This window comes from Pyrus communis, chromosome 1, assembly GCF_963583255.1.
Source record: "Pyrus communis chromosome 1, drPyrComm1.1, whole genome shotgun sequence".
Taxonomy (NCBI): Eukaryota; Viridiplantae; Streptophyta; class Magnoliopsida; order Rosales; family Rosaceae; genus Pyrus; species Pyrus communis.
The window spans coordinates 30,747,930-30,820,018 of NC_084803.1; the positions used below are offsets into that span (position 1 = coordinate 30,747,930).

The following is a 72,089-nucleotide window of genomic DNA, read 5'->3' on the forward strand; positions in this document are numbered from 1 at the left end:
GAGGCGGCTTACCTGTGTGCTCCAAAATGAACTCCAGAATAAACACCCCTTCGAAAGTTATGACTTGTCCCGTGTCATAAAATCCAACTTCCTTGGGAATTGTGGTTTCAAATATGTCCTCTTTGATGCCTTCTACATCTTCTCCAGCCACTACCTTCTCTTGAATCATTCTTCTTGGTGTACAAAGTCCTTTGAAGAATTCAACACCATCTAAAACTTGCTGTGTTGCACCAAGAATTTGAATAGCATTTTGCACCTTTGGGAAGGCTTCCACGATGTCCTTTTTACTCTCTTCTTGGTTGGGAATCAAAAACCTGCTAGGAAAAGGGACATTGGGTGGAATAACATCAGAATAACATGGAATTGGGACGTCCTTACTGGTGGTGGGTGGTTTAGAGGGCTTAGGGGGCTGCGGCAAGGGTTGTTCTACCCTTGCCGTGTGCATGTCTTCTTCCTCCTCCTCAATTAGCAGCTCTTCATCCACTTCTAGGCTATGTTTGGACATTTTTAGGTCAGCTCCAACCTCCATAGCACTTCCCAAAGTGATAGCATTATGGATTTCAAAATCTTCCTTCGAGTTTTCAATAGTTGAGTTGGAGAGTTCACTTTGCTCTTGAATTTGTTTCATGAACTCCATAATCTGCCCAAATTGCTCGTCCAATTTACCCAACTTCTTGTCTTGATTTTGTTCGTCCTGCGTCAAAGAGGTTAGTAATTGAAAATTTTTATCATTATCCATGGACATACTTGAACTTGATTGGAATTGTTGTGGGGGAGGTTGTGGTGGCTGCATAGGTGTTGTATTGAACTCCTCATATGGTTGCCAATATGCTTCTTGTTGAGCCTCCTTGGCTTGATTTTGTGACCCCTGCGCCAAAGAATTTATTTCATTAAGAATTTGATTATAATCTATTGGCGAACTTGAATTTAATTGAGCATATTGCATATGAAGTTGTGGTGGCTGCATAGGTCTTGAATAGAACTCCTCATATGGTTGCCAATATGCTTCACGTTGAACTTGTTGATCTTCCCACCATATAGAGTTTGAATGATCCCTCCAATCTCTTTGTGGACATTGATTGGCTTGAAATCCTTGCCTATATGAAGCACCAAATGTAGGGACACTCTGCATTGTGGTCCTTTCGGCATACGGCGACAATTTAGAAGTAAGATTTGCCAATTGAGCTTGAATGCTAGCAAAATCCATATCTTACTTCTCTAGTACCTACAATCAAAGAAAGAGAACTAAATCAAATATCAAAAGTAACAACAAACAAAGAAAACAACACTAAGTTAGAAACTAAAACGAAAACAACTAAACCAAAAAAAAGAAAAGAACCAAGGGATTAGCAAAGTTGCTAATCCCCGGCAACGGCGCCAAAATTTGATGCGAGTTTTATACGCGCACAAATTAAACCCTCTTTTTGTCATATTGTAGTATAGGTGCAAGTAGGGATCGTTCTGGACCGGGGATTAGGAGGGATTGTTAATCTCTTGGAAACTGACTTAAAAACGTAAAAGCAATATAAAACACTAAACTAGACTCAAAGAATTCAAAAATACTTTAAAACATAAACTAAACAGATTCTAACAAGTTCAAAAGACTCAAAACTCTTAAAAACACAAACTAAATTGATTTCTAACTAATTTGACATTAAAGTAAAGGGGGATTTAGGTTTTGACAAAATTAAACTAAATGAACAAATTGCAATTAAAATAGAATGTAAATATGAATGTGAATAAAATATGGATGATGGAATAGCCAAGGGGTTCTTCTCCACACATGTTACACTTGCATACAAGATTGATTCTCAGTTGGTCTTTCGATAAATTATGAAACTCAACGCCCCGGGTTAATTAGGTCCGCTTAAATTAACCGTCAAGTTTTCCTTAAGTTAATGAATTGGATGGGTTAGCGCAACGCAATTCACCACATTCTCCAAAAGTCCTTTACGTGAACAGCACAATAAAGATACAATCAAAGATCATTAAGCATTATGAAAACTATAAGTGTTGACGAGGCATTCGTTACTATGATGAGCATGAAACTCGTGCCAAGAATTCATTTAACGCGATTGTTTATAAGCAACCTCCACTACTTGTGAATATAAGTTCATAACGATTAGGTGAAATTCACTTATATTCTAGCGTCATATTTATGAATGAAAATTAAGCGCGCATTCTTAATAAACATTCATAAATAAGTTATCAATCAAACGGTTAAACAAATTGAATCCACAACTTATGAAATTCCAACAAAAGTTAATCAATTCATATTGCAAATATAAACATAGTTTCGAATCACCCCCTAGCTAAAGGGGGTTTAGTTCCTCATAACTTTGAAAATAAAACAAATACGAATGATTAAGACTCAACGAAATATGGGGGAAATGTGTTTGGACGATATTAAATTAAAAAGACAGAATATAATTAAAGGCAAAAGGTAAATATGAATGTGATGAAAATATGGATGATGGAATAGCCAAGGGGTTCTTCTCCACACATGTTACACTTGCATACAATATTGATTCTCAGTTGGTCTTTCGATAAGTTGTGAAACTCAATGCTCCAAGTTAATTAGGTCCGCTTAGATTAGCTTTCAGATTTCCCTAAATTCGTTGGATTGAATGGAATACGCATTACAACCAAATTATTCTTAATCAAAGTCCCTAACTATGGAATACGCATGATAGAGACATTCAACAAAGATCATTAAGTTCAATGAAAATTATGAGTGTTGACGAGGCATTCGTTACTATGGAATACGCATGAAACTTATGCCAAGAATTCGTTAAACGCGATTGTTTATAAGCAACCTCCACTACTTGTGAATATAAGTTCATAACGATTAGGTGAAACTCACTTATATTCTAGCGTCATATTCATGCATGAAAATTAAGCTTGCAATCTCAATGAACATACATAAATAAGTTATCAATCAAACAGTTTAAACGAATTGAATCCACAACTTATGAAATTCCAACGAAAGTTAATCAATTCATATTGCAAATATAAACATAGTTTCGAATCACCCCCTAGCTAAAGGGGGTTTAGTTCCTCATAACCTTGAAATCAAAGAAACAACTAAACATTCCAACAACTCAAACTTGAATTGTATGAACGTTTAGGCACTCTTCTCTTCCATTACAAAACAAAGAAAATTGAATTCATACATTGAAATCAAAGAAACACCTAAACATTCCAACAACTCAAACTTGAATTGTATGAACGTTTAGGCACTCTTCTCTTCCTCGTTGTTGTGGCACAAGGTCTAAGGTGAGCTTTGGGGATTATGTGAAGTGTTTTGGAGGGATGGGAAGTGGTTGGATAGTGGCTGCAATGGAGGAGAAAAACTGCACAGAAATGGAAATGATTTGCGGCACAAGGGGTTTGTGTTGTGTGAAGTGTTGTGAATGGAAATATGAGATGTTCTTGAATGAATGAATGCAAGGGTATTTATAGGAGTAGTGGAAGGAACATATGGCTGTTTGTTTAAGATACAAGTGGCTAATTAATGATGGAAAATCAGTTAGAAAAACATGTGAAAGCTGGAATTGCATGTGAAGGTGTTGGAATGTGCTGAAATGGTGTGTGAAGGCACGGCATTGAGTGTTTTCTTGCTTATTTTCTGGCTATATGATGAAAGGTTAATGAATAATGCATGTAGGTGGCTGCAATGATGAAGAATGAGTGGTGGAAATGAAAGGGAAAGCTAGAAAGACATGTGAAGATGCTGGAATTGTGAGTAGGCCACGGCATGGATGTGTTTTGGGGGTGTGTGTGTGAATGTGTGGCTTAATGATTAAGTGAATGAATATGTGGCTGCATGTGGATTAAAGGGGTGTGAATGGTGGTGTAATGATGAAATGAAATGGCTAGAAAGGGTATGAAATGCACGGCAAGAATTTCAGGATGCATGTGTGTGTGAATGGTGGTGAAAATGCATGTGAGTGCATGTTTTGGTGCTGGAATTAGGGGGAATGCACGGGTTAGGCTTGGTTGAATGATGATGATGCATGTGATTGGTGGGAACAAAGGGGGAAACAAGGCACAAGGGTGCTTGAGTGAATGATTAAATTTGCATGTGGGTGAAAGTGAAGGGAATGCATGTGTTTGATGAAATTGCATTTGGAAAGGTTGGAAAGTGGAAGGGAAAGGCACGGCTTTGGGGAAAGAATGAGTGGATGTGCAAATGTGTTTTAATTAATGAAAGTGTTTGGAGAATGAATGCAATGATGAAGAGTGAATAAAGAATGCATGTAGGGTTAGCTAGGTTGGCTTTGTTTGGGTGCATGTGTGTTAATGGTGGTTTTGCATGTGAATTGATGGATTGTTTTTGATGGAATGGATGGTTCTTTGCATGGCTATAAGGGAGAGAATAAGAGAGAATGGGCTAGGCCCTTTGTTTTATGTCCAAAGTGAATACAAGGCCTTCAAATTCGTCCATCCTCTTGGCTCCATGGATAAGCTATCCAATCCATGCCCAAAAATGCTCCAAATGGCCTCAAAATGCACTTTCTTGCTCCCTAGGCCCTTAGAACTTGAAAACACACAAAAGAAGCATAAAGGACTAAAATAACGAGAGAAACATAACGTAAATGCACGAGAACAAGCCATTTAAGTCACATGAATATGCTCCTATCATCTTCTGAAAAGCCAAGAAAGCGTCGCCAAAATTACGCCGGAAATTCTGGCTTTTTGAATCGGTGGACGCGTCGCCTTGGCTTTTTATAGAGGTATCGATCACCGCCAACAAACACACTCTGAAGATTTCCCATTCTTGAAAATCGACTCCGGCCCTTTGAAATTTAACTTCATCCCTTCTCTTTGAACACTTTTGAAAAATGGCAAACTCATCGAACCTTAGCTTAGAATTGAGTCTCAGCAGTGATACGGGCGCGCCGCGTCAAGGTAATGTATGGCGCCCTTCTTTCTTATCTTCTAACGGTCCTCTCACAGGTGAAGACTCCGTGATGCAGGAGGCCACAACAACTACAATAGTAGCTAGGAACCTCCTCACTCCAAAAGATAGTAGACTACTGTCAGGACGGTCCGATGAGTTGGCCGTTCAAGAGTCCCTCGCACTTAGTGTTCAGTGTGCGAGTTCTGTGTCCAACATGGGCCAACGCCTGCTTGCCCGCTCCCGTCAGGTGGAATCATTGATGGCAGAGGTGGAAAGTCTTAAGCAGGAGATCAAACTGCTTAAGCATGAGAATAGAAGTTTGCACGTGCTTGCCAACAACTATTCGACGGGCATGAAGAGGAAGCTTGATGAACTGCAAGAGTCTGAAGGTCGGATTCAAAGTGACCGTCAAAGGTTTTCGTCTTCCCTCCAGAGGCACCTTTTTCCTGGATCATCCAGCGTTTGGCCAAGTATTGAGGCCTCGAATGCTCTATCTTCGATGCCTCCAGCTCCGATGCCTTCCGCTCCTATATCTTCTGCACCGATGCCTTCCGTCCCGATGCCTTCCGCTTCAAGAGTTTTGCCACGTAGTGGGTCTCTAAGTAAACAACCTTTGTGAAGCCTCCATCGTTCTGCCATGTTTTTTTTTTTTTTTTTTTTGAACATGCTTTGTTTTATTCGGTGCATTGGGTTGCCTCCCAAGTAGTGCTTTCTTTTACGTCTTGCAGCCGGACGAAGAACCCAATCACTCCAGGATATGTTCACGAATCGGATGAGAACTCCGAGTCATAAACTAGTACCTAGAACAAGAAACAAAACAAGATTAAGAAACTGGAATAAAATAAAAACAAACGAAAAATAAAACAATCCAAGGGATTAGCAAATTTTCTAATCCCCGGCAACGGCGCCAAAATTTGATGCGTGAATTATACGCACACAAATTAAACCCTCTTTTCGTCAAATTGTAGTATATGTATAAGTAGGGATCGTTCTAGACCGGGGATTAGGAGGGATTGTTAACCACTTGGATTTGACTCAAAAACGTAAAATAACAATATGAAACACTATACTAGACTCAAAGAATGCAAAACTAAACTTTAAAACACTAAGACAAACCAAAAGACTCAAAACAACACAAACACACTCAAATCTGCCTAAAAACCACTTTCTGGGCAGATTTGAGCACAAACACAAATTTGGACGAAATTAAGTAATAACTTGACTCAAGAAAGTAAAAACACAATATAAAACACTAAACTAACTCAAAGAATGTAAAACTAAACACTTAAAACATTAAAACAAACCAAAAGACTCAAACATCACCCAAAACACTCAAAACTGCCTTAAAATCACTTTCTGGGCAGTTTTGAGCACTTTGAGTACTTTGGACGAATTTATGTAACAAATTGAATCACAAACGTAAAAACACAAACTAAATGTATTTCTAACTAATTTGACATTAAAGTAAAGGGGGATTTAGGTTTTTACGAAATTAAACTAAAATGTACAGATTGTAAATTAAAGCAAAATGTAAATGTGAATGTGATAGAATGAATGGAATGAAGGCTAGCTAAGGGGTTCATCTCCATACATGTTATACTTGCATAATAAAACGATTTCCAATTGCATTTCAATAAATCATGAATTCTCAACACCCCAAGTTAACCGTGATGCACTAATTAACCTTCAAATCTTCCTAACGTTATTGAATTGGATGGGTTAGCGCATACAACAATTCAAAACATTCCCCACAAGTCCCCTACATGATTGCATAATAGAGATACAAGCAAGAATCATTACGCTCTATGAAAATTATAAGTGTTGACGAGGCATTCGTTACTATGGAATACGCATGAAACTTATGCCAAGAATTCGTTTAACGCGATTGTTTATAAGCAACCTCCACTACTTGTGAATATAAGTTCGTAACTATTAGGTGAAACTCACTTATATTCTAGCGTCATATTCATGCATGAAAATTAAGCGTGCACTCTCAATAAACATACATAAATAAGTTATCAATCAAACGGTTAAACAAATTGAATCACAACTTATGAAACGCAATTAGAAGTAATCAAATCAAAATGCAAGCATAAACATATATTTCGAATTTCCTCATAACTTTGAAATCAAAGAAACACCTAAACATTCCAACAACTCAAACTTGAATTGTATGAACGTTTAGGCACTCTTCTCTTCCATTCCTCATACGTACAAAACAAAGAGTATTGAAATTAACATTGAAATCAAAGAAACACCTAAACATTCCAACAACTCAAACTTGAATTGTATGAACGTTTAGGCACTCTTCTCTTCCTCTTCGTTGTAGCACAAGGTCTAAGGATAGTTTGATGGTGTGAATGGTTTGGGGAGTGGTGAAAATGGAAGGATGGTGTTTGGATTGTAAGGGAAACTCACGGCACAAAGGGGGATGTGTTGGTGGTATGTACAATGGAATGGAAGTGTTTATGGAATGGATGAATTTCTGGCACAAAGGCCTTATTTCTGTGGTGAATGGATCCCCCCCTTTGTGGCTGCAATGAAGGGTTATTTATAGGTGAAATGGGGGGAACATGACAGCTAGGAGGGTGGTGGAAATCTGGAATGGTGATGGGAGATGCATGTGGCTGATTTATGCATGTGATTAAAGGGTGGAAATGCATGTGCTTTGAATAAGTGGCTGCATGTGCAAGGGGACAATCTGAAAATGCATGTGAAAGCATGTGTTGGCTACAATGATGAAATGGATGGGAGTGCATGTGGCTTAATTAATTAAAGGGAGTGCATGTGCAATGTTTTAAAGGATGGAATGCATGTGAATATGATGGAAATCTGATGGGAACTCATGGCAAGGATGATTTCTGGTGGTGAATGGGTGTATGTTTGAATGATTAAAGGGACATGTGGGTTGGAAATGATGAAGGAAATGCATGTGAGTGACAACTAGATATGTTGATGAATGCATGTGGAATGTTTGTGGTGAGTGAATGTGGTGGTGAATGTGGCTGATTTGATTTATGGAAGATGCATGTGGATTAAAGGTGAGTGAATGATTATGGAATGCAATCTGAAATGGGAGATGGAATGGGATGTTTTGCATGTGAATTAAAGAGTAAATGCATGTGAATTAAAGAGTGAATGCATGTGCAATGACAGCTAGGTTGAATATGCATGTGGAATGGCTGATTTATTTGAAGATGCATGTGCAATGAAGTGGAATGACAGCTAGGTTATGATGATGAATGCATGTGGCTGATTTAATTGAATAGGAAAGCATGTGGATTTAATGGTTTAAAGGGTGAATGCATGTGGATGCATGTGTTGATGAATGGGATTAGGAAAGGTTTAAATGTCCTAAAACTAAAGGGAACAAGGTTCCAACACTTTGGTCTTCAATTAGGTCTTCAATTTCGTCCAACACTTTGGCTCCAAGCATAAGCTATCCATCCTTAGCCCAAAAGTGCTCCAAAAGTCTCCAAAATGCATCTTTTTGCTCCTTTAGCCCTTTGGACCTACAAACACACGAAAATAGCTTAAAGTACTAAAATAACTAAAGAAACATAACGTAAATGCACGAGAACAAGCCATTTAAGTCGCATGAATATGCTCTTATCAGGTTCTTCGTCCGGCTGCAAGACGTAAAAGAAAGCGCTACTTGGGAGGCAACCCAATGCATGTTCATAAAAAAAAAAAAAAAAAAAAAAAAATTCATATATTAAATAAAATAAAAGAACATGGCAGAATGATGGAGCCTTCACAAAGGATGTTTACGTGAAGCCCCACTACGAGGCGTCGGAGCGGAAGGCGTCGGAGCAGAAGGCATAGAAGCGGGAGGCATAGAAGCGGAAGGCATCGGAGCTAGAGCATTCCAGGCCTCAATACTTGGGCAAACGCTGGATGATCCAGGAAAAAAGGTGCCTCTGGAGATAAGCCGCAAGCCTTTGACGGTCACTTTGAATTCGACCCTCAGATTCTTGCAGCTTATCAAGCTTCCTCTTCATGCCCGACGAATAGTTATTTGCAAGCACATGCAAACTTCAATTCTCGTACTTAAGCTGCTGGATCTCTTGCTTAAGACTTTCCACCTCTGCCATCAATGATTCCACCTGACGGGAGCGGGCAAGCAGGCGTTGGCCCATGTTGGACACAGAGCTCGCACACTGAACACTAAGAGCGAGGGACTCTTGAACGGCCAACTCATCGGACCGTCCTGACAGCAGCCTACTATCTTTTGGAGTGAGGAGGTTCCTAGCTACTATTGTAGCTGTTGTGGCGTCCTGCATCACGGAGTCTTCACCTGTAAGAGGACCGTTAGAAGATAAGAAAGAAGGGCGCCATACGTTACCTTGATGCGGCGCGCCCGTATCACTGCTGAGACTCAATTCTAAGCTAAGGTTCGATGGGTTTGCCATTTTTCAAAAGTGTTCAAAGAGAAGGGGTGGATGGAGTTAAAATTTCAAAGGGCCGGAGACGATGCTCAAGAATGGGAAATCTTCAGAGTGTGTATGTTGGCGGTGATCGATACCTCTATAAGAAGCCAAGGCGACGCGTCCATCGATTCAAAAAGCCGGAATTTCCGGCGTAAGTTTGGCGACGCTTTCTCGGCTTTTCAGAAGACGCGTTCAACTTTGTCAAAAGATTTCTTCTTTTCAGACAACACGTGGAGGCCATCATCGCAACTACACGTCTTTAGCCGACAAGCGCAAAGTTCGGCGACGCTTTCTCTGCCTTTCAGAAAACGCGTGCAGCTTTGTCAAAAAGAGCCGCATCCGCACTACTACGTGTCATTCAGAAATCGGAGGGGCGTCTGCTCAGAAATCGAAGAGGCGTTTTCAGAGATCGAAGAGGCGCCATTATTTCAAAAAGCCGGATTTGCGGGATCAAAACGTTTGTCGACAAGGGTAAAAGAACAGTACCACCACTTGATATTATCTCTATATATGTCGACCTTCATCTTTTATGGCAAGGCAAACCTGAAGAAAATGCCCAACTCTTCCTCACCTCTGAGGCCGCAAAGCCTTTCGAAATACTCATTTTTTTCTTCTTCCCCAAAGATGATACCAGATGCCTGGAGTACAGATGACCCAGGAGGAAACAACACAACAAATACATGTGCTGATTCATTCACCGCTTCTTCAAAAGCAAAGGTATCTCATATCATCAAGGTCAAAAGCAAAAGTATCTCATATCATGCTCTTTCCCTGTCTTTTTCTTTGTCCTTGTTCTTACTCGCATGGCAAAGTGAAAGAAGCAATCAGCCGGCACTTGGAGTCAGTCTTTCGATCTGGAGCCAACTGCCTGGAATCTATTCCTGGTTGCTTACCTAGGGTTGCTCTCGAGTAGTCATCTTCAACGGAGCAAGTAAGGCAAGTGAAAATGATACATTGAAGCATGTGGAGACAAGGAACAACTGCATATGCTGAGCTATCCTCTAACCCTCTTCAATACGAATTGGAAAGATTGAACAAAGAAACAGATAAAAGGAGGAAGCTCAGACCTTCGGGGAAGACGAAAAGAATCCTGCTGCCCAGTTCAAGAAGTAGCACAAAGGAAAATCAACGATGGGCAGAAACTAGTTCAAGAGTAAGCCTGTGGAATCACAAAGATCAAAGCCTCAATGCAATCAACAAGGAGAAGAGGGAATTTACACTCCATAACCAGATTTGCGTCCCTAAACTCTTCTCTTTGTTAATTACATTCTGCCATGTTTAGTATGTTTAGTTGCTTTTTGTGTGTTTACTTATGTTTTGTGTGAATCTATGCTTAAAACATTGAGGACAATGTTTGATTTAAGTGTGGGGGGGGGGGGGGGGGTAACTAAGTATATTTGATGCAAATTCGTGGGATTTTATCACCCATAACTTCAAATGTTGTTCCTTGCTGTTTTAAGGTGTTTTTAAGTTGTTTTAGAGTGTTTTAGTATGTTTTGTTTTTATAACTCCGAAAATCACATAAAAATCTGAAAAACATGTTTTAAAAAGCCTAAAAAGAGTGTTTTGAGTCGTTTTTGTGTGTTTGTGTCTTAGGGTACCTTCCAACACAATGATAAGGATTTGGTTTGTAATTGTATGACTGTTAAAAAGAGTTATAAACATGGATGAAAGTTTGATTTACTCTTGGTATGTGCTTGGTTATGGTTATAATGTATGACTTCACATACAATCATAAAAGAAAAATTCGTTTTTGTAACATGCTTGAAGGAAGAAACTCATAATAACGCTACATCCCTGTGAGACTCGAGCCATTACTTTCTTTGGAGAGTTATTTTCTGTGATTCTTTGTTTTCTAAAGTTGTTGCATGATCTCATTATCCTTGCTTGGTTGCTACTTAGAATGCAATTGTATCATGATAGAACTAAATGCTAGAACTTATATCCGTTTCATTCAAAGCATGACATTGAATTGCATAACATATATCAAGATGAAGTTGTGTAGTTGCCACCATAGCCAAATAGCCTTACTTCCCATATTTCGTATATATTAGTTTTAACCCTGTTGAGCCTCGTTTAGCCTATTTTCTTTGCTAACCACATCACCCCTTACCTAGCCTAGAGTAGGACTTTCCTATACCCTTGTTCTTAAAGTATAGTGAGCATGACTTAAATGAATTCCTTTTGAGTTACATTATACAAGAAAATGAGTGTGGGGGAGTAAAAGTTTGTTCTTACGTTTATATGTATGTTTTGAGATTCAAAAGAAAAAGAAGAAGAAAAGAAAAAAAAAGGAGTGAAAATAAGTAAGAATGAACTCACGAGCGTTGATGGTTGAAGAAACGGTCCAAAAAGTTGAATATGGCCCTAAGTTTTGTGTGACTTCCCCTTGGGTGTTCAAAGTCGACTTCTGCGTTCTAAAGGGAATTCTAAGTGCCTAATTCAATACTTTGCTCACTATTGCTTTAAGAATGTTTGTTTATCCGTCACCTTTCATTGTTAGCCAATACCCTAGCCCCGTTACAACCCTTTGACTTCTATCTTGAGTGTTATGTGTTTCAAAATGTGGAGTTTGGAATTGATATGAGCTTATGGAATCACTGGTTCTCATTCTAAGTAGTAGCATTCCATTCATGAGATCATATTCATGTCATTATCGTAAATCCAGAAAATGCTTTCTTTGTTATAACATACGTGAGATACTAGTCTTTCATGTTTACATCAATCTCTCACATATAACTAGTGTAGGGTGTGTAGTCAGAAAATCTGTGTGAAAAACGAGTGCATATCTTGTAAGGATTTGAGCAAATTCTCTAAGGCATGTTACTACATTCAAAACATGGTTTTAAATGCTTAATTGTGAAATAATATGTGGTGACTATGATTAAGAATGTATTTAAGTGTGAAGATGACTAAAATCTATGGGACTAATGATTTTTAACTTGTCATGTGCATTGGAAATCCCTGAGACGATTGTTGGAAGGTTTAGGTTGTGTTTTTCTTGTTCAGTGTCGTTTTGTTTTTGGTTTCTTTTGTTTTGTTTTGCTCGAGGACTAGCAAAAGATAAGTGTGGGGGTATTTGATAGGAGCATATTCATGCGACTTAAATGGCTTGTTCTCGTGCATTTACGTTATGTTTCTTTAGTTATTTTAGTACTTTAAGCTATTTTCGTGTGTTTGTAGGTTCTAAGGGCAAGGTATGCAAAAGGATGCCTTTTGGAGCCTTTTGGAGCAAATTAGAGATTGGAATGGATATCATATGCTTGGAGCCAAGAGGATGGACGAAATTGAAGACTTGAAGTAGGAAAGTTAAATCCTAAAAGACCTCGTGTTTGAGCATCATTGAAGACTCCTACGCATTTTAGAACACAAAAACAACATTCCTTGCAACCATAGGACATTGTCGTGTGTTTCCTTGTGTCTCCCTTCCTTGCCATGCAAGGAAGGGCTTTGTTCCCTATTTTAAACACTTAAACCATTCACCACATATCATTCACTTATCATTGATAGGAGCATATTTAGGCGACTTACTTAGCTTGTTTTCGTGCATTTATATTGTTAATTCATAGTTGTTTTTGGCGTTTAAGCCATTTTCGTGTGTTTTTAGGTTCATGTGGCTAAGGAAGCAAAAAGATGCATTTTAGAGCATTTTGGAGCAAAATTGGAATTGGAAGGGATAACTTATACTTGGAGCAAAAGGAATGGACAAAATTGAAGAGTTGATGTCACAAGGATTCCTACTTGAAGTAGCCACACACCTTCCACATTTCAGCCACATGCACTTGTTCCTCCATCATTGCACCAACAACAACATTGCACATGCACTCCCTTTAATTAATTAACCAACATGCACCCTTTTTTCTTTCATCATTCCAACCACTCCACATCCCTCACCTAGAAATCATTCAACACATGCATCCATAATCATTTCTCCACACCAAAACCGTGCACATGCATTCCCCTTGTGCAATTCCATCATTCCACACCTCCATGGCAGCCACCAACCAACCTAGCTGTAATGTTTCCCCTTTAATCATTCAAACATTCACCCACATGCATTTCTAACCCACATGCACCCTAGATTCTAATCAGCCATTCACATTTAATCATTCATTCCCATCAGATTTCTAGCATATTCACATGCATTCCATCCTTTAAAACTTTGCACATGCACTCCACATGCATTCATCCTAGCTGTCATGTTTCCCCTTTCATCATTCCCTCACATTCTTTAAATCAACCAACACATGCATCCACCTTTCTCCCATCAGATTTCCAACATTGCACATGCATTCCCCTTACAATTTCAGCCATCCTAGCTGTTTTGCACATGCATTCACATAACCTAGCTGTCATGTTCCCTCTCCCATCCATTCATCTCCCTATAAAAACCATACACACTTCACACAACATTCACACACACTCATTCATACACATTTTAGTCACAAAATCCTTCCACATTTCAGAATGTAGACATCAAAACTCCCTTGTGCCGTGCCCTCCCTTACAATCCAAACACCATCCTTCCATTTTCACCACTCCCCAAACCATTCACACCATCAAACTATCCTTAGACCTTGTGCTACAACGAAGAGAAAGATAAGAGGGCCTAAACGTTCATACAATTCAAGTTTGAGTTGTTGGAATGTTTAGGTGTTTCTTTGATTTCAATGTTTAAATTCAATTCTCTTTGTTTTGTACGTATGAGGAATGGAAGAGAAGAGTGCCTAAACGTTCATACAATTCAAGTTTGAGTTGTTGGAATGTTTAGGTGTTTCTTTGATTTCAAAGTTATGAGGAAATTCGAAATATATGTTTATGCTTGCATTTTGATTTGATTACTTCTAATTGCGTTTCATAAGTTGTGGATTCAATTTGTTTAACCATTTGATTGATAACTTATTTATGTATGTTTATTGAGAATGCGTGCTTAATTTTCATGCATGAATATGACGCTAGAATATAAGTGAGTTTCACCTAATAGTTACGAACTTATATTCATAAGTAGTGGAGGTTGCTTATAAACAATCGCGTTAAACGAATTCTTGGCATAAGTTTCATGCGTATTCCATAGTAACGAATGTCTCGTCAACACTTATAATCTTCATAGAGCGTAATGATTCTTGCTTGTATCTCTATTATGCAATCATGTAGGGGACTTGTGGGGAATGTTTTGGGTTGTCGTATGCAATCATCCAATTCAGTAACGTTAGGAAGATTTGAAAGTTAATTTAAGCGGACCTAATTAACTTGGAGCGTTGAGAATTAATGATTTGTTGAAATGCAATTGGAAATCGTTTTATTATGCAAGTATAACATATGTGGAGATGAACCCCGTAGCTAACTTTCCATCCATTCAATTCCATCAATTTCATCTTTAACTTTTGGAGTTCTTTCTTCTTTTGTTTCTGTTTTCATGTTTAATTTAACTTGTTGTTCAATTTTATTAAACATGTGGAACTAATTTCTTTTTAGTTAGAGGCGAATTTGAAGCCATGTACATATGTTGGTTAAGATTTGATTTACTCCAGTTATGAATTCATGAACTTTAGATGTGGTTTACTTTTCTGTTTTGATTAAGAACTTGTTTATGTATGTGGGTTGAGGGTCGACACTTAATTTGCATGCCTAAACTTGATGCTAGGATATAAGGGAATTTCACCTAATCGTTATGAACTTATATTCATGAGTAGTAAAGATCGCTAGTCACGATTGTGTTTAGTAAACCCTAGGCTGGATTAACATGCGTATTCCATAGTTATGAATGCCTAGTCGATGTTTATGATTTCCGTTGAACTTAATGATCTTTGTTGAATGTCTCTATCATGCGTATTCCATGGTTAGGGACTTTGATTAGGAATAATTTGGTTGTAATGCGTATTCCATTCAATCCAATGAATCTAGGGAAATCTGAAAGTTAGTTTAAGCGAACCTAATTAACTTGGAGCATTGTCATTCATCGTTCGTTGAAGTCATAACTGGGAATCAAATTATATGCTTATGTTCATGTGTGGATAAGGAACCCTCTAACTAGTTTTTCATCATTCTATTTCATCACATTCATATTTACATTTTGCTTTAAATTACAATTTGTTCATTTAGTTTAATTTCGTCCAAATTTCAATCCCCCTTTACTTTATTGTCCAAATTAGTTAGAAAGTGTCTTAGTTTGTGTTTATAAGTGTTTTGATTCAATTTGTTGCACAAATTCGTCCAAATTCACCAAAGTGCTCAAAACTGCCCAGAAAGTGTTTTTAAGGCAGTTTTGAGTGTTTTGGGTGATGTTTGAGTCTTTTGGTTTGTTTTAGTGTTTTAAAGTTTAGTTTTACATTCTTTGAGTCTAGTTTAGTGTTTTATATTGTGTTTTTACGTTTTTGAGTCAAATCCAAGTGATTAACAATCCCTCCTAATCCCCGGTCCAGAACGATCCCTACTTGCACCTATACTACAATTTGACGAAAAGAGGGTTTAATTTGTGTGCGTATAAATCTCGCATCATCTCATGAATGGAATGCTACTACTTAGATGCGAGAACCAATGACACCATATGCTCATACCAAGTTCAAACTCCACAAATTGAAACACATAACACTCAAGATTGAAGTCAAGGGTTGTAATGGGGCTTGGGGTGTTTGGCTAACAAAGAAGTGATATGGAAAACAAAGGTTCTTAAAGAAATAGTGAGCAAAGCATTTGAATCAACTTAGAATTCACTTTCGAATGCAAACTCAACTTTTGAACAAAAGGGGAGAATGTAAACAATTTAGGGCCAGATTTGGTGTTTTGGACCCTTTCTTCAACATTCAACACTTAATCACTCATTCTTACATCTTTTCAAGCTCTTTTTCCTTTCTTTCTTTCTTTTCTTTTCTGTTTTTCTTTTTCATACGTTTTTCACAACTTTTTCTTTTCTTTTGACTCTCAAACATACATATAAACTTTAAGAACAAACATTCCCTTCCCCACACTCATTTTCTTGCATAATGTAACTCAAAAGGAATTCATTTAAGTCATGCTCACTATCTTTTAAGAACAAAGGTGTGGACTGTCCTAAACTAGGCTAGGTGAGGATAATGTGGGTTAACAAGAATAAAGGCTAAACAAGGCTCAACGGGGTTAACTTAAACATATAATGAAGTAGGATACACGGCAATTTGGCTTTGGTGGTAGTCACTACACAACTTCTTCTTGAATATGTGTTATGTAAATCAATAACATGCTTCGAATGAAATGGGCATGAGTTCTAGCATTTGGAACTATATGATGAAACGCCTTCTAAGTAGTAACCAAGCAAAGAATAATGAGATCATGCAATGACTTTAGAAAACAATAATGCACAGATTTTAACTCTTCAAATAACGTTTAGGCTCAAGTCTCACAAGGTTGTAGCGTTTGTTCGAGTTCCTTCCTTCAAGCATGTTACAAAAACGAATTTTTCTTTTATGATTGCATGTGAAGTCATACATTATAACCATAACCAAGCATATACCAAGAGTAAATCAAACTTTTCTCCATGTTTATAACTATTTTTAACAGTCATGCAATTACAAACCAAATCCTCATCATTGTGTTGGAAGGTACCCTAAGACACAAACACACAAAAACGACTCAAAACACTCTTTTTAGGCTTTTCAAAACATGTTTTGCAAATTTTTATGTGATTTTCGGAGTTATAAAAACACACAAATAACAACTAAACAACATAACATGGCAGATTAGAATCAACAACAAAGAGAAGGGTTTTAGGAACGCAAATCTGGAATTTGGGGGATTCCTAGGGCTTCCTTTGTTGAATGGATGGGTTGCCTCCCACATAGCGCTTGCTTTAACGTCGTACAGCCGGACGAAGAACACTTTCACTCCAAGTTGGAACCCACGGCATGCAAGGGAAGCTCTTCCACAACATGCTCCACGAAGTTCTCATAGTATGGCTTCAATCTATGTCCGTTCACATTGAATTCTTGCCCTGTTCTTAAACTCTTAATTTGGACTGCACCATGCACAAAAAGATTAGTAATAACAAAAGGACCAACCCACTTGGAACATAACTTACCAGGGAAGAGACGAAGACGGGAGTTGAACAACAACACTTTCTGCCCTATTGTAAAAGTCTTGCCTCTAATCATCTTATCATGGAATGCCTTGGTCTTCTCTTTGTAAATTCTAGCATTCTCATAAGCTTCATGTCGCATTTCATCAAGTTCACATAATTGAAGCTTCCGATGAATTCCAGCTTGGTCCACATTCAAATTGAATGTTTTGATAGCCCAATGAGCTCTATGTTCTAATTCCACAGGGAGATGACATGGTTTGCCATAAACAAGACGAAAAGGAGACATACCAAGGGGAGTTTTGTACGCTGTCCTATATGCCCAAAGAGCATCATCCAAACGCAAGCTCTAATCTTTTCTATTTGGCCCAACGGTCTTCTCCAAAATCTGTTTGATCTCTCTATTGGACACCTCGGCTTGGCCATTGGTTTGGGGGTGGTAAGGTGTGGAAACCTTATGCGTCACATGGTACTTCTTGAGTAAGGCTTCAATGGTACGGTTACAAAAGTGAGACCCCCCATCACTGATTAGCACCCTAGGCATTCCAAACCTTGAAAAGATATTAGTTTTCACAAAATATGCCACAACTTTAGAATCATTAGTTCGAGTGGCTTTCGCTTCCACCCACTTTGAAACATAATCAATGGCAAGCAATATGTAAGTGAAACCAAAAGATGAAGGAAACAGACCCATAAAATCAATTCCCCACACATCAAAAATTTCAACAACACAAATGGGTACCTGCGGCAATTAGTCTCTTTGGCCTATATTACCTGTCCTTTGGCATCAATCACAAGCTAAACAAAAGGTTCTTGCATCTTTAAACAAAGTAGGCCAATAAAAACCACATTCAAGAACTTTTAAAGCTGTCCTTTGGGTGCCAAAATGACCCCCACTAGCATATGTGTGACAAAAACTTAAAATTGAATGAAAATCTGATTCATGCACACATCTCCTTATAATCTGATCTGGGCAATGTTTCCACAAGTATGGGTTATCCCAAACATAAAATCTAGCATCCTTTTTAAGTTTATCACGTTGGAATTTGTTGAGGGTGCTAGGAACTTGTCTAGATACCAAATAATTGACCAAATCGGCATACCAAGGGGTACTTACCTGAATGGACATAAGTTGCTCATCGGGAAACGTCTCTAAAATGGGAATGGGCTCTTCCTCACGCACCATTCTACTTAGGTGGTCAGCCACCACGTTTTCACACCCTTTCTTGTCTCGAATTTCAAGATCGAACTCTTGAAGTAGGAGCATCCATCGAATGAGTCTTGGCTTGGCCTCCTTTTTCGTGAAAAGATACCTCAAGGTTGCATGGTCAGTGAAAACAATGACTTTAGTACCAAGAAGATATGATCTAAACTTATCTAATGCAAATACAATAGCCAAGAGTTCTTTTTCGGTTGTAGAATAATTTAGTTGTGCATCATTCAACGTCCGTGAGGCATAGTAGATGACATGCGGCCTCTTGTCTTTTCTTTGCCCTAAAACAGCCCCTAGAGCATAATCAGAGGCGTCACACATCAACTCAAAAGGGAGACTCCAATCCGGGGAAGCAATGATTGGTGCCGTGGTCAACAACTCCTTGAGTTGATTGAATGAAGTCGTGCACTCCTTGGTGAATTCAAACGCCACTTCTTTTTGTAGGGGACGGCAAAGAGGTTGTGCAACTTTTGAGAAGTCTTTGATAAACCTACAATAGAATCCTGCATGGCCAAGAAAAGAACGAACCTCTCTAACCGAAGTTGGAGAGGGTAAGTGACGTACAAGATCTATTTTGGATTTGTCTACTTCAATGCCGTTTTCAGAGATGATATGACCTAAAACTATGCCTTGTTTAACCATGAAATGACACTTTTCCCAATTAAGAACAAGGTTAGTTTCAACACAACGTTTTAGAATCAAACTAAGATTATGCAAGCAACCATCAAAAGAATCACCAAAGACGCTGAAATCATCTATAAAAACTTCAATGATTTTCTCAACATAATCAGAAAATATACTCATCATGCATCTTTGAAACATAGCAGGTGCATTACATAAACCAAAAGGCATGCGACGATATGCAAATGTACCAAAAGGGCATGTGAAAGTGGTTTTTTCTTGGTCCTCGGGTGCTATGACAATTTGATTATAACCAGAGTAACCATCAAGAAAACAATAGAAAGCATAACCCGCTAACCTTTCGAGCATTTGGTCAATGAACGGCAATGGGAAGTGGTTCTTCCTTGTGGTGGCGTTTAGCTTCCTATAGTCGATGCACACCCTCCAACCAGTTTAAATACGTGTAGGAACAAGCTCATTCTCGGCATTTTCAACCACAGTCACTCCAGATTTCTTTGGAACGCATTGCACGGGCGAAACCCACCTGCTATCAGAAATAGGATAAATCACTCCACAATCAAGTAATTTGATTACCTCTTTCTTCACTACTTCCATCATCGGAGGGTTGAGACGGCGTTGAGCCTCTCGAGATGTTTTGGACCCCTCATCTAGAAGTATGCGATGCATGCACATAGTAGGGCTAATTCCCTTTATGTCGGCCAAAGTCCATCCAATTGCTGTTTTGTACTCTTTAAGCACTCGTACCAATTTATTCTCCTCTTGTGCCGTGAGAGAGGATGAGATGATGACGGGCAAAGTCTCATCCTCGCCCAAAAACACGTACTTCAAGTGACTAGGCAACGGCTTAAGTTCAAGTGTAGGTGGCTGCACAACTGAGGGAAGCATCTTATTAGCCGAAACTGAACTTAAAATAGGGTCAAAAAACTTACTTGAATGTGATGGCAAGGACTCGAGGGCAGCCACCATCTCAATCATATCTTCACTAGGGGGCACGGCCAAGGATTCCCCATGTATGCCGTGAGGTTCCTTGGTGGTTATTTCGATGTTTTGCATGTTCCTTCCTTGTGCAATGACCAATTCAAGTGCATCGTTCTTCAAATTGTCTAAATAGTCCTGCGCCAAAGAGTCAATTATATCAATAGCAAAACACGAATGATTCTCACTAGGGTACTTCATAGAATCAGAAAGATTGAAATTAATAACTTCCCCATCAAATTCCATGGTCAAAGTGCCATTATATAAGTCAATCTTCGAACGAGCCGTTTTCATGAATGGCCTACCAAGGAGGATGGGCAATGAAGGGGTATGTTCGGATTCATCCATTTCAAGCACATAGAAATCCGCCGGAAAAACTAAAAGATTGACCTACACTAACACATCTTCCAAAATTCCCTTTGGATAGGCATTAGATCTATCGGCCAATTGTATAATAACACCATCATTTTTTAATGCTCCTAGATTCATAGATGCATAAATTGAATATGGCATGACATTTATGGATGCACCTAGATCTAACATGGCAGATTCAAAACGAGTATTACCAATGACACATGGAATTGTAAAACTACCCGGATCCTTGCATTTAGGGGGCAGTTTTCTTTGCAAGATGGCTGAGACGTTTTCACCCACTTTGACAACCTCCTTGGTCGAAATCTTCCTCTTATTAGTGCAAAGTTCCTTCAAGAACTTGGCATACCTCGGGACTTGCTTGATTGCATCCAAAAGAGGGATATTGACTTGAACTTTCCGAAACGTCTCGAGAATGTCCTTTTCGGCTTCATCTTTCTTTGTTTGCATGAACCTACTAGGAAAAGGCACATTCGAAGGAAAAACATTAGTAGGAATTGAACTTAACACGTTTTTACCTTTATTGGACAGATTGGGTGATTTAGGGCCACTAGAAGTTTGCGGCAAAGGGAGTTCCACCTTTGCCGTGGGTTTGGTTGCTTCCCCTTCTTCAAAATGCAGTTTTTCATCCTCTTTGTGACCTGTTTTTGATGAAGAACCTGCCCCAACTTCTTTTCCGTTTCTCAACACTATGGCCTTGGCAGATTCGAATCCACCTTTCGGATTCACTTGTGTTGAACTTGGTAACTTACCTTGTTCTCTACTAAATTGCTCCATGAATTCAGCCATTTGTCCCACTTGTCTCTTTAAATCCGTCACTTCTCGAGCTTGATTTTGTACCTCATTGGCGTAATTTTGCATGTCCTTGGCTTGTTTTTCTTGCCCCTGCGCCAATGTAGTTAGTAATTGAATAACTTGAGAATTATCAAAAGACGAACCTGAGTTGTTTTGGGACGATGGTGGTTGGTTAAATTGGTATGGCCGTGGTAACCCAGGGGGGTTTTGTTGAAATCCCCTTTGTGGTGCAGATTGTTGGGGCTCTCTCCACTTGAAATTAGGGTGATCTCTCCATCCGGGGTTGTAGGTGTTGGAGTATGGATCATGTTTGGGTTGGTTTTGGCCTTGGAAACCAATGGCATTGGCAGATTCCCATCCTCCATTCTCTATCAACTGAGGGCATGTCTCGGATGGATGCCCTTGCATTGAACACACGCCACACACTTGGTTTTCTTGTGGTTTTGACCCCTTGACAACCTGAGACACAAGAGAAGTAAGATTAGCCAATTGTGATTGAATATCAGAAATTGCACTTACCTCATTCACACTTTGTTGCCGTGGCCCCTTTCTTTGTCCAACACCTTCATATTGTTGAGCGTTGTGTGCTCGATTGGCAATTAGAGCTTTGGCATCCAACAGAGTCTTGTCCACTAATGCACCACCCGCCGAAGCATCTAGCATTTGATGTTCCATGGGAAGGAGTCCCTCGTAGAAATATTGAATGAGCAGCTCCTCCTTCATTTGGTGCTGTGGACATGAAGCAACAAGTGATTTAAAACATTCATAATAAGATGGAAACGACTCACCTTGCTTTTGTTGGATGCCACTAATTCGTTTCCTCAAGAGAATGATCTTGGTAGTGGGAAAGAATTTCTCTAAGAATGCACGTTTCATACTTTCCCAAGAATTTACAGTTCCAGGGGACAATTCAAACAACCAATCTTTGGCCTTGTCCATAAGTGAGAATGGAAAGGCCTTCATCTTCAAAATACTCCCATCCACGTTGATGGGTGTCATACTTGAGCAAACTACTTCAAATTCCTTAAGATGTTTGTTAGGATCTTCCATGGACAACCCATGGAATTTAGGAATATGATGTAATAAACTAGACTTAAGTTCAAATTCTTCCGTCTTACCTTCAGCTGCCGTAGGGTATTGTATGCATAAAGGAACGGCATTGCCCATACCTGAGGCAGAGAGCTTTTTGATGGTTCGATTGTCCACGGCCATGGTTTGTACTTCTTCCACAACCTGTGCCGTGGCTTCTCCTTCCTCACCTCCTTCGTTAAGCTCGGATGTGGAGCTAGAAGACGGTGAATTAGGGTTTGGTTGATGCTTTTGCTTCCTTAAGGTCCGCTCAAAATCGTCGTCAAAGTCAAGGATGTGCTTACTAACAGTTTTTGAACACCTAGTCATGCACTAGTACCTAAAAACAATGAAATAAACAAATCAGTAACTAAGATAGAAAACAAATGAAAAATAAATAAAAAGAAATAACGAGGGATTAGCAAAGTTGCTAATCCCCGGCAACGGCGCCAAAATTTAATGCGAAAATAGTTAAGCACACAAATTAACCCTCTTGTTGTCAAATTGTAGTAAGGATGCAAGTAGGGATCATTCTAGACCGGGGATTAGGAGGGCTTGCTAAAACCTCTAAACTGACTCAAAAACATAAAAACAAAGTTAAAAACGTTCACAAAGACTCAAAGGACTCAAAACAGGTTCAAAAGACTCAAAACTGCCTAAAAACACTAAATAGGCAGTTTCTGACCTTAAACACAATTTTGGACGAATTTAAGGTTATGGTTTGATTCAAAACACTTTAAAACACAAACTAAACAGATTCTAAACCCTATAGAACAAGAAAGTAAAGGGGGGTTTTGATTTGACGAAAATTGAAATAACAAAACAAGTTATACAACTAGGCAGATTGTAAAACGAATTTTGGAAACAAGATGATGGATGGATTAGTTAGAGGTCCATTCTCCACACATGACACATTTATATATGAATCGATTTTCCAATTGCTTTTCATTAACTATGATGCTCAACACCCCAAGTTAGTCGTGGATTGCACTTTTCTAACTTTCAAGTTTTCCTTAAGTTATTGAATTGGATGGGAATTGATAGGAGCATATTTAGGCGACTTACTTAGCTTGTTTTCGTGCATTTATATTGTTAATTCATAGTTGTTTTTGGCGTTTAAGCCATTTTCGTGTGTTTTTAGGTTCATGTGGCTAAGGAAGCAAAAAGATGCATTTTGGAGCATTTTGGAGCAAAATTGGACTTGGAAGGGATAACTTATACTTGGAGCAAAAGGAATGGACGAAATTGAAGAGTTGATGTCACAAGGATTCCTACTTGAAGTAGCCACACACCTTCCACATTTCAGCCACATGCACTTGTTCCTCCATCATTGCACCAACAACAACATTGCACATGCACTCCCTTTAATTAATTAACCCACATGCACCCTTTATTCTTTCATCATTCCAGCCACTCCACATCCCTCACCAAGAAATCATTCAACACATGCATCCATAATCATTTCTCCACACCAAAACCGTGCACATGCATTCCCCTTGTGCAATTCCATCATTCCACACCTCCATGGCAGCCACCAACCAACCTAGCTGTCATGTTTCCCTTTTAATCATTCAAACATTCACCCACATGCATTTCTAACCCACATGCACCCTAGATTCTAATCAGCCATTCACATTTAATCATTCATTCCCATCAGATTTCTAGCATATTCACATGCATTCCATCCTTTAAAACATTGCACATGCACTCATAATCATTCACACCTTGCACCCACATGCACTCCCTTTAATTAATTAACCCACATGCACCCTTTATTCACTTCATCATTGCAGCCACCCACATCCATTTAATTCACATGCTTTCACATGCATTTTCAGCCATGCACATTCATCTTGCATTTGCAGAAAATCCACTTCCTTTGCACATGCATTCATCATCATCACTCTAGCTTTAATCACATGCATAAATCAGCCACATGCATCTCCCATCACCATTTCAGATTTCCACCCACCTCCTAGCTGTCATGTTCCCTCTTATTTACCTATAAATAAGCATGCATTTCAGCCACAATTCATTTCACAACAGAAATTGGTCCCTTGGGGCCGTGCCCTTCACAAGTCCATCCATTCCATTCATAAACACTCATCCATTGCAGAAATGTAGACCATAAAACTCCCTTGTGCCGTGCTCTCCCTTACAATCCAAACACCATCCTTCCATTTCCACCACTCCCCAAACCATTCACACCATCAAACTATCCCTAGACCTTGTGCTACAACGAAGAGGAAGAGAAGAGTGCCTAAACGTTCATACAATTCAAGTTTGAGTTGTTGGAATGTTTAGGTGTTTCTTTGATTTCAATGTTTAGATTCAATACTCTTTGTTTTGTACGAATGAGGAATGGAAGAGAAGAGTGCCTAAACGTTCATACAATTCAAGTTTGAGTTGTTGGAATGTTTAGGTGTTTCTTTGATTCTCTTTGTTTTGTACCATGAGGAACTAAACCCCCCTTTGGTTAGGGGATGATTCGAATATATGTTTATGCTTGCATTTTGATTTGAATACTTCTAATTGCGTTTCATAAGTTGTGGATTCAATTCGTTTAACTGTTTGATTGATAACTTATTTATGTATGTTCATTGAGAGTGCACACTTAATTTTCATGCATGAATATGACGCTAGAATATAAGTGAGTTTCACCTAATCGTTATGAACTTATATTCACAAGTAGTGGAGGTTGCTTATAAACAATCGCGTTAAATGAATTCTTGGCATAAGTTTCATGCAATCCATAGTAACGAATGCCTCGTCAACACTTATAATTTTCATAGAGCGTAATGATTCTTGCTTGTATCTCTTCTATGCATTCATGTTGAGGACTTGTGGGGAATGTTTTGAATTGTTGTATGCGCTAACCCATCCAATTCAATAACGTTAGGAAGATTTGAAGGTTAATTAGGGCATCACGGTTAACCCGGGGTGTTGAGTTTCATGATTTATTGAAATGCAATTGTGCAAGTATAACATGTATGGAGATGAACCCCTTAGCTAGCCTTCATTCCATTCATTCTATCACATTCACATTTACATTTTGCTTTAATTTACAATCTGTACATTTTAGCTTAATTTCGTATAAAACTCAATCCCCCTTTACTTTAATGTCAAATTAGTTAGAAAGTATCTTAGTTTGTGTTTTTAAGAGTTTTGATTAAATTTATTTCCCAATTTCGTCCAAATTTGTGTTTGTACTCAAATCTGCCCAGAAAGTGGTTTTTAGGCAGATTTGAGTGTGTTTGTGTTGTTTTGAGTCTTTTGGTTTGTTTTAGTGTTTTAAAGTTTAGTTTTACATTCTTTGAGTCTAGTTTAGTGTTTTATATTACGTTTTTACGTTTTTGAGTCAAATCCAAGTGATTAACAATCCCTCCTAATCCCCGGTCCAGAACGATCCCTACTTATACATATACTACAATTTGACGAAAAGAGGGTTTAATTTGTGTGCGTATAAATCCCGCATCAAATTTTGGCGCCGTTGCCGGGGATTAGCAAATTTGCTAATCTCTTGGATTGTTTGTTTCTGTTATGTATTTTAGTTTTAGTTTTAGTTTTTTTATTTTTGTTTTGTTTGTTGAATTCAAATACTAGAGAAGAACAACATGGCACTTGATAATGCTTCTCTTTTGTCACAGCTCATGGAAAGGTCTCAAATGCAAAGTGTTGATATATTTGATCTTCAATCAAGGAATAACGTGTTTTCCAATACTTACAGTTCAGATTGGAGTGATCATTCAAACTCTATGTGGTGGGAACCTCAACATGTTCAAGAAGAAGGATATTGGCAGCCATATGAGGAGTTCTATTCAAGACCTATACACCCACCACAACCTCATATTCAATATGCCCAACCAAATTTAAGTTCGTCAATAGATTATAATCAAAAGCTTAACGAATTAATTTGTTTGGTGCAGGGCTCACAAAATCAAGACAATGAGGCTCGACAAGAAGACAAAAGGTTGGACCACTTGGAAAAGCAAATTGGGCAGATAGCGGAGTTCGTAGGACAATTTTGCGATCAAGGCAAACTCCCTAGTTCAACCATTGTAAATCCGAAGGGAGGATTTGAAGCACCTTTGTCAGAAGCACTTATTGCTCCTACGCCATCTAATTCAAGTAAGGTTGTTCCAATTAGTTCTAACCCCATTCCAACAAATATCCCTATTCCTTGCAGGTTCATGAATTCCAAGGAAGAAGAAAGTGAAAAAGACATCTTGGAAGCCCTTCCAAAGGTGCAAAGTAGGGAATGTCATGAATTCATCAAAGAGGACGTTCTTGAAACCAAAAAATCCAAAGAAGTTAAATTTGATGACATTGGACAAGTCATAACCATCACTTGCAATCTGGCCAAGTCCAATATCCCTGAAACTTTCAAAGGAGTGGTGTTTGTCATTGAGTTCTTATCGGACAAAACAAGAAAGTTTTTTTTTCCAAATTCCATTACATTTTATACTAACTTGCTGTTTTTTATGAATCAGGCACCTACACTAGAATTCAAACCAATGCCGGTTCACTTCAAGTATCACCTTCCATTCAAGGACCAATTCCATGCCGTTTGATTTTATTTATGTAAAAAAAAAAAAAAAAAAAAAAAAAAGAGAAAAGATACTAAACATGGAGAAAGATGGAGCCTTCACAGAGGATGTTTACGTGAAGCCCCACTACGAGGCGTCGAAGCAGAAGGCATAGAAGCGGAAGGCATAGAAGCGGAAGGCATTGAAGCGGAAGGCATCGAAGCGAAAGGCATCGGAGCGGGAGGCATCGGAGCTAGAGCATTCCAGGCCTCAATACTTGGGCAAACGCTGGATGATCCAGGAAAAAGGTGCCTCTGGAGGAAAGACGAAAACCTTTGACGGTCACTTTGAATCCGACCTTCAGACTCTTGCAGCTCATCAAGCTTCCTCTTCATGCCCGTCGAATAGTTGTTTGTAAGCACGTGCAAACTTCTATTCTCGTACTTAAGCTGCTGGATCTCCTGCTTGAGACTTTCCACCTCTGCCATCAATGATTCCACCTGACGGGAGCGGGCAAGCAGGCGTTGGCCCATGTTGGACACAGAACTCGCACACTGAACACTAAGTGCGAGGGACTCTTGAACGGCCAACTCATCGAACCGTCCTGACAACAGCCTACTATCTTTTGGAGTGAGGAGGTTCCTAGCTACTATTGTAGCTGTTGTGGCGTCCTGCATCACAGAGTCTTCACCTGTAAGAAGACCGTTAGAAGATAAGAAAGAAGGGCGCCATACGTTACCTTGACGCGGCGCGCCCGTATCACTGCTAAGGCTCAATTCCAAGCTAAGGTTCGATGAGTTTGCCATTTTTCAAAAGTGTTCAAAGAGATGGGGTGGATGGAGTTAATTCTCAAAGGGCCGGAGTCGATTTTCAAGAATGGGAATTCTTCAGAGTGTGTTTGTTGTGGTGATCGATAGCTCTATAAGAAGCCAAGGCGATGCGTCCACCAATTCAAAAAGCCGGAATTTCCGGCGTAATTTAGGCAACGCGTTCTCGGCTTTTCAGAAGACGCGTTCAACTTTGTCAAAAGATTTCTTCTTTTCAGACAACACGTGGAGGCCATCATTGCAACTACACATCTTTAGCCGACAAGCGCAAAGTTCGGCGACGCTTTCTCTGCTTTTCAGAAAACGCGTGCAGCTTTGTCAAAAGGAGCCGCATCCGCACTACTACGTGTCGTTCAGAAAGCAAAGGGGCGTCGTTCAGAAATCGAAGGGGCGCCTACTCAGAAATTGAAGAGGCGTCGTTCTGATATCGAAGAGACATTTGTCGACAAGGGTAAACGAACAGTACCACCACTTGATATTATCTCTATATATGTCGACCTTCGTCTTTTATGGCAAGGCAAACCTGAAGAAAATGCCCAACTCTCCCTCACCTCTGAGGGCGCACTCCCAGCAAAGCCTTTCGAAATATTCAATTCTTTCTTCTTCCCCAAAGATGATACCAGATGCCTGGAGTACATATGACCCAGGAGGAAACGGCGGATTGAAGTGTGCTGATTCATTCACCGCTTCTTCAAAAGCAAAGGTATCTCATATCATCAAGGTCAAAAGCAAAAGTATCTCATATCATGCTCTTTCCCTGTCTTTTTCTTTGTCCTTGTTCTTACTCGCATGGCAAAGTAAAAGAAGCAATCAGCCGGCACTTGGAGTCAGTCTTCCGATCTGGAGCCAACTGCCTGGAATCTATTCCTGATTGCTTACCTAGCGTTGCTCTCGAGTAGTCATCTTCAACGGAGCAAGTAAGGCAAGTGAAAATGATACATTGAAGCATGTGGAGACAAGCAACAACTGCATATGCTGAGCTATCCTCTAACCCTCTTCAATACGAATTGGAAAGATTGAACAAAGAAACAGATAAAAGGAGGAAGCTCAGACCTAGCTCAGACCTTCGGGGGAGACCCAAAAGAATCCTGCTGCCCAGTTCAAGAGTAGCACAAAGGAAAATCAATGATGGGCGGAAACCAGTTCAAGAGTAAGCCTGTGGAATCATAAAGATCAAAGCCTCAATGCAATCACCAAGGAGAAGAGGGAATTTACACTCCATAACCAGATTTGCGTCCCTAAACTCTTCTCTTTGTTAATTACATTCTGCCATGTTTAGTATGTTTAAGTGCTTTTTGTGTGTTTACTTATGTTTTGTGTGAATCTATGCTTAAAACATTGAGGACAATGTTTGATTTAAGTGTGGGGGGGTAACTAATGTTGTTAATGCAAATTCGTGGGATTTTATCACCCATGACTTCAAATGTTGTTCCTTGCTGTTTTAAGGTGTTTTTAAGTTGTTTTAGAGTGTTTTAGTATGTTTTGTTTTTATAACTCCAAAAATCACATAAAAATTTGAAAAACATGTTTTAAAAAGCCTAAAAAGAGTGTTTTGAGTCGTTTTTGTGTGTTTGTGTCTTAGGGTACCTTCCAACACAATGATAAGGATTTGGTTTGTAATTGCATGACGGTTAAAAAGAATTATAAACATAGAGAAAAGTTTGATTTACTCTTGGTATATGCTTGGTTATGGTTATAATGTATGACTTCACATGCAATCATAAAAGAAAAATTCGTTTTTGTAACATGCTTCAAGGAAGGAACTCAAACAAACGCTACATCCCTGTGAGACTCGAGCCATTACTTTCTTTGGAGAGTTATTTTCTGTGATTCTTTGTTTTCTAAACTTGTTGCATGATCTCATTATTCCTTGCTTGGTTGCTACTTAGAATGCAATTGTATCATGATAGAACTAAATGCTAGAACTTATATCCGTTTCATTCAAAGCATGACGTTGAATTGCATAACATATATCAAGATGAAGTTGTGTAGTTGCCACCATAGCCAAATAGCCTTACTTCCCATATTTCGTATTTGTTGTAAGTTTTAACCCCGTTGAGCCTCGTTTAGCCTTTATTCTTTGTTAACCCACATCACCCCTTACCTAGCCTAGAGTAGGACTTTCCTATACCCTTGTTCTTAAAGTATAGTGAGCATGACTTAAATGAATTCCTTTTGAGTTACATTATGCAAGAAAATGAGTGTGGGCGAGTAAAAGTTTGTTCTTACGTTTATATGTATGTTTTGAGATTCAAAAGAAAAAGAAGAAGAAAAGAAAAAAAAAAAGGAGTGAAAATAAGTAAGAATGAACTCACGAGCGTTGATGGTTGAAGAAAGGGTCCAAAAAGTTGAATATGGCCCTAAGTTTTGTGTGACTTTCCCTTGGGTGTTCAAAGTTGACTTCTACGTTCTTAAGGGAATTCTAAGTGCCTAATTCAATACTTTGCTCACTATTGCTTGTTTATCCTTCACCTTTCATTGTTAGCCAATACCCTAGCCCCGTTACAACCCTTTGACTTCTATCTTGAGTGTTATGTGTTTCAAAATGTGGAGTTTCGAATTGATATGAGCTTATGGTGTCACTGGTTCTCGCATCTAAGTAGTAGCATTCCATTCATGAGATCATATCTAAACATGCTTATTAACTCCAGAAATTGCTTCCTTTGAAATACATATATGTGAGTGTTCGTTTTTATGTTTACATCAACCTTCTCACATATAACTAGTTTAGGGTGTGTAGTCAGAAAATCTGAGTGAAAATTGAGTGCATATCTTGTAAGGAATTGAGCAAATTCTCTAAGGCATGTTACTACATTCAAAATATAGTTTTAAATGCTTAATTGTGAATTAGTATGTGGTGACTATGATTAAGTATGTACTTAAGTGTAAAGATAACCAAAATCTGTGGGAATAATGATTTTTAACATGTCATGTGCATTGGAAATCCCTAAGACGATTGTTGGAAGGTGTAGGTTGTGTTTTGTTCGTTTTGTTTTGTTTTTGGTTTCTTTTGTTTTGTTTTGCTCGAGGACTAGCAAAAGCTAAGTGTGGGGGAATTTGATAGGAGCATATTTAGGCGACTTACTTAGCTTGTTTTCGTGCATTTATATTGTTAATTCATAGTTGTTTTTGGCGTTTAAGCCATTTTCGTGTGTTTTTAGGTTCATGTGGCTAAGGAAGCAAAAAGATGCATTTTGGAGCATTTTGGAGCAAAATTGGACTTGGAAGGGATAACTTATACTTGGAGCAAAAGGAATGGACGAAATTGAAGAGTTGATGTCACAAGGATTCCTACTTGAAGTAGCCACACACCTTCCACATTTCAGCCACATGCACTTGTTCCTCCATCATTGCACCAACAACAACATTGCACATGCACTCCCTTTAATTAATTAACCCACATGCACCCTTTATTCTTTCATCATTCCAGCCACTCCACATCCCTCACCAAGAAATCATTCAACACATGCATCCATAATCATTTCTCCACACCAAAACCGTGCACATGCATTCCCCTTGTGCAATTCCATCATTCCACACCTCCATGGCAGCCACCAACCAACCTAGCTGTCATGTTTCCCCTATAATCATTCAAACATTCACCCACATGCATTTCTAACCCACATGCACCCTAGATTCTAATCAGCCATTCACATTTAATCATTCATTCCCATCAGATTTCTAGCATATTCACATGCATTCCATCCTTTAAAACATTGCACATGCACTCATAATCATTCACACCTTGCACCCACATGCACTCCCTTTAATTAATTAACCCACATGCACCCTTTATTCACTTCATCATTGCAGCCACCCACATCCATTTAATTCACATGCTTTCACATGCATTTTCAGCCATGCACATTCATCTTGCATTTGCAGAAAATCCACTTCCTTTGCACATGCATTCATCATCATCACTCTAGCTTTAATCACATGCATAAATCAGCCACATGCATCTCCCATCACCATTTCAGATTTCCACCCACCTCCTAGCTGTCATGTTCCCTCTTATTTACCTATAAATAAGCATGCATTTCAGCCACAATTCATTTCACAACAGAAATTGGTCCCTTGGGGCCGTGCCCTTCACAAGTCCATCCATTCCATTCATAAACACTCATCCATTGCAGAAATGTAGACCATAAAACTCCCTTGTGCCGTGCTCTCCCTTACAATCCAAACACCATCCTTCCATTTCCACCACTCCCCAAACCATTCACACCATCAAACTATCCCTAGACCTTGTGCTACAACGAAGAGGAAGAGAAGAGTGCCTAAACGTTCATACAATTCTAGTTTGAGTTGTTGGAATGTTTAGGTGTTTCTTTGATTTCAATGTTTAAATTCAATACTCTTTGTTTTGTACGAATGAGGAATGGAAGAGAAGAGTGCCTAAACGTTCATACAATTCAAGTTTGAGTTGTTGGAATGTTTAGGTGTTTCTTTGATTCTCTTTGTTTTGTACCATGAGGAACTAAACCCCCCTTTGGTTAGGGAATGATTCGAATATATGTTTATGCTTGCATTTTGATTTGAATACTTCTAATTGCGTTTCATAAGTTGTGGATTCAATTCGTTTAACTGTTTGATTGATAACTTATTTATGTATGTTCATTGAGAGTGCACACTTAATTTTCATGCATGAATATGACGCTAGAATATAAGTGAGTTTCACCTAATCGTTATGAACTTATATTCACAAGTAGTGGAGGTTGCTTATAAACAATCGCGTTAAATGAATTCTTGGCATAAGTTTCATGCAATCCATAGTAACGAATGCCTCGTCAACACTTATAATTTTCATAGAGCGTAATGATTCTTGCTTGTATCTCTTCTATGCATTCATGTTGAGGACTTGTGGGGAATGTTTTGAATTGTTGTATGCGCTAACCCATCCAATTCAATAACGTTAGGAAGATTTGAAGGTTAATTAGTGCATCACGGTTAACCCGGGGTGTTGAGTTTCATGATTTATTGAAATGCAATTGGAAATCGTTTTATTGTGCAAGTATAACATGTATGGAGATGAACCCCTTAGCTAGCCTTCATTCCATTCATTCTATCACATTCACATTTACATTTTGCTTTAATTTACAATCTGTACATTTTAGCTTAATTTCGTATAAAACTCAATCCCCCTTTACTTTAATGTCAAATTAGTTAGAAAGTATCTTAGTTTGTGTTTTTAAGAGTTTTGATTAAATTTATTTCCCAATTTCGTCCAAATTTGTGTTTGTACTCAAATCTGCCCAGAAAGTGGTTTTTAGGCAGATTTGAGTGTGTTTGTGTTGTTTTGAGTCTTTTGGTTTGTTTTAGTGTTTTAAAGTTTAGTTTTACATTCTTTGAGTCTAGTTTAGTGTTTTATATTACGTTTTTACGTTTTTGAGTCAAATCCAAGTGATTAACAATCCCTCCTAATCCCCGGTCCAGAACGATCCCTACTTATACATATACTACAATTTGACGAAAAGAGGGTTTAATTTGTGTGCGTATAAATCCCGCATCAGGAATGCGCATACAACAACTCAAAACATTCTCTAAAAGTCCCTTACGTGAAAAGCACAATAAAGGTACAATCAAAGATCATTAAGTTTAATGAAAACTATAAGTATTGACGAGGCAATTGTTACTATGAAAAGCATGAAACTCTTGCCAAGAATTCAATTAACGCGGTTGTGACTAGCAACCTGCACTACTCATGTTTATAAACTTGTGACGATTAGGTGAAACTCGTTTATAAACTAGCATCAAGTTTATGCATGAAGACTAAGTATCCATCCCTAATCAACATACAAAAACAAGTTTTTAATAAACAGATAATTGAATTGCAATCACAACTTAACAAATCACAATTGGAAAAAATCAATTCATATTTCAAACATGTTCATGGCTTCAAACTTTCCCCTAACTAATTAGGGGTTTAGCCACTCATGATTACAGCAACCTTAGAAAGTAATAGCAAAGTAAACATTGAAAACAAGAACGAAGTACACCTAAACACTCCAATCTGCAAGCATGAAACGTTTAGGCTTCCTTCCTCTCCTAGTTGCTGCGGCACAAGGGGTTATGGTGAGTTTTGGGGATTATGGATGATGTAGAATGATGTGTTTAGGATAGGGATGGATGTAGGGGACGGCAAGGGTTGTTTTTGGGCAGAAAGTATGAAGAATGGTGAAGTATGGATGTGTTAGAGGGATGGCAAGAATTTCTGGCATGAATGGTGAATGAATGAATGTTTTGTGGCTGCAACAAGGAGGTTTATTAATAGGATTTCAGGAAATAAAACCCTAGGTTATTTAGGTAATCAGAAATTAAGTCAAAGACTCTAGAAATAGGAAAGAATCCTCCCCCTTGCACGGCAAGGAAGAGGAAGGGTCAAAGGAAGTGCACGGCAAGGCTTGCATGAAATAAGTAAGTGTTTAATTCCCTAAATCAATTCTAAGAATCAGGAATTAAGTTAAATCCCTTTAGAATAGGTAATTGAAATCAGGAATTAGGGGAAAAAGGCTAAGTCTTGCGGCACAAGGGAGGAAAAGAAGGGGAAAGTGCCAAACTTGCAGATTTTGGGAGAGAAGAGGAAGGTAAGGTGCGGCACATGTCTAGGGCTTCTAGAACATGTGATTTAGGCAACCAAATTATTTGGAAACTTGCATAATTGGAAACCTTTCAAGAATAGAAACTCCCCATAATGGAAACTAGTTTCCAATTCTTGATTCCTCCTTCTTCCTTCGATTCTAGGCTCACTTGGTCTTCAATTTCGTCCAATGCTTTGGCTCCAAGCATAAGCTATCCATCCTTAGCCCAAAAGTGCTCCAAAAGGCTCCAAAATGCACTTCTTTGCTCCTTTAGCCCTTAGAACCTGAAAACATACGAAAATGGCTTAAAAGACTTAAAGAACTAAGAAATAACAACGTAAATGCACAAGAACAAGCCAACAAAGTCGCCTAAATATGCTCCTATCATGCATACCTGGGCACTTGCTTAATGGCATCAAGTAAAGGAATGTTTACTTGGACCTTCCTAAACGTCTCAAGAATGTCTTTCTCCTGCTCCTCCTTCTTTGTTTGCATGAACCTACTAGGAAAAGGCACATTCAAAGGAAAAACATTAGTAGGAACCGAATTTGACACATTCTTACCCTTTTTGGTCGAATTGGACATTTTTGGATCAATAAAAGCTTGCGGCAAAGGTGTTTCCACCTTTGCCGTGGGTTGTCCTATTTCCTCCTCTTCAATTCTCAGTTTTTCGTCCTCGTTAAGACCTGATGGTGATGGTGTAGGACCTGCCCCGATTTCTTTTCCACTTCTCAAGAGTATGGCATTGGCCGTTTCGAACCCTCCCTTAGGGTTTGGAATGGTTGAGCTTGGGAGCTTGCCTTGGTCTCGGAATTGCCCTACAAACTCTGCAATCTGCCCAATTTGTTTCTCCAATTGATCCACCCTTTTTTCTTGATTTTGCATTGCTTTGGCTTGGTTTTCTTGCCCCTGAGACAAATTCGTTAGTAACTTAAGAAGTGTATCATTGTCTAAAGTGTTACCTGAACTTGTTTGGGAAGATTGTGGAGGTGCTTGTGTGGGTGCGTATGGCTTGTTGTAGAAGCCCGGGGGTTGTTGCCTAAAGCCTCCTTGTTGTGGTGGTTGTTGGGGCTCCCTCCACTTGAAGTTTGGGTGGTCTCTCCAACTGGGATTGTAGGTGTTGGAATACGGATCGTTCCTTGGTTGGTTTTGGCCTTGAAACCCAATAGCATTTGCGCTTTCCTATCCACCATTTTCCATGAGTTGTGGGCACTTCTCAGAAGCATGTCCTTGGATAGAACACACTCCACACATAATTGGTCCTTGCATCCTCATTCCTTCGGCCATCTGAGACACAATGGAAGTAAGATTAGCTAATTGTGAATGAATGTCGGGTGTGGAACTTACCTCATTTACTTGCTGTCGTGGGGATCCTGATAGGAGCATATTCATGCGACTTAAATGGCTTGTTCTCGTACATTTACGTTATGTTTCTTTAGTTATTTTAGTTCTTTATGCTTCTTTTGTGTGTTTTCAGGTTCTAAGGGCTTAGGGAGCAAGAAAATGCATTTTGAGGCTATTTGGAGCATTTTTGGGCATGGATTGGATAGCTTATCCATGGAGCCAAAAGGATGGACGAAATTGAAGGCCATTTATGCAATTTAGGACATACAACAAAGGGCCTAGCCCATTCTCTCTTATTCTCTCCCTTATAGCCATGCAAAGAACCATCCATTCCATAAAAAACAACCCTATTTTAAGCCCATTCTAAAACCTTGCCATGCATCACATGCATTCCCCTCATAACCTAGTTGTCATTCCACTTCATCAACACATGCCTTCCTTTCATAAATCAGCCACATATTCACCCACATGCACTTTAATCATTCAAACATGCACTCCCATTAATTAAACCATTCAAACCAACACAAAAACACCAACATTCCCTCTTTGCCGTGCAAACACATGCATTTCCCTTGCCATTTTCAGCCATCACACTTCATCATTACACCACCATTCATTCTTTAATCCACATCCATTCATCATCATTCACCCTAACTTCAATTCACATGCAAACAACACCCATTTCTGCACCAAAGAAGTCTATGCCGTGACTTTCCTAGCCATTTCCAGCTTTTCCCTTTACATTTCACATGCATTCCATACTTCTCCTAGCTGTTTTCCATCATTATTTCAGCCACCATTCACTCTTTAATCCACATGCATTCACACACACTTCACACAAACAACATCTCATTTTCATACACAAGATACCACAAACACATCCCCTTTGCCGCAAATTCCCTTCCATTTCTACACAATCTCTTCTCGGTTTCATTCCATCCACTCTCCCATTCGCAGAAACCATTCAACCTTAGCCGCTCCACCTTCCTTTACAACACACTTGGAGCACCACACCGAAGGCAACTCTTAAGGGATTTCGACATCAGTTTTGCTTCAAGGGTTCTTTCTCCTTAATTCTATGTTCATTCATGTTGTATATTTTTATATCAAACATTCTGTAAACATGAAGTGTAACTAATTTCTTTCTAGGGATTCGATGTAGCCTTGCAAGATTGCCATGTAGTTATTTCAGAATGCTCAGTTGATCCATCTATTTCTTGTTTCATTCTCTGATTTAATTGTGACTTTGTGTGTTGATTTTAATGTTTGATCACCATTTGATTTAACCACAGGTTGTTTAGCCAAGAGTAAAGCACACATCATGCATACTCTTGGTGGATATGTGAATGAATGAAGGGAATGCTTTGCAAACAACCTGCCGAGTGTTTCCTTTGGTTTTATGAAAGTTTCTTGTGCGTGTCATGTTCTTGATTAGGGACCAAAGTTGCACATCACACTTAGGTTCATGATTAGGAACATTTGATCAAGTCCACACATCATATGGTTGATCATATCTAAGTGAAACAAACCCAAGAAATAGGTAGATGGATGAGTATAATCTGACTTAACAAGCATGGACTTGGCTTAGCAATGGTGAAACTGAATCCCTAGCTTCATCTCCATTTGTGCTATCTCATTTTATTAATTGTTGATTCATTTATTTGTGTCTACTTCATTTTCTTGTGCTTTCAAGTTACAACAACAAATCTGCCTAAATTGATTAGTTTTATTTCTCTTATAGAGTTCTTGTAAAACAAGTAGTTGTATAGGTCCAATTAGTCCCTGTGGATTCGACACCCTTACTTGTGCCATTATACTAAACATATTCTAGCACGAAGAAGGAAAACATCAATCAAAATGGCGCCGTTGCCGGGGACTGATTTCAGTCCCTTATAATTGCTTGTTTTGATATTAAACCTTGTTCTTTTCATTTCAAGTAGATTTCTGATTTTTATTCAAACTTGTTTTATCTTGTTTCAGGTAGTATATGTCAAATAGACTTGCTGAATTAGGCCAAAGAATTGAACGGTTAAAGGGCAACACTTTGGAAAGCTTTGTGCCAACAAGTTCCTCCATTGTCCGTGAAGAAGAGGAAGGAAAACCGTCTAGTCCAACAAGTGAAGGATCTGAGCACTTTAATTGGGAAAGAGAAGAAGAGATGGCGGGCAACCAAGATGATCTTCGAGCTTTGGAGGATTTTGCTCAACCAATCATACCAAATTCACCTTCATGCATCTTGCTGCCCACAGAAGCTAGAAACTATGATCTTAAATCTTCACATTTCCATATGTTTCCTTCTTTTTATGGCTTACCTAATGAAGATCCTTTAGCTCATATTAAAGAATTTTACAATGTTGTGAGTGGTTTACCTTTACAAGGAGTAAGTGAAGCAAATTTGAGGATGAGAGTGTTCCCTTACACCTTGAAAGATAGGGCCAAGGGTTGGTTAATGACTCTAGTACCTGGTTCACTCACCACATGGGATGCCGTGGCTAAGAAGTTTTTGGAAAAGTTCTTTTCCACTCAAAAGACAGCCACATTAAGGGGACAAATCTTCAACTTCAAACAAGATGATGGAGAACCTTTCAATGAGTGTTGGGAGTGCTTTAAAGGCCTTTTGTTGCAATGTCCACACCATGGGTTACCTCTTCACTTACAAATGCAAATTTTCTATGATGGACTAACCCAAACATGTCAATCAACTGTTGATAATGCAGCAGGTGGAGCTTTGAAGAAAAAGAATGCTCAAGAGTCATATAACATTTATGAGATGTTGGGATCTAATGCTCAACACAAAGATGTAAGGGGTAAGAGAGTTGGAGTATATGAAACAAGCTCTAATCATGATCTTTCTTTGCAGGTAGCTAACCTAGAAAAGAAGCTTGAATCCGTGCTCAACATGGTGCCAAAAGCAAGTGAACTGTGTGCCATTTGCAACATACCAAGCCACCTTACTCATCAATGTCCATCTAGGGAGGCTTACCCCGAGTATGTCCAAGAGCAAGTGAACCTCATGAATTCTTACAATCAAAGGCCAAGGAATGATGTGTATTCCAATACATATAACCCAAGTTGGAGAGATCACCCCAATCTTTCGTGGAAGAACAACACTCAATTCCAAAACTTCCACCCAAAACCTACTCTTGAGGATACGGTTAAATTGTTAGCCTAAAATACCTTGCAATTCCAACAAACCACCAATAGCACTCTCCAACAACATTCGGCGGCTCTAACCAAAATGGAGACACAATTGGGGCAGATTGCAGATGCCTTGAGCCAAAGAGAGGTTGGAAAGTTTCCAAGCCAACCCGTGATACTCCAAAGGAACCAAAAGCAAGCCAAAGCAATCACTACACTTAAAAGTGGTAAAGTTATCAATAATAGAGTTGGCAATGAAGTTACTAATGAATCTGATCATGTGAATGCAGGGGTTACTCAAGGAGAAAATGAGAAACCAAATGAGGAACCAAGCCATGCTACTCCCTCGTTTGAAGCACCAAATCTTCACAAGGCTGAGAAACCTTACACTCCACCAATACCATTCCCTGGAAGACTTGCCAAGAGCAAGCAGGATAAGTCATTTAAGGAGATTTTTGATATTCTAAGTAAGGTGAATGTTAACTTACCTTTGCTTGATGTCATTAGGAACATGCCAGCTTATGGGAAGTTCTTCAAAGAGTTAAACAACTACAAAAGGAAATATGGACCACATGAGAAAGTAGTGGTGTCCGAGAATGTAAGTGCCGTGTTGCAAAGAAAACTTCCACCAAAGCTCAAGGATCCAGGAAGTTTTTCTATCAACATCACCATAGAGGACAAGAAGGTAGAGAAGGCGATGCTTGACTTAGGTGCTAGCATCAACTTAATGCCTTATTCTGTGTACCTTCAACTAGGTTTGGGGGAATTGAAAGCCACCACCATCTCATTACAACTTGCGGACAGATCCGTGAAATATCCAAGAGGTATAGTAGAGGATATTCTAGTTCAAATTGATAAACTAATCTTGCCTGCGGATTTTGTAGTGTTGGACATGGAAGAAGCTCCTATACATGACCGAGAGTTGCCTATTTTGCTTGGGAGACCGTTTATGGCCACGGCCAAGACCATCATTGATGTGCAAAATGGACTCCTCACTATGACAGTGCTAGGAGAGACCGTTCAATTCAAAGTGTTTGAGTCTCTTTCACATCCTTCTTCATCTCTTGATTGTTATGCCATTGATGTGCTTGATTCGCTTGTTTTCTCTAAGTTCTTGCAGGCACAATCTAATGAACCATTACAAACTGTTTTGAGTCAATCTCAAGATGAGTTTGATGAAGAAGATGTACTCATGGAAGAGGTAGCTGCCTTGGAAGCATTGGCACCGTATCCTTTGAATATTTTACCTCTTTTAGAGCCTTTAGAACCATCGAGGTCACATTTAACCCCTTCCACTGTTAAGGCACCAAAACTTGAACTTAAACCACTTCCACCACATCTAAAGTATGCATATCTAGCTGAATTTGAAACTCTTCCAGTTATCATAACTTCTGACCTCACCCCAAATGAAGAAGATAAACTAATTAGGGTGTTAAAAGAGTTCAAATCAGTTATTGGTTGGTCTATTGCAGATATCAAGGGAATAAGCCCTACCATGTGCATGCATAGGATTCTTTTGGAAGAGAGAGCAAAGTCAACCCGTGAACCACAAAGGAGGCTCAATCCACACATGAAGGAAGTTGTGAGGAATGAAGTGTTGAAGTTGTTAGATGTGGGGATCATATATCCCATTTCTGATAGCAAATGGGTGAGTGCTATTCAGGTGGTACCTAAGAAGGTGGGAATCACGGTGATGAAGAATGAAAACAAAGAGCTTGTGCCCACAAAGCCCACGGCTAGTTGGCGTGTTTGCACCGATTACAGGAAGTTGAATTCTAGCACTAGAAAAGATTACTTTCCTATGCCTTTCATAGATCAAATGCTTGAGAGATTGGCAGGTTACTCACACTATTGTTTTCTTGATGGTTACTCAGGTTACAATCAAATTGCAATTGCTCCGGAGGATCAAGAGAAAACTACCTTTACTTGCCCGTTTGGCACATTTGCATATAGGAGAATGCCTTTTGGACTTTGCAATGCTCCAGCAACATTCCAAAGATGCATGTTGGCAATCTTTTCTGACATGGTAGAAAGATTCATTGAGGTATTTATGGATGACTTTTCAGTGTTTGGTTCCTCTTTTGATGAATGTCTTAACCATCTCTCTTTAGTACTTCAAAGATGTCAGGAAACAAATTTGGTTCTCAATTGGGAAAAGTGCCAATTTATGGTGAAACAAGGAATTGTGTTGGGGCATGTAATCTCTAGCCAAGGAATGGAGGTGGACAAAGCCAAAATTGACATCATCACCAATATGGCAGCTCCCACAACCGTTAAGGGAGTAAGAAGTTTTTTGGGACATGCGGGTTTTTATCGTCGTTTCATTAAGAACTTTTCAATGATCACTCGTCCATTATGCAATCTGTTAGCTAAAGATGTTGTATTTCATTTTGATAAAGCTTGTATGGATGCATTCAATACTTTGAAACATGAATTAACCTCGGCCCCTATTATTATGGCACCAGATTGGTCTTTACCTTTTGAATTAATGTGTGATGCCTCTGACTATGCTATTGGTGCAGTTTTAGGGCAAAGGGTGAACAAGCTCCCACACGTGATCTACTATGCAAGCCAGACTCTAAATGATGCTCAACTTAACTATTCCACAACTGAAAAGGAGTTGCTTGCTATTATTTTTGCCTTAGAGAAGTTTCGGTCATATCTTGTTGGATCTAAAGTTATTGTGTTTTCTGATCATGCAGCCCTTAGGTACTTGATGACAAAAAAGGATGCTAAGCCACGCTTAATTAGATGGATACTCTTACTACAAGAGTTTGACTTGGAAATTCGAGATAAGAAGGGAAGTGATAATGTTGTGGCTGACCATTTGTCACGGCTCAATGAAAACCATGGAGTTGGACAACCTTTGCCTCTAAATGAATCATTTCCAGATGAACAACTCCTTGTTATTCAAGAAAAAGAACCGTGGTATGCTGATTTTGTTAATTATCTTGTTTGTGGTATAATTAGAAATGATCTTTCTTTTCAGGAAAGAAAGAAGTTCCTTGCCATGGTAAAGCACTACGTTTGGGACGAACCATATTTGTTTAAATATTGCCCTGACCAAATCATTAGGAGGTGTGTCCCAGAGAGTGAGCAACAAAGCATTCTAACGTTCAGCCATACATTGGCATGTGGAGGACATTTTGGTGCCAAAAAGACATCTCTAAAGGTTTTACAATCTGGTTTCTTTTGGCCTACTTTATTCAAAGATGCTTTTGATTTTTGTTCTAAGTGTGATAGGTGCCAGAAAATGGGGAACATTAGCCGAAGAAATGAGATGCCATTGAACAACATTTTGGTGGTGGAGCTCTTTGATGTTTGGGGAATCGATTTCATGGGACCATTTCCATCCTCTTTTGGTTACTTATACATATTAGTGGCAGTAGATTATGTATCCAAATGGGTTGAAGCCATTGCTACAATAACTAATGATCATAAGGTTGTTTTGAATTTTCTTAAAGATGTGATTTTTTGTAGGTTTGGAACCCCAAGAGCTATTATTAGTGATGGTGGCAGCCATTTCTGCAACAAACCCTTTGAATCCTTGATGAAGAAGTACAACATCAACCACAAAGTGGCAACCCCGTACCATCCTCAAACCTCAGGACAAGTGGAGATTAGCAATAGGGAGATCAAGAACATTTTGATGAAGACCGTAAGCCCTACAAGGAAGGATTGGTCACTGAGGTTGAATGATGCACTATGGGCATATAGAACAGCATATAAGACCCCCATTGGCATGAGTCCTTATCGCCTTGTGTTTGGGAAAGCTTGTCATTTGCCAATGGAGCTTGAACACCGTGCATATTGGGCCATCAAGAAGTTCAACTTTGATTACAAGGATGCTGGAATAGCAAGGAAGCTCCAACTTAATGAGTTGGAAGAACTCAGAAATGAAGCATATGAGAATGCCAAAATCTACAAGGAACGGACTAAGCTCTATCATGACAAGGCCATCCTACGGAAGGAGTTTCACCAAGGTATGAAATTACTGTTGTATGACTCACGTTTGAGACTTTTTCTAGGTAAATTGAAGTCTAGGTGGGTGGGACCATTTAAGGTGCTGCAAACATTTCCCCACGGAGCTGTGGAGATAGAGAACATGAAGAATGGCACCTCTTTTAAAGTCAATGGGCAGCGATTGAAACCATATTTGGAGAAAGTGGAGGAAGAGCAAGTTTATCAAGTTGTAGATTTTCTTGAGTTTACAACACCGTGGACAAGCCACCATGTCTTGCCTAGACATTAAATAAAGCACTTACTAGGAGGCAACCTAGTGTGGTTTGTGTTCTTTCCTCATTTTGTGTTTATGTTGTCACCATTCCATATTCTTTGCCTACTTGCCTTGTGTTAGTTGTGGTTAAGTGTGTTTTTGCTTACTAATACGAATGTATATGAGGGCTATGTTTGTAGACAAACTATTGGGTTGCTATGAAAAAGGGTTTTATGACACGGGACATGTCATAACTTTCGAAGGGGTGTTTATTTGTAAGTTCATGTCGGAGCACAAAGGTAAGCCGCCTCCCCGAATTTCAATTTTCTTTTATACTAATATGTTGTTAATGATTCAGGCATCCACTCTAGAATTTAAACCATTACCGGATCATTTCAAGTATCACCCTCCATTCAAAGATCAATTCCATGCCGTTTGATTTGATTAAAAAAAAAAAAAAAAAAAAAGAGATACTAAACATGGAGACAGATGGAGCTTCACAAAGGTTGTTTACGTGAAGCCCCACTACGAGGCATAGAAGCGGGAGGCATCGGAGCGGAGGCCATCGGAGCGGAAGGCATCGGAGCTAGAGCATTCCAGGCCTCAATACTTGGCCAAGCGCTGGATGACCCAGGAAAAAGGTGCCTCTGGAGATAAGCCGCAAGCCTTTGACGGTCACTGTGAATTCGACCCTCAGATTCTTGCAGCTCATCAAGCTTCCTCTTCATGCCTGACGAATAGTTATTTGCAAGCACATGCAAACTTCTATTCTCGTACTTAAGCTGCTGGATCTCTTGCTTAAGACTTTCCACCTCTGCCATCAATGATTCCACCTTGATAGGAGCATATTCATGCGACTTAAATGGCTTGTTCTCGTGCATTTACGTTATGTTTCTTTAGTTATTTTAGTCCTTTAAGCTATTTTCGTGTGTTTGTAGGTCCAAAGGGCTAAAGGAGCAAAAAGATGCATTTTGGAGACTTTTGGAGCACTTTTGGGCTAAGGATGGATAGCTTATGCTTGGCGCCAAAATGTTGGACGAAATTGAAGACCAAAGTGTTGGAACTTTGTTCCCTTTAGTTTTAGGACATTTAAACCTTCCAATTCCCTTATGCCGTGCATCTCCACCTTTCTCCCAAAACCATACACATGCATTCATTATTCATTCCCTCACATGCTCCCATTACTTATCATTCATCACTTATCATTCACCACTTATCACTTATCATATCATTCATGTAACATCCCGTCCCAAATTTCATTTTAACGTACATGGGAAATTACGATTTTACCCCTAATCTATTCGTTTACGTGTATATTTGTGTTGTGTGGGTGGTGGGACCACACACAATCATACATTTTCTTTTCTTCCCGGGATTCCCTCCCTCATTCCCTCACTCTGTCCCTTCTCTCTTCTCTCAGTCTCTCTCTCTCTCTCTTCCTCCCCGAGTTCACCTTCTTCTTCTTCTTCCTCTACACACGGACACACATACAAACCTAATCAAATCTTCACCAAACAAGAAACCAAGACCACCATCGTGTTCGTGGAGCTGAGAGGAGTTCAGAGGTGCCATTTTCAGGTAAGGATATCGTTGTTTTCACGTCGTTTCAACGAGGTCCGATTTGAACACTGTTCATGCAAACCTAAACTAGCTTGTTTTTGGAATTTCTAAGCTTGTAGATGTGTTTGTGAGGTCCCAAGGAGCCTCGGAGTGGTTCGTTGGGTGAATTTGGACGTTGGGAAGGCTAGGTTCGAAGTTGGCCGAACTTGGATCGTTGTTGCAGGTGAGATTCTTTAATTTTTAGGCCTTAAAACTAGTCTAACGTTGTTCTACTAGTTCTAAGCTTCATTTTGGTATAAAGAACGTGAAATTTGGTTGAAAAACGAGTGAGAAAACAAAGTTGGAAAATTTCCCAGTTTTCCGGCCACCGGCGCCGGCGACGGCGCCGGCGAAGGCTCGCCGGAGAAGACAGGGGAATATTCCGTTAAGTCTAACGGAATATTCCTAACGGCAGTGGACGGAATCTGGTTAGATTTGACGGAATATTCCGTCAGTTAACGGAATATTCCTGACGGCGTCAGTTGACGCCGTCAGTGTGCAGTGCACGTGGGCCGCGCGTGGGGGCGCGTAGGGCCGTACCTGTGACGGCGCGTGGGGGCGCGTGCGTGGTCCAAAATTTTTTCTAAAAATATGTGTGTGATCCTGAGGTTGTGTAGATCACATTGGTATATTCAATTGTCCAATTTGAGCAATGTATGAGAAGTTATTACGAGAAGTTGCTTAGGTGCTTTTAAATTAACGTTTTCGTAACTTTGTCGCGTATAGGTGATTCGTTTTCCGAAGACGAGCGTACACACTCGAGGCAAGGGGGCTACGACCCTTCTAATTATTAGTGAGTGGGCTTTTGTTTTCCGTATATACCTATATACCTCTAAATTCCCAGAAATAGAATAGAAAAGGTTATATGTTTTATGCCATGCATCATTTGAATATTGTTTATGCATCATCACGTGCATTGGTAATTGGCATACATATATATATATGTGTAATTGGTGCTGTGGACGCACAGGTAAGTGCCAGGTAAGCGGTATTCATGTGGTTATACATTTCTGTTTATTATGCGATGGTAGTTTGAGAGGTTTAGAGAGCTCATAATCTGCACCCCCGGTGTTAGTGCTCCCGCCCAGGGCCAGGGCACAGCCTTCACGTGTATGTTCACCAGCACCGCATGCTCGCCTTGGATCCAAGATAGGTGCAAGCCTGTCGTACAGACCACATTAGGTGGTTCCGACTTGTAGGTGACCCGCGATTATCGCACAGCTTCACGTGATCGTAGCACTAGAGCATACATATATATTACACCCAGCTTGTCGTACAGACCACGTTAGGTGGTTCCGACTCGTGTGCAGATTCAGTGATTGAGTTGAGCGTGGAGCTCTAGGTGCAGCGGTACATGTCACGTTAGGTGACTCCCGGCTGCCAGATTATATATTGTGATGTGAATTACGCTTGAGCATTCATATTTGATTATGAGATTCTGAATGGCATATTATGGAGCATGAATGGCATATTGTGGAGCATGATTGGCATACCTATACATACGTATATATGTTCATTTTCTGTGAAGTATACAGGTTTTACGGCGAGGGGTTAGAATGTGTTTTGCTAAAGAGTTTTCAAAGAACTTTGTTTTTGCCCACTCACGCTTTTGTTTTTGCGCCCCTCCAGGTTCTAGTGGTCTAGCAAGTGCGGTGGTTTATCCCAGAGGGCGTCCCGGCATTTCTGACAGACATTCACCATTGTAGGGTCACCTTCGGGTGTAAATATGTCGTATCTTTTCTTTTGGACTGTTGTAGACTTGCTCTGAATTGTGTCTCACATACACTAGTACTTTGTATGATGTTAGGTTTTTAATTATTAGTACTTTTATATTACCTTCTTATTAGCTTCCGCACGCGCACATGGCTACGTCACCTTCGTGTGACGGCCAGCATGCCCTGATCTCGGTCGGGGTGTGTCAGCTTGGTATCAGAGCCTAGGTTTGGCAGTCCTGTGTCTTTGTGAGTATTCTAATAGTTGGTGTCTTCTGTCAGAATCATGCCGCCTCGTCGGGAACCACGTCGCTCAGATGAGTCTAGTTTCCCTGATCTTACTCAGTTGGGGGAAGTGATTGCTACAGCCCTTCAAACAGTGATGCGCCCTCCCCAGAGGACTCCTCTGGAGACTATGTATAACCTGAAGTTGGATAAGTTTAAAGGTAACGAGGGTCACGAAGGCGCAGAACGTTGGTTGGAACACCTAGAGAAGACTTTCCGGGTGTTACATAACCAAGGGAACCTTCCGATGGAAAGGTGGGTTGAGACAACCTCTTGGTTCCTGGAGATGGAGTCTGCAGCTTGGTGGGAGCAAGAACTTCGTAGGTTGACTCCAGCTCAGAGGACCGATTGGAATGTTTTCAAGGATGTATTTCAAAGGAGATTTGTACCCCCTGAGTATATCGACCGTAAGAAACAGGAATTCACTGAGTTGAAACAGCGAAAGATGACGGCTAACGAGTATTATCGTAAGTTCACTGATTTGTCTCGTTACTATCCTGATGTCGCTGGTAATCCGGCGGAGATGCTTCGTCGTTTTCGCTTGGGCACTAGAAAGAGATGGCGTTCTATGGCCACTACTACTCACTGTGAGTCCTACCAGGAGTTCTATGAGATACTATTGAGGGTAGAGGACTCAGAGAATATGTCGAGTGACAGTGATGAAAAGAAAGATGACAAAGGGAAAAGTCAAGTGTCGCTTGGGCCTCGCCAGACTCAGAACTTTAAAAAGGGTGGTGCCAGCTCGAGTTCGTCTAGTGGTGGTTTCAGTGCCTCTGGACAAGGACGTGGAGGTAGGTTTTATGGAGGTGCCCGAGGCCAGAGACAAGGTGATGGTGGCCGAAACCGACCCCCATTTTGCCGTAGGTGTAATAACCGACACTTCGGCGAGTGCAGGCAGATTAGCGGTGCTTGTTTCACGTGTGGACGGTTGGGACATAGAGCGGTGGATTGTCCCCAGGGTCAGCAGCAGAAGCCGCAGCAGACCTTTCTGCCGCCACCTGCACCAATTCGGCAAATCCAGGGTCCGACTACTTATGGTCAAGCAGGTAGAGGTGGTGCCTATCACTATCAGGGTGATGTTGTTCCCTATGCTCCAGGACAGTACCAATACCCCCAGGACCCGTATTCACAAGGTGGTTATCCCCCGTATCCCAGCAACTACATGCCGTATCCTCCAGCTCCAACGGGTGGTTCTCAATGGTACCAAGGAGGACAGTATCAACAGGGTGAGAATGCCACTAGTAGTGCCGGGTCTTCGAGACAGATGGGTCAGTCCAGTCAGGGACGTGGAGCTCAAGGTCGCGGTGTTCAAGCGAGCAGAGGTCGTGGCGGACGACAGCAGGGCCAGGGGCGTATTCACAATATTTCCCTGCAGGATGCTCAGAACAACCCGGACTTGATAATGGGTACGTTAAACATTCTTGGTTATTTTGCTAGAGTCTTAATTGATTGTGGAGCTACACATTCCGTTATTTCTCATACATTTGCTCAAGTAACGCAACCTTGCCCCACACCTCTAGGGTACGATTTAGAGTTCGCTATGCCTAGAGGAGAGAGATATGTTGTAGATTGTATGTACCCAGGATGTCCAGTGATAGTAGAGGGTGTTGTTATGCCCGCTGATCTTATCCCGTTAGATATTGTCGATTTTGATGTGATTTTGGGCAACGATTGGTTGCACTTCTATCGTGCCAACATTGATTGTTACGGGAAAGTAGTTACGTTTCACCGTCCTGGATTACCTGAGGTTACTTTTGTGGGTGAGCAAAGTGGAGTAAGACATGGTGTTATTTCGGCTTTGCGAGCAAAGAAGTTGTTGTCTAAAGGTTGTCAGGGGTATCTAGCTCATGTGGTGCTAGAGGAGGCCGTTCCTAGCAGAATTGAGGATGTGAGAGTGGTTAGACACTTCCCTGATGTTTTTCCTGAAGATTTACCTGGTTTACCCCCAGATCGAGATGTGGAGTTCAATGTTGAGTTGCTTCCAGGTACAAATCCTATTTCTTTAACTCCTTATCGTATGGCTCCTGCTGAGTTAAGGGAATTGAAAGTGCAGTTACAGGAATTAGTGGATAAGGGATTTATTCAGCCTAGTACTTCACCTTGGGGCGCTCCAGTGTTGTTTGTGAAAAAGAAAGATGGGACTTTGAGGCTATGTATCGATTATAGACAATTGAATCGGGTGACGATTAAAAACCGTTATCCATTGCCTCGTATTGACGATTTGTTTGATCAGCTGAGAGGTGCTTGTGTATTTTCTAAGATAGACTTGAGGTCTGGGTACTATCAGCTGAAGATTAGTAGGGATGATGTTCCTAAGACGGCGTTCAGGACTCGTTACGGTCATTACGAGTTTTTGGTTATGCCGTTTGGGTTGACGAATGCACCAGTAGCTTTTATGGATTTAATGAACCGGGTATTCCAGCCTTACCTGGATAGATTTGTTATTGTCTTCATTGACGATATTCTGGTGTATTCTAAGTCCAAAGCGGAGCATGTCCGACATCTTACTTTGGTGTTGAAAAGGTTGAGGGAACACCAATTGTATGCTAAGTTTAGCAAGTGCCAGTTCTGGTTAGATCAAGTCGCATTTTTGGGGCACATCATTTCTGCTCAAGGCATTCTAGTTGATCCTCAAAAGGTTGCAGCTGTGGAGAGTTGGGAGCAACCACGAACCGTCACTGAGGTGAGAAGTTTCATTGGTTTGGCGGGATATTATCGGAGATTCGTTAAGGATTTTTCGGTGATTGCCTTGCCACTGACGAGGTTAACAAGGAAAGATGTTAAGTTTGAGTGGAATGATAAGTGTGAACAGAGTTTCCAGCAGTTGAAGCATTGTCTTACTAATGCACCTGTTTTGGCACTCCCGGACGATAGTGGTGATTTCGAGGTTTATAGCGATGCTTCCTTGAATGGTCTGGGATGTGTATTGATGCAGCATGGTAGGGTGATTGCTTATGCTTCGCGGCAGTTGAAAACCCATGAGATGAATTACCCTACACATGACTTGGAGTTGGCTGTTATCATCTTTGCGTTGAAGTTGTGGAGACACTATCTTTACGGAGAGAAGTGCAGGATCTTCACAGATCACAAGAGTCTTCAGTATCTCTTCACCCAGAAGGAACTTAATCTTCGTCAACGGAGGTGGTTGGAGTTGCTCAGCGACTACGATTGCACGATTGATTATCACCCTGGTCGTGCGAACGTAGTAGCCGATGCACTTAGCAGGAAGCCACATGGCCGTATCAATGCGTTGTACGCTAGTCGTATTCCTCTTTTGGTAGACTTGCGTGCTACAGGAGTAAGGTTAGAAGCAGAAGATCGAGAAGTGGCATTGCTTGCTAATTTTCAAGTTAGGCCAATCTTAGTTGATCGGGTGCTTGAAGCTCAGGTAGCTGATGAACAGATTCAAGAACTAATTCGAGCTCGAGATCAAGGAAGGAGGCGAGATCTCAGAGTTCGTGATTATGATGGCATGTTGATGTTAGAAGGTAGAATGTTCGTGCCTAGTAATGTGGAGCTGAAGAAGGAAATTCTTGATGAAGCACATATCTCGGCTTATGCTATGCACCCAGGGGCCACAAAAATGTATCATACCGTTCGACCATTCTACTATTGGCCGGGTATGAAAAGGGAGATAGCTGAGTATGTGAGCAGTTGCGCTGTTTGTCAGCAGGTTAAAGCAGAAAGAAAGAAGCCGTTTGGATTGTTGCAACCGCTTCCCGTTCCAGAGTGGAAATGGGAAAATATTACTATGGATTTTGTGTACAAGTTGCCGCGTACACATAATGGCTTTGATGGCATTTGGGTGATCGTTGATCGGCTCACTAAGTCGGCACATTTCATTCCAGTGAGAGAGAAGTATTCTTTGAGCCGGTTAGCGGAATTGTTTATCTCAAAGGTTGTGAAGTACCATGGTGTCCCTGTAAGTATTGTCTCAGATCGTGATCCACGATTCACATCAAAGTTTTGGGTAGCTTTTCAGGAAGCTTTGGGTACGAGACTACTTTACAGTACGGCATATCATCCACAGACGGACGGACAGTCCGAGAGAACTATTCAGACCTTGGAAGATATGTTGCGAGCATCGGTGTTGCAGTTCAGTGATGCTTGGCACCAGCGGTTAGATTTGATGGAATTTGCTTACAATAACAGTTTCCATTCGAGCATTGGCATGGCGCCATTCGAAGCTTTGTATGGTAGATCTTGTCGCACTCCGTTATGTTGGTCAGAGGTTGGCGAAAGAGTCTTGGTAGGTCCGGAGATTGTCGAGGAAACTACTCAAAATGTTCAGGTAATTAAGTCTAACCTGAAAGCAGCTCAGGACAGGCAGAAAAGTTTAGCAGATCGACATGCTACGGACAGAACGTATGAGGTCGGAGAGGTGTTGTGCGGTTTGGAAAGAAAGGGAAGTTCAGTCCCAGGTACATCGGACCGTACATAGTCACAGAAAGAGTTGGTGAGGTAGCTTACAGGTTGGAGTTGCCTCCGGAGTTGGCTAAAGTGCATAACGTGTTTCACGTATCTATGCTCCGACATTATGTTGCGGATTCGTCACATGTGATCCCTCCTCAACCGTTAGAGATAAATCCAGATTTGACGTACGACGAGGAACCGTTAACGATCTTAGATTGGAAAGAGAAGATTCTGAGGAACAAAACGGTGAATTTGGTAAAAGTTCTGTGGAGGAATCACTCGGTTGAAGAAGCAACATGGGAGACAGAAAATAGGATGAGGGACTTGTACCCTAGATTGTTCTTCGATTATTAGGGGTTATATATAGTTATTTTGAATTTCGGGACGAAATTCTATTAAGGAGGGTAGGTTGTAACATCCCGTCCCAAATTTCATTTTAACGTACATGGGAAATTACGATTTTACCCCTAATCTATTCGTTTACGTGTATATTTGTGTTGTGTGGGTGGTGGGACCACACACAATCATACATTTTCTTTTCTTCCCGGGATTCCCTCCCTCATTCCCTCACTCTGTCCCTTTTCTCTTCTCTCAGTCTCTCTCTCTCTCTCTTCCTCCCCGAGTTCACCTTCTTCTTCTTCTTCCTCTACACACGGACACACATACAAACCTAATCAAATCTTCACCAAACAAGAAACCAAGACCACCATCGTGTTCGTGGAGCTGAGAGGAGTTCAGAGGTGCCATTTTCAGGTAAGGATATCGTTGTTTTCACGTCGTTTCAACGAGGTCCGATTTGAACACTGTTCATGCAAACCTAAACTAGCTTGTTTTTGGAATTTCTAAGCTTGTAGATGTGTTTGTGAGGTCCCAAGGAGCCTCGGAATGGTTCGTTGGGTGAATTTGGACGTTGGGAAGGCTAGGTTCGAAGTTGGCCGAACTTGGATCGTTGTTGCAGGTGAGATTCTTTAATTTTTAGGCCTTAAAACTAGTCTAACGTTGTTCTACTAGTTCTAAGCTTCATTTTGGTATAAAGAACGTGAAATTTGGTTGAAAAACGAGTGAGAAAACAAAGTTGGAAAATTTCCCAGTTTTCCGGCCACCGGCGCCGGCGACGGCGCCGGCGAAGGCTCGCCGGAGAAGACAGGGGAATATTCCGTTAAGTCTAACGGAATATTCCTAACGGCAGTGGACGGAATCTGGTTAGATTTGACGGAATATTCCGTCAGTTAACGGAATATTCCTGACGGCGTCAGTTGACGCCGTCAGTGTGCAGTGCACGTGGGCCGCGCGTGGGGGCGCGTAGGGCCGTACCTGTGACGGCGCGTGGGGGCGCGTGCGTGGTCCAAAATTTTTTCTAAAAATATGTGTGTGATCCTGAGGTTGTGTAGATCACATTGGTATATTCAATTGTCCAATTTGAGCAATGTATGAGAAGTTATTACGAGAAGTTGCTTAGGTGCTTTTAAATTAACGTTTTCGTAACTTTGTCGCGTATAGGTGATTCGTTTTCCGAAGACGAGCGTACACACTCGAGGCAAGGGGGCTACGACCCTTCTAATTATTAGTGAGTGGGCTTTTGTTTTCCGTATATACCTATATACCTCTAAATTCCCAGAAATAGAATAGAAAAGGTTATATGTTTTATGCCATGCATCATTTGAATATTGTTTATGCATCATCACGTGCATTGGTAATTGGCATACATATATATATATGTGTAATTGGTGCTGTGGACGCACAGGTAAGTGCCAGGTAAGCGGTATTCATGTGGTTATACATTTTTGTTTATTATGCGATGGTAGTTTGAGAGGTTTAGAGAGCTCATAATCTGCACCCCCGGTGTTAGTGCTCCCGCCCAGGGCCAGGGCACAGCCTTCACGTGTATGTTCACCAGCACCGCATGCTCGCCTTGGATCCAAGATAGGTGCAAGCCTGTCGTACAGACCACATTAGGTGGTTCCGACTTGTAGGTGACCCGCGATTATCGCACAGCTTCACGTGATCGTAGCACTAGAGCATACATATATATTACACCCAGCTTGTCGTACAGACCACGTTAGGTGGTTCCGACTCGTGTGCAGATTCAGTGATTGAGTTGAGCGTGGAGCTCTAGGTGCAGCGGTACATGTCACGTTAGGTGACTCCCGGCTGCCAGATTATATATTGTGATGTGAATTACGCTTGAGCATTCATATTTGATTATGAGATTCTGAATGGCATATTATGGAGCATGAATGGCATATTGTGGAGCATGACTGGCATACCTATACATACGTATATATGTTCATTTTCTGTGAAGTATACAGGTTTTACGGCGAGGGGTTAGAATGTGTTTTGCTAAAGAGTTTTCAAAGAACTTTGTTTTTGCCCACTCACGCTTTTGTTTTTGCGCCCCTCCAGGTTCTAGTGGTCTAGCAAGTGCGGTGGTTTATCCCAGAGGGCGTCCCGGCATTTCTGACAGACATTCACCATTGTAGGGTCACCTTCGGGTGTAAATATGTCGTATCTTTTCTTTTGGACTGTTGTAGACTTGCTCTGAATTGTGTCTCACATACACTAGTACTTTGTATGATGTTAGGTTTTTAATTATTAGTACTTTTATATTACCTTCTTATTAGCTTCCGCACGCGCACATGGCTACGTCACCTTCGTGTGACGGCCAGCATGCCCTGATCTCGGTCGGGGTGTGTCAATTCACCACTTATCATTCATCACTTATCATTCACCACTTATCACTTATCATATCATTCATCACTTATCATTCACCACTTATCACTTATCATATCATTCACCACTTATCATTCATCATTTATCATTCACCACTTATCATTCATCACTTATCATTCACCACTTATCACTTATCATATCATACTCCACAATCCCATTCATCAACACATGCATCCACATGCATTCACCCTTTAAACCATTAAATCCACATGCCTTCCTATTCAATTAAATCAGCCACATGCATTCATCATCATAACCTAGCTGTCATTCCACTTCATTGCACATGCATCTTCAAATAAATCAGATTTCCATCATATTCACATGCATTCCATCCTTTAAAACATTGCACATGCACTCCCTTTAATTAATTAAGCCACATGCACTCCCATCCATTTCATCATTGCAGCCAACACATGCTTGCACATGCATTTTCAGATTGTCCCCTTGCACATGCAGCCACATTCCCTCCTAGCTGTCATGTTCCCCCCATTTCACCTATAAATAAGCATCCATTGCATTCATACTCATTCATTCACTCTTCCATATTCCAGAAATTCGTCAAAACCTCTCCACACCCTTGCAGCAGCCACCAAAACACTTTTCTCCTCCATTGCAGCCACTCCAACCACTCCCCAAACCATTCACACCATCAAACTATCCTTAGACCTTGTGCTACAACGAAGAGGAAGAGAAGAGTGCCTAAACGTTCATACAATTCAAGTTTGAGTTGTTGGAATGTTTAGGTGTTTCTTTGATTTCAATGTTAATTTCAATACTCTTTGTTTTGTACGTATGAGGAATGGAAGAGAAGAGTGCCTAAACGTTCATACAATTCAAGTTTGAGTTGTTGGAATGTTTAGGTGTTTCTTTGATTCCAATGTTTAAATTCAACTAAACCCCCCTTGGCTAGGGGGGGATTCGAAATATATGTTTATGCTTGCATTTTGATTTGATTACTTCTAATTGCGTTTCATAAGTTGTGGATTCAATTTGTTTAACCGTTTGATTGATAACTTATTTATGTATGTTTATTGAGAATGCGCGCTTAATTTTCATGCATGAATATGACGCTAGAATATAAGTGAGTTTCACCTAATAGTTACGAACTTATATTCGCAAGTAGTGGAGGTTGCTTATAAACAATCGCGTTAAACAAATTCTTGGCATAAGTTTCATGCAATCATAGTAACGAATGCCTCGTCAATACTTATAATTTTCATAGAGCGTAATGATTCTTGCTTGTACCTCTTCTATGCATTCATGTTGAGGACTTGTGGGGAATGTTTTGAATTGTCGCATGCATCATCCAATTCAATAACGTTAGGAAGATTTGAAGGTTAATTAGTGCATCACGGTTAACTTGGGGTGTTGAGTATCATAGTTTATTGAAATGCAATTGGAAATCATTTTATTATGCAAGTATAACATGTATGGAGATGAACCCCTTAGCTAGCCTTCATTCCATTCAATTCTATCACACATTCACATTTACATTTTGCTTTTACTTACAATCTGTTCTTTTAGTTTAAATTCGTCAAAACCTAAACCCCCCTTTACTTTCTTGTTCTTTAGTGTTTAGACTTTGTTTAGTTTATGTTTTAAAGTGTTTTGATTCAATTTATTTCCCAAAATTCGTCCAAATTCACCAAAGTGCTCAAAACTGCCCAGAAAGTGATTTTAAGGCTGTTTTGAGTGTTTTGGGTGATGTTTGAGTCTTTTGGTTTGTTTTAGTGTTTTAAAGTTTAGTTTTGCATTCTTTGAGTCTAGTATAGTGTTTTATATTGTTATTTTACGTTTGAATCAAGCCATAATCCTAAATTCGTCCAACATTGGGGTTAAGGTCAGAAACTGCCTAGTTAGTGTTTTTAGGCAGTTTTGAGTCTTTTGAACTTGTTTTGAGTCCTTTGAGTCTTTGTGAACGTTTTTAACTTTGTTTTTATGTTTTTGAGTCAAATCCAAGTGATTAACAATCCCTCCTAATCCCCGATCCAGAACGATCCCTACTTACATACTTACTACAATTGATAAAAAGAGGGTTTAATTTGTGTGCGTATAAATCACGCATCACACCTGACGGGAGCGGGCAAGCAGGCGTTGGCCCATGTTGGACACAGAACTCGCACACTGAACACTAAGTGCGAGGGACTCTTGAACGGCCAACTCATCGGACCGTCCTGACAGCAGCCTACTATCTTTTAGAGTGAGGAGGTTCCTAGCTACTATTGTAGCTGTTGTGGCGTCCTGCATCACGGAGTCTTCACCTGTAAGAAGACCGTTAGAAGATAAGAAAGAAGGGCGCCATACGTTACCTTGACGCGTCGCGCCCGTATCACTGCTAAGGCTCAATTCCAAGCTAAGGTTCGATGGGTTTGCCATTTTTCAAAAGTGTTCAAAGAGAAGGGATGGAGTTAAATTTCAAAGGGCCGGAGTCGATTTTCAAGAATGGGAAATCTTCAGAGTGTGTTTGTTGGCGGTGATCGATACCTCTATAAAAAGCCAAGGCGACGCGTCCACCGATTCAAAAAGCCAGAATTTCCGGAGTAATTTTGGCGACGCTTTCTCGGCTTTTCAGAAGACGTGTTCAAACTTTGTCAAAAGATTTCTTCTTTTCAGAAAACACGTGGAGGCCATCATCGCAACTACACATCTTTAGCCGACAGGTGCAAAGTCCGGCGACGCTTTCTCTGCTTTTTAGAAAACGTGTGCAGCTTTGTCAAAAGGAGCCGCATCCGCACTACTACGTGTCGTCCAGAAAGCAAAGGGGCGCCTGCTCAGAAATCGAAGGGGCGTCGTTCAGAAATCGAAGAGGCGCCTGCTATTTCAAAAAGCCGGATTTGCGGGATCAAAACGTTTGTCGACAATGGTAAAAGAACAGTACCACCGCTTGATATTATCTCTATATATGTCGACCTTCGTCTTTTATGGCAAGGAAAACCTGAAGAAAATGCCCAACTCTCCCTCACCTCTGAGGGCGCACTCCCAGCAAAGCCTTTCGAAATACTCAATTCTTTCTTCTTCCCCAAAGATGATACCAGATGCCTGGAGTACAGATGACCCAGGAGGAAACGGCGGATTGAAGTGTGCTGATTCATTCACCGCTTCTTCAAAAGCAAAGGTATCTCATATCATCAAGGTCAAAAGCAAAAGTATCTCATATCATGCTTTTTCCCTGTCTTTTTCTTTGTCCTTGTTCTTACTCACATGGCAAAGTGAAAGAAGCAATCAGCCGGCACTTGGAGTCAGTCTTCTGTTCTGGAGCCAACTGCCTGGAATCTATTCCTGATTGCTTACCTAGCGTTGCTCTCGAGTAGTCATCTTCAACGGTTGATACACTTCCAGAGAAGGGACCACTTCTGTGAAGATTGAACAAAGAAACAGATAAAAGGAGGAAGCTCAGACCTTCGGGGAAGACCAAAAGAATCCTGCTGCCCAGTTCAAGAGTAGCACAAAGGAAAATCGACGATGGGCGGAAACCAGTTCAAGAGTAAGCCTGTGGAATCACAAAGATCAAAGCCTCAATGCAATCACCAAGGAGAAGAGGGAATTTACACTCCATAACCAGATTTGCGTCCCTAAACTCTTCTATTTGTTAATTACATTTTGCCATGTTTAGTATGTTTAAGTGCTTTTTGTGTGTTTATGTTTTGTGTGAATCTATGCTTAAAACATTGAGACAATGTTTGATTTAAGTGTGGGGGGGGGGGGGTAACTAATGTTGTTAATGCAAATTCGTGGGATTTTATCACCCATAACTTCAAATGTTGTTCCTTGCTGTTTTAAGGTGTTTTTAAATTGTTTTAGAGTGTTTTAGTGTGTTTTGTTTTATAACTCCGAAAATCACATAAAAATTTGAAAAAAATGTTTTAAAAAGCCTAAAAAGAGTGTTTTGAGTCGTTGTTGTGTGTTTGTGTCTTAGGGTACCTTCCAACACAATGATAAGGATTTGGTTTGTAATTGCATGACGGTTAAAAAGAGTTATAAACATGGATGAAAGTTTGATTTACTCTTGGTATATGCTTGGTTATGGTTATAATGTATGACTTCACATGCAATCATAAAAGAAAAATTCGTTTTTGTAACATGCTTGAAGGAAGGAACTCAAACAAACGCTACAACCTTGTGAGACTTGAGCCTAAACATTCTTTGGAGAGTTATTTTCTGTGATTCTTTGTTTTCTAAAGTTGTTGCATGATCTCATTATTCCTTGCTTGGTTGCTACTTAGAATGCAATTGTATCATGCTAGAACTAAATGCTAGAACTTATATCCATTTCATTCAAAGCATTGAATTGCATAACATATATCAAGATAAAGTTGTGTAGTTGCCACCATAGCCAAATAGCCTTACTTCCCATATTTCGTATTTGTTGTAAGTTTTAACCCCTTTGAGCCTTGTTTAGCCTATGTTCTTTGTTAACCCATGTTATCCTTACCTAGCCTAGAATAGGACCATCCATGCCTTTGTTCTTAAAGCATAGTAAGCATGACGGAAAATGAATTCCTTTTGATTAATATGTTGCAGAAAATAAGTGTGGGGGAAGGATTATTGATGAGAGTTGTTGTGCCATAGGCACGGCTAAAAAAAAAAAAAAAAAAATTTTGAAAAATATGAAAAAGAAAAGAAAAATAAGAGTTGTTTGAATCTCCCCTATTAGTCTAAAAGTTGTTTTCCGCGCTCTAAGGGAATTCTAAGTGCCTAATTCAATACTTTGCTCACTATTGCTTTAAGAATGTTTGTTTATCCTTCACCTTTCATTGTTAGCCAATACCCTAGCCCGTTACACCCCTTTGACTTCTATCTTGATCGTTATGTGTTCAATAATGTGGAGTTTGGATTTGATATGAGCTTATGGAATCACTGGTTCTCATTCTAAGTAGTAGCATTCCATTCATGAGATCATATTCATGTCATTATCGTAAATCCAGAAAATGCTTTCTTTGTTATAACATATGTGAGATACTAGTCTTTCATGTTTACATCAATCTCTCACATATAACTAGTGTAGGGTGTGTAGTCAGAAAATCTGTGTGAAAATAGAGTGCATTCTAGTAAGGAATTGAGTAAATTCTCTAAAGCATGTTACTACATTCAAATCATGGTTTTAAATGCTTAATTGTGAACTAGTATGTGGTGACTATGATTAAGAATGTAGTTAAGTGTAAAGATGGCCAAAATCTGTGGGAATAATGATTTTTAACTTGTCATGTGCTTTGGAAATCCGTGAGACGATTGTTGGAAGGTGTAGATGGTGTTTTGTTCGTTTTGTCTAGTTTCGTGTTCTTTTGTTGTTTTGTTTTGTTTTTCTGTTTTGCTCGAGGACTAGCAAAAGCTAAGTGTGGGGGTATTTGATAGGAGCATATTCATGCGACTTAAATGGCTTGTTCTCGTACATTTACGTTATGTTTCTTTAGTTATTTTAGTTCTTTATGCTTCTTTTGTGTGTTTTCAGGTTCTAAGGGCTTAGGGAGCAAGAAAGTGCATTTTGAGGCTATTTGGAGCATTTTTGGGCATGGATTGGATAGCTTATCCATGGAGCCAAAAGGATGGACGAAATTGAAGGCCATTTATGCAATTTAGGACATACAACAAAGGGCCTAGCCCATTCTCTCTTATTCTCTCCCTTATAGCCATGCAAAGAACCATCCATTCCATCAAAAACAACCCTATTTTAAGCCCATTCTAAAACCTTGCCATGCATCACATGCATTCCCCTCATAACCTAGTTGTCATTCCACTTCATCAACACATGCATTCCTTTCATAAATCAGCCACATATTCACCCACATGCACTTTAATCATTCAAACATGCACTCCCATTAATTAAACCATTCAAACCAACACAAAAACACCAACATTCCCTCTTTGCCGTGCAAACACATGCATTTCCCTTGCCATTTTCAGCCATCACACTTCATCATTACACCACCATTCATTCTTTAATCCACATCCATTCATCATCATTCACCCTAACTTCAATTCACATGCAAACAACACCCATTTCTGCACCAAAGAAGTCTATGCCGTGACCTTCCTAGCCATTTCCAGCTTTTCCCTTTACATTTCACATGCATTCCATACTTCTCGTAGCTGTTTTCCATCATTATTTCAGCCACCATTCACTCTTTAATCCACATGCATTCACACACACTTCACACAAACAACATCTCATTTTCATACACAAGATACCACAAACACATCCCCTTTGCCGCAAATTCCCTTCCATTTCTACATGATCTCTTCTCGGTTTCATTCCACCTTCCTTTACAACACACTTGGAGCACCACACCGAAGGCAACTCTTAAGGGATTTCGACATCAGTTTTGCTTCAAGGGTTCTTTCTCCTTAATTCTATGTTCATTCATGTTGTATATTTTTATATCAAACATTCTGTAAACATGAAGTGTAACTAATTTCTTTCTAGGGATTCGATGTAGCCTTGCAAGATTGCCATGTAGTTATTTCAGAATGCTCAGTTGATCCATCTATTTCTTGTTTCATTCTCTGATTTAATTGTGACTTTGTGTGTTGATTTTAATGTTTGATCACCATTTGATTTAACCACAGGTTGTTTAGCCAAGAGTAAAGCACACATCATGCATACTCTTGGTGGATATGTGAATGAATGAAGGGAATGCTTTGCAAACAACCTGCCGAGTGTTTCCTTTGGTTTTATGAAAGTTTCTTGTGCGTGTCATGTTCTTGATTAGGGACCAAAGTTGCACATCACACTTAGGTTCATGATTAGGAACATTTGATCAAGTCCACACATCATATGGTTGATCATATCTAAGTGAAACAAACCCAAGAAATAGGTAGATGGATGAGTATAATCTGACTTAACAAGCATGGACTTGGCTTAGCAATGGTGAAACCGAATCCCTAGCTTCATCTCCATTTGTGCTATCTCATTTTATTAATTGTTGATTCATTTATTTGTGTCTACTTCATTTTCTTGTGCTTTCAAGTTACAACAACAAATCTGCCTAAATTGATTAGTTTTATTTCTCTTATAGAGTTCTTGCAAAACAAGTAGTTGTATAGGTCCAATTAGTCCCTGTGGATTCGACACCCTTACTTGTGCCATTATACTAAACATATTCTAGCACGAAGAAGGAAAACATCAATCAGATCCTCTTTGGCCTACTCCTTCGTATTGTTGAGCGTTCAACGCTTGGTTAGCGATCAAGACCTTGGCAGCCACGGGTGTCTTGTCCACCAATGCTCCACCCGCCGAGGCATCGAGCATTTGACGTTCGATTGGTAGGAGCCCCTCGTAGAAGTACTGTAGAAGTAACTCCTCCTTCATCTGATGCTGTGGACAACAAGCAACAAGTGATTTAAAACGTTCATAATACGTAGGAAAAGACTCACCTTCTTCTTGTTGGATTCCACTTATCCTTTTTCGTAAAAGGATGATTCGAGAAGTTGGGAAAAACTTCTCCAGATATGCCCTCTTCATACTCTCCCATGATGTGACGGTTCCGGGAGCTAACTCGTACAACCAATCTTTGGCTTTGTCCATTAAAGAGAATGGAAAAGCCTTCATCTTCAATATACTTCCATCAACGTTGACGGGAGTCATGCTTGAACACACCACCTCAAATTCCTTCAGGTGCTTGTTCGGATCCTCCATGGACAACCCATGGTATTTCGGAATATGGTGGAGCAAACTCGACTTCAACTCGAACTCTTCAGTCTTCCCTTGGGCAGGTGGGGGATATTGGATACACAATGGTGCGGCATTATCCAATCCCGAAGCCGAAAGCTCCTTGAGTGTCCGGTTGTCCATGGCCATGACTTGTGGTTCTTCAAAAACCCTTGCCGTGGGTTCCTCCTCCTCTTCTAGAACTTGTTCTTCGAGGTCAGGTTCCGGGCTTGGTGGATTTGATTCGTGTTGCTTCCTCTTTCGTCTCAAAGTCCTCTCAAAATCGCTATCAAAGTCCAAGATATGCTCATGAATCGATTGAGAACTCCGAGTCATGCACTAGTACCTAAAACAAGAAAAACAAAACAAGGTCAGAATCTTTAACAAATTAAACTAAACAGAAAGTAACAATCCAAGGGATTAGCAAAGTTGCTAATCCCCGGCAACGGCGCCAAAAATTTGATGCGAAATATTTAAGCACACAAATTAAAACCCTCTTTTGACAATTGTAGTATATGAATAAGTAGGGATCGTTCTAGACCGGGGGATTAGGAGGGATTGCTAAATCACTTGGAAACTAACTCAAAAACGTAAAACAAAGGTTAAAACACTAAACTAGACTCAAGGAATGGAAAACTAAACAATAAAAACACTAAAACAAACCAAAAGACTCAAAACAGCCCCAAAACACTCAAAACTGCCTTAAAAACACTTTCTGGGCAGTTTTGAGCACTTTCACTAATTTGGACGAATTTGGGTAATAACTTGAATCAAAACACTTAGAAACACAAACTAAGACACTTTCTAACTAAATTGGACACTAAAGTAAGGGGGGATTTAGTTTTTGACGAAATTAAATAAAATGCACAGATTGTAATTTAAAACAGATTGTAAAGATGAATGTGATGAAAATATGGATGGAATGCTAACTAGAAGGTTCTTCTCCACACATGTCACACTTGCATATAAGATGATTTTCAGTTGGTCTTTCGATGAATTATGAAACTCAACACTCCGGGTTAATTAGGTCTGCTTAAATTAACCTTCAAGTTTCCCTTAAGTTAATGAATTGGATGGGACAGCGCATACACAATTCAAAACATTCTCCAAAAGTCCTTTACGTGAAAAGCACAATAAAGATACAATCAAAGATCATTAAGCAACATGAAAACTATAAGTGTTGACGAGGCATTCGTTACTATGATGAGCATGAAACTAGTGCCAAGAATTCATTTAACGCGATTGTTTATAAGCAACCTCCACTACTTGTGAATATAAGTTTGTAACTATTAGGTGAAACTCACTTATATTCTAGCATCATATTCATGCATGAAAACTAAGCGTGCACTCTCAATAAACATACACAAATAAGTTATCAATCAAACAGTTAAACGAATTGAATCCACAACTCATGAAATTCCAACCAAAGGTAATCAATTCATATTGCAAGCATAAACATAGTTTCGAATCACCCCCTAGCTAATGATAGGAGCATATTCATGCGACTTAATTAGCTTGTTCTCGTGCATTTATGTTGTGTTTCCTTAGTTATTTTAGTGTTTAAAGTCATTTTTGTGTATTTTCATATTATAAGGCCAAAGTGTGCAAGAAGATGCAAATTTGAGCCTTTTGGAGCAAAAGAGGAATGAATGAGTTGAAGACTTGAAGAAACGATGAATTCCTACTCCAACGATGAATTCCTACCAAAACGAGGATTCCTACTCAAACAAGGATTCCTACTTAGGAAAGTTAACCCTAGGTTTCCTATTTTGGTAACCTTTCCTAATCTTAAACGTCCGTATTTTCTAGCCACTTTGAAGGCCTTGTAGGCACTTTAGGACACAAAACGAAGGCCCTAGGCCCCTTAAACACCCTTGCCGTGCCCTTTTATCTTCTCCCCTTCCCTTGCCGTGCAAGGGAGGGCAATTTTGTCCTAGGTTTGCACTTAAAACACATGCTTCTAAACGGGTGGAAGCAAAAGCCACCCGAACTAATGATTCTCGAGTGGTTGCAGATTTTGTGAAAACTAACATTTTTGCAAGGTTTGGAATGCCACTAGTGCTAATCAGTGATGGAGGTTCCCATTTTTGTAATCGAACCATCGAGGCGTTGCTCAAGAAATACAATGTCACGCATAAGGTGGCCACACCTTATCATCCTCAAACGAGCGGGCAAGCCGAGGTTTCGAATAGGGAAATCAAGCAGATTCTTGAGAAGACCGTGGGGCCTACAAGGAAGGATTGGAGTTTGCGCTTAAACGATGCATTGTGGGCGTATCGCACTGCCTACAAAACCCCCATTGGGATGTCACCTTTTCGGCTCATCTATGGGAAGCCATGCCATCTTCCCGTCGAACTAGAGCATCGTGCACATTGGGCCGTCAAAACGTTCAATATGGACCTTGATGCCGCAGGTTTACATAGGAAGCTTCAATTGTGTGAGCTTGATGAAATCCGAAATGAAGCATATGAGAATGCCCGGATTTACAAGGAGAAAACAAAGGCATTCCATGACAAGATGATTCGTGCCAAGACGTTCTCTATTGGGCAGAAAGTGTTGTTGTTCAATTCTCGCCTTCGGTTGTTTCCGGGTAAGTTGCGTTCCAAATGGGTTGGTCATTTTATTGTCACTAATGTTTTCCCTCATGGTGCAGTGCAAATCAAAAGTTCAAGGACGCAGCAAGAATTCAAAGTGAATGGGCATCGATTGAAGCCCTATTACGAGACGTTTGAGGAGCATGTCGTGGAGGAGGTACCCCTCCATGCCCTGAACCTAGTCAAGCTTAAACGGAGGTACCGTCCGGCTGGAAGACGTTAAAGCAAGCGCTTCTTGGGAGGCAACCCATGTGTTGAAACATGAGAAGAAGGAACTTTCACTCCAAACCCAGATTTGCGTCCCTAACCTATCTCTTTATTGCTATTACTTTGCCATTTGTGTTATGTTTGCTAGTTGTGTTAGTTGATTGTTTTTGTGTTAATCTAAGTTTGAAACATTGAGGACAATGTTTGGTTTAAGTGTGGGGGGGTAAACAAGCTGTTTTTGCATGAAATTCGTGGGATTTTATCACCTATCACTTCACATGTTGTTTCTCACCGTTTTAAAGTGTTTTTAGTGTGTTTTGATGTGTTTTAGTGTCATATAACAGAAAACCTTAGAAAAATTCGAAAAAGTTTGAAAAATACCAAAAAAAAAGAGTCGTTTTTGAGTCATTTTTGTGTTTTAGGGTACCTTCCAACACAATGATGAGGATTTGGTTTTAAATTACATGACTATTATAGAATGTTGTAAACATGGCTGGAAGTTGATTTATGCTTTGGTTTATTCTTGGTTATGGTTATAGCTTATGAATTCACATGTAATTACAAAGAGAAAATCTGTTTTTGTAACATGCTTGAACGAAGGAACTTAAACTAAAGCTACATCCTTGTGAGACTTGAGCCTATAACGTTCTTTGAAGAGTATAAATCTGTGATTTCTTGTTTTCTAAAGTCGTTGCATGATCTCATCATTCTTTGCTTGGTTGCTACTTGGAATGCATTTCATTATAGTTCCAAATACTAGAACTCATGCCCAATTCATTCAAAGCATGATATTGATTGCATAACATACAATAAGATGAAGTTGTTAGTCAAGCCAAAGCCAAAAAGCCTATCCCTTTTCACATGTATTGTAGGATTACCCCTTTTGAGCCTTTTCAAGCTTATTTTCTTTGTTAACCACATTATCCTCACCTAGCTTAGATTAGGACTTTCCATACCCTTGTTCTTAAAGGATAGTGAAGCATGACTTAGAATGAACTCCTTTTGATCAATATATTGCAGAAAATAAGTGTGGGGGAAGATAATAGGGCACGGCCAAAGAATGAAATAAAGAAAAAAAAAACAAGAAAAAATTCGTGGAAAAATAAAAAGAAATTAGAAAAGTGTTGAAAAGAAAGAAAAAGAGTTGAAAAATAAGTGAGAATGATCTCACAAGTATTGGTTATTGAAGGAAGGGTCCAAAAGAGTGAATTTGACCCTAATTGTGCATGAATCTTCCCTTGTGTTTAAAAGTTGATTTCTGCCTTTAAAAGTGAGTTTAAGTGTCAATTTCATTACTTTGCTTCCTATTGCTTTAAGAACCTTTGTTTGTCCTTTGCTTTTCCTTGTTAGCCATTACCCTTAGCCCCGTTACAACCCTCAACTTCTATCTTGATGTTATGTATTCAATATGTGGAGTTTGAATTTGGTATGAGCATATGGAATCACTGGTTCTCGTTCTAAGTAGTAGCATTCCATTCATGAGATCATATTCATGTCATTGTCGTCAATCCAGAAAATGCTTTCTTTGATATAACATATGTGAGTGTTAGAATTCATATTTACATCAATCTTCTCACATATACCTAGTGTAGGGTGTGAAGTTAGAAAATCTGTGTGAAAATAGAGTGCATTCTAGTGAGGAATTGAGGAAATTCTCTAAGGCATGTTACTACATTCCAAATGTGTTTTAATTGATTAAATGTGAAATAATAAGTGGTAACTATGATTAAGTGTTTGTTGAACTGTAAAGTAAGCTAAATGTTGTGGGAATGATGTTCTATATTGTGTCATGTTCGTTTGAAATCCCTGAGATACATGTTGGAAGGTTTAGAATGTGTTTTGGTTTGTTTTTAGTTTCTTTCGTTTTGTTTTGCTTGGGGACTAGCAAAAGCTAAGTGTGGGGGAATTTGATAGGAGCATATTTATGCGACTTAATTGGCTTGTTCTCGTGCATTTACGTTGTGTTTCTTTAGTTATTTTAGTCCTTTATGCCATTTTCGTGTGTTTCTAGGTTCATATGGCTAAGGAAGCAAAAAGGTGCATTTTGGAGCATTTTGGAGCAAAATTGGGCTTGGAATGGATAGCTTATGTTTGGAGCCAAGGTGTTGGACGAAATTGAGGCACTTTAGGACACAAAACAATGGCCCTAGCCCAATTACATAACCTTGCCATGGCTTATCCCTTCTCCCCTTCCCTTGCCATGCAAACCACCCTATTTTAGGCCCATTCTATGTACTTAAACCTTAGCCCTTTAACCTTGCAGCCATATCCCCTCTTTTATCCACATGCATTCATAATCATTCATAATCATTCACCACCAATTCAGCCACATGCACTTGTTCTTTCATCATTGCACCACAATCCTTTACCATTGCAGCCACATGCACTTCCCCCTTTACCATTGCAGCCACATGCACTTCCCCCTTTATCATTTCAGCACATGCACTCCCATCCTTTAATCCATTGCAGCCACATGCACTCCCATTAATTAATTCAAGTCCATATCTGATTACCCTAGGGTTTTAAGTGCCTATATATACTTGATGCGAGATTTACTTGACACTCAAATTAAACCCTCGTTTGACAATTGTAGTAGAATGGATAAGTGAGGGATCGTTCTAGACCGGGGATTAGGAGGGCTTGCTAAAACCTTCTAAATTGACTTAAAAACATAAAAACTAAATTAAAATACTCTTAACAAGACTACTATGACTCAGAATGGCTTTGAAAAACTCAAATTGTCTAAAACAATCAAATTGACTCAAATAGAAGCTAGAACTTGATTTAAACGAATTTGCAATTGTTTATGACTCCAAAAGCTTAAAGATACAAAAATAAAACAAATACGAATGATTAAGACTTAACAAAATAGGGGGGGAATTGTGGTTGGACGATATTAAATTAAAAAGACAGAATATAATTAAAGGCAAAATGTAAATATGAATGTGATAAAAATATGGATGATGGAATAGCCAAGGGGTTCTTCTCCACACATGTTACACTTGCAAACAAAATTGATTCTCAGTTGGTCTTTCGATAAGTTGTGAAACTCAATGCTCCAAGTTAATTAGATCCGCTTAGATTAACTTTCAGATTTCCCTAAATTCGTTGGATTGAATGGAATACGCATTACAACCAAATTATTCTTAATCAAAGTCCCTAACTATGGAATACGCATGATAGAGACATTCAACAAAGATCATTAAGTTCAACGGAAATCATAAACATCGACGAGGCATTCGTTACTATGGAATACGCATGAAACTTATGCCAAGAATTCGTTTAACGCACTTATATTCTAGCGTCATATTTATGCATGAAAATTAAGCTTGCAATCTCAATGAACATACATAAATAAGTTATCAATCAAACAGTTAAACGAATTGAATCCACAACTTATGAAATTCCAACCAAACGTAATCAATTCAAATTGCAAATATAAACATAGTTTCGAATCACCCCCTAGCTAAAGGGGGTTTTAGTTCCTCATAACTTTGAAATCAAAGAAACACCTAAACATTCCAACAACTCAAACTTGAATTGTATGAACGTTTAGGCACTCTTATCTTCCATTCGTCATACGTACAAAACAAAGAGAATTAAATTATAACTTTGAAATCAAAGAAACACCCAAACATTCCAACAACTCAAACTTGAATTGTATGAACGTTTAGGCACTCTTCTCTTCCTCTTCGTTGTGTCACAAGGTCTAAGGAGATGTTAAGGGCTTTAGGTGTATGTGGAATGGAGTAGGGAGTGGTTGGAGATGGAAGAGTGAAGGAGAAAAACTGCACAGAAAATGGAAGGGGAATTGCGGCAATGGATGTGTATTTGTGTTGTGTGAAGTGTTGTGAATGGAAATATGAGATATGAATTGAATGGGGAGTGAATGAATGAATGCTAGGGTATTTATAGGGGTAGTGGAGGGAACATATGGCTGTTTGTTTAAGCATTTGTGTGGAGGAATGATGGAAAAACAGCTAGGACACATGTGAAAACTGGAATTGCACAAGGGGAGCAAAGGGAACCCACGGCATGGATGGATTTGCATGTGTTTGGGAAGCTTTCTTGCTCATTTTCTGGATGCAATGATGAAGAGTTTAATAATTAATGCATGTAGGTGGTTGAAATGATGAAGAATGAGTGGTGGATGTGTGAATAATTGAATGTGCATGTGGGTGAATGTGAAGGGAATGCATGTGAGGATGCTGGAAATGCAATGGAACTCACGGCACAAAGGTTCTTTGGTGATGAATGTGGTTGATTTAATGGAGGAACAAGTGCATGTGTTGAATTGGTGGTGCATGTGATTAAAGATGGAGAAGGTGGTGTAATGATGAAGTGGAATGGCTGAAAATGCAAGGGGGAGTGAATGCCACGGCAAAGGTGTTTTGGTGCATGTGTTTTAAAGAATGAATGGTGGTATAATGATGAAGTGTGATGAGTGATAAGTGTATGATATGTTGAGTGATATGTTGAGTGGTAAGTGAATGATAAGATAAGTGATAAGTGAATGATATGTTGAGTGATAAGTGAACTAGTTTAAAGGGCTAGGGTTTAAGTACATAGAATGGGCCTAAAATAGGTTGGTTTGTATGGCATAATGTGTTTGATTGGGCTAGAGCCATTGTTTTGTGTCTTCAAGTGCATACAAGGCCTTCAAATTCGTCCATCCTCTTGGCTCCATGGATAAGCTATCCAATCCATGCCCAAAAATGCTCCAAATGGCCTCAAAATGCACTTTCTTGCTCCCTAGGCCCTTAGAACCTGAAAACACACAAAAGAAGCATAAAGGACTAAAATAACGAAAGAAACATAACGTAAATGCACGAGAACAAGCCATTTAAGTCGCATGAATATGCTCCTATCAAATACCCCCACACTTAGCTTTTGCTAGTCCTCGAGCAAAACAGAATAAAAACAAATAAACAAAACGACACTAAACACGTAAAACACAACCTAAACCTTCCAACAACCGTCTTAGGGATTTCCAATGCACATGACATGTTAAAAATCATCATTCTCACAGATTTTAGTCATCTTCACACTTAAGTACATTCTTAATCATAGTCACCATATACTATTTCACAATTAAGCATTTAAAACCATGTTTTGAATGTAGTAACATGCCTTAGAGAATTTGCTCAATTCCTTTCAAGATATGCACTCAATTTTTACTCAGATTTTCTAACTACACACCCTAATCTAGTCATATGTGAGAAGATTGATGTAAACATGAAAACGACACTCACATATATGTATCACAAAGAACGCAAATTCTGGAGTTAATAATCAAGTTTAGATATGATCTCATGAATGGAATGCTACTACTTAGACGCGAGAACCAGTGACACCATAAGCTCATACCAAGTTCAAACTCCACAAATTGAAATACACAACACTCAAGATAGAAGTCAAGGGTTGTAACGGGGCTTGGGGTATGTGGATAACAAAGAAGGGATATGGAAAACAAAGGTTCTTAAAGAAATAGTGAGCAAAGCATTTGAATCAACTTAGAATTCACTTTTGAATGAAAACTCAACTTTTGAACAAAAAGGGAGAATTTAGACAATTTACGCCCAGAATTGGTGTTTTGGAACCTTTCTTCAATCACTTATTCTTTTCTCTTTTTTTTTTTTTTTTTTTTTTTTTTTTTTTTTTTCTTTTGAATCTCAAAACAAAAACACTTAAACATTCTCTCCCCCACACTTATTTTCTTTCATAATGTAACTCAAAAGGAATTCAATTAAGTCATGCTCACTATCTTTTAAGAACAAGGGTAAGGACGGTCATATTCTAGGTTAGGTGAAGATAAAGTGGGTTAACAAAGAACATGGGTTAACATGGCTCAACGGGGGTAAAACTCACAACATATATGTTATGGGAAGCGAGGCTATTTGGCTATGGTGGCAACTACACAACTTCATCTTGATATATGTTATGCAAATCAATAACATGCTTTGAATGAAATGGGCATGAGTTCTAGCATTTGGAACTATATGATGAAACGCCTTCTAAGTAGTAACCAAGCAAAGAATAATGAGATCATGCAACGATTTTAGAAAACAAGAAATCACAGATTATACTCTCCAAAGAACGTTATAGGCTCAAGTCTCTCAGGGTTGTAGCATTTGTTTGAGTTCCTTCCTTCAGGCATGTTACAAAAACTAAATTTTCTTTTATGATTGCATGTGAAGTCATACATTATAACCATAACCAAGCATATACCAAGAGTAAATCAAACTTTTCTCTATGTTAACAACTCTTTTTAACAGTCATGCAATTACAAACCAAATCCTTATCATTGTGTTGGAAGGTATCCTAAGACACAAACACACACACAAAAACAACTTTAAAACAACTCTTTTTGGGTTTTTCAAAACAATTTTTTCAAATTTTTATGGGATTTTCGAATTTTTAAGACAAAACACACTAAAACAGTTTTAAAACAGTGAGAAACAACATGTGAAGTGATAGGTGATAAAATCCAACGAATTTGCATCAAATATACTTAGTTACCCCCCCACACTTAAATCAAACATTGTCCTCAATGTTTTAAGCATAGATTCACACAAAGCATAAGTAAATACACAAAAAGCACTTAAACATACTAAACATGGCATAATGTAATTAACAAAGAGAAGAGTTTAGAGACGCAAATCTGGTTATAGAGTGTAAATTCCATCTTCTCCTTGGTAATTGCATTGAGGCTTTGATCTTTGTGATTCCACAGGCTTACTCTTGAACTGGTTTCTGCCCATCGTTGATTTTCCTTTGTGCTACTTCTTGAACTGGGCAGCAGGAATCTTTTGGTCTCTTCCACTTGTTGATTTTCCTTTGTGCTACTGGGCTGGAGGATTCTTTTGGTCTTCCCCGAAGGTCTGAGCTTACCCCTTTGGTCTGTTTCTTTGTTCAATCTTTCCAATTCGTATTGAAAAGGGTTGGAGGATAACTCAGCCTATGTTTGTCTCCACAAGCTTCAATGTATCATTTTCACTTGCCTTACTCGCTCCCCTTTGCAGAAGTGGTCCCTTCTCCGGAAGTGTATCAACCGTTGAAGATGACTACTCGAGAGCAACGCTAGGTAAGCAATCAGGAATAGATCCCAGGCAGTTGGCTCCAGATCGGAAGACTGACTCCAAGTGCCGGCTGATTGCTTCTTTTACTTTGCCATGCGAGTAAGAACAAGGACAAAGAAAAAGACAGGGAAAGAGCATGATATGAGATACTTTTGCTTTTGACCTTGATGATATGAGATACCTTTGCTTTTGAAGAAGCGGTGAATGAATCAGCACATGTATTTATTGTGCTGCTTCCTCCTGGGTCATATGTACTCCAGGCATCTGGTATCATCTTTGGGGAAGAAGAAAGAATTGAGTATTTCGAAAGGCTTTGCTGGGAGTGCGCCCTCAGAGGTGAGGGAGAGTTGGGCATTTTCTTCAGGTTTGCCCTGCCATAAAAGACGAAGGTCGACATATATAGAGATAATATCAAGTGGTGGTACTTTTTACCTTTGTCGACAAACGTTTTGATCCCGCAAATCCGGCTTTTTGAAATAATGGCGCCTCTTCGATCTCTGAACACGCCTCTTCGATTTCTGAGCAGGCGCCCCTTCGATTTCTGAACGACGCCCCTTCGCTTTCTGAACGACACGTGGTAGTGCAGATGCGGCTCCTTTTGACAAAGCTGCACGCGTCTTCTGAAAAGCTGGGAAAGCGTCGCCGAACTTTGCGCTTGTCGGCTAAAGATGTGTAGTTGTGATGATGGCCTCCACGTGTTGTCAGAAAAGAAGAAATCTTTTGACAAAGTTGAACGCGCCTTCTG

At 39.7% G+C, this 72,089-nt stretch overlaps 1 protein-coding gene and 1 non-coding gene across 2 annotated transcripts; one reads left to right on the forward strand and one right to left on the reverse strand.

The window, feature by feature from the left end:
• Positions 1-38,258: 38,258 nt before the first annotated feature.
• LOC137720274 (small nucleolar RNA R71) lies at positions 38,259-38,369 on the reverse strand. Its single transcript, XR_011066484.1, has one exon. It is a non-coding gene; the product is annotated as a small nucleolar RNA R71 (small nucleolar RNA).
• Positions 38,370-40,428: 2,059 nt separating this feature from the next.
• LOC137725770 (uncharacterized) lies at positions 40,429-45,735 on the forward strand (the record flags this gene model as incomplete). The annotated part of the gene is made up of 5 exons (XM_068464554.1): positions 40,429-40,516; positions 41,240-41,434; positions 41,636-41,998; positions 42,245-42,623; positions 45,711-45,735. Coding segments are annotated over 5 exons (1,050 nt in total), but the record flags the coding sequence as incomplete, so codon positions are not given.
• Between the last annotated feature and the right edge of the window lie 26,354 nt (positions 45,736-72,089).